This window comes from Triticum urartu, chromosome 3A, assembly GCF_056163025.1.
Source record: "Triticum urartu cultivar PI428250 chromosome 3A, HENAU_Tu73, whole genome shotgun sequence".
NCBI lineage: Eukaryota > Viridiplantae > Streptophyta > Magnoliopsida > Poales > Poaceae > Triticum > Triticum urartu.
This window is the reverse complement of record NC_141875.1, coordinates 162,655-234,225: the sequence shown is the minus strand read 5'-3', so window position 1 is coordinate 234,225 and position 71,571 is coordinate 162,655. Positions and strand designations below refer to the sequence as shown.

At 44.2% G+C, this 71,571-nt stretch overlaps 5 protein-coding genes and 1 long non-coding RNA gene across 6 annotated transcripts in view; 2 read left to right on the top strand and 4 right to left on the bottom strand.

Moving 5' to 3' along the window:
* LOC125542235 (1-deoxy-D-xylulose 5-phosphate reductoisomerase, chloroplastic) overlaps positions 1-2,933 on the top strand; it is a 4,998-nt gene extending 2,065 nt beyond the window's left edge. The window contains exons 4-12 of the mRNA XM_048705188.2: positions 90-215; positions 304-366; positions 762-911; positions 1,022-1,089; positions 1,178-1,289; positions 1,386-1,490; positions 1,750-1,871; positions 1,971-2,117; positions 2,543-2,933. Of these exons, the coding sequence (XP_048561145.1) occupies positions 90-215; positions 304-366; positions 762-911; positions 1,022-1,089; positions 1,178-1,289; positions 1,386-1,490; positions 1,750-1,871; positions 1,971-2,117; positions 2,543-2,714 (1,065 nt within the window). The 3' untranslated portion in view covers positions 2,715-2,933. The remainder of the gene's footprint in view (positions 1-89; positions 216-303; positions 367-761; positions 912-1,021; positions 1,090-1,177; positions 1,290-1,385; positions 1,491-1,749; positions 1,872-1,970; positions 2,118-2,542) is intronic.
* Positions 2,934-9,176: 6,243 nt separating this feature from the next.
* Positions 9,177-11,839, bottom strand: LOC125542236 (uncharacterized). Its single transcript, XM_048705190.2, has 5 exons — positions 11,617-11,839; positions 11,470-11,520; positions 11,316-11,375; positions 9,505-9,576; positions 9,177-9,415 (listed from the first exon to the last, which is right to left on the bottom strand). The coding sequence occupies exons 1-5, from the start codon at positions 11,753-11,755 to the stop codon at positions 9,378-9,380; spliced, it is 360 nt and encodes a 119-aa protein (XP_048561147.1). The 5' UTR covers positions 11,756-11,839; the 3' UTR covers positions 9,177-9,377.
* Positions 11,840-34,890: 23,051 nt separating this feature from the next.
* On the bottom strand, positions 34,891-35,942 carry LOC125542237 (uncharacterized). The gene has a single exon (XM_048705191.2). It carries the CDS (start codon positions 35,835-35,837, stop codon positions 35,169-35,171), a length of 669 nt encoding a protein of 222 aa, XP_048561148.1. The 5' UTR covers positions 35,838-35,942; the 3' UTR covers positions 34,891-35,168.
* Positions 35,943-37,713: 1,771 nt separating this feature from the next.
* Positions 37,714-38,960, bottom strand: LOC125542238 (uncharacterized). Its single transcript, XM_048705192.2, has one exon. It carries the CDS (start codon positions 38,859-38,861, stop codon positions 37,863-37,865), a length of 999 nt encoding a protein of 332 aa, XP_048561149.1. The 5' UTR covers positions 38,862-38,960; the 3' UTR covers positions 37,714-37,862.
* A 20,861-nt stretch (positions 38,961-59,821) lies between these two features.
* LOC125542239 (uncharacterized) lies at positions 59,822-63,535 on the top strand. Its single transcript, XM_048705193.2, has one exon. It carries the CDS (start codon positions 60,104-60,106, stop codon positions 63,254-63,256), a length of 3,153 nt encoding a protein of 1,050 aa, XP_048561150.1. The 5' UTR covers positions 59,822-60,103; the 3' UTR covers positions 63,257-63,535.
* Positions 63,536-68,665: 5,130 nt separating this feature from the next.
* LOC147977502 (uncharacterized) lies at positions 68,666-69,369 on the bottom strand. The gene is made up of 2 exons (XR_015599439.1): positions 69,169-69,369; positions 68,666-69,043 (listed from the first exon to the last, which is right to left on the bottom strand). It is a non-coding gene; the product is annotated as an uncharacterized LOC147977502 (long non-coding RNA).
* Positions 69,370-71,571: the final 2,202 nt, after the last annotated feature.

Below are 71,571 nucleotides of genomic sequence, written 5' to 3'. Positions count from 1 at the left end.
CACTTTCACCCCTTGTTGTGAATTGTCAGAGCAAAACTGCGTGCATATCGTAGTATTAACCCTATGAGAGTTACTGCTGAATTTAACAGGTGAAAACGTTCAAGCCAAAGCTGGTGGCTGTAAGAAACGAGTCATTACTTAACGAGCTAAAGGAAGCGTTAGCTGGTTGTGAAGAAATGCCGGAAATTATTCCTGGGGAGCAAGGTGTCATAGAGGTAACAAGACATTTCTTCTGATCCTATATGCATAAGGAATCAATGCTTTATACTGAATTTTCACTGATATTCAACTCTTCAATAATAGGTCGCTCGCCACCCGGATGCAGTTACAGTCGTTACGGGCATAGTAGGGTGTGCAGGACTCAAGGTAATTTATGTTCTTCTTTGTTGCATTTTTTTCCTTCATCTTTTATTTTTAATAGCTTTTAAGATGTTAAGAAAAGTCGGTATGGGACAACCTAATTGATAGTGCCGTAGTGGTGCAACCAATATCCTATCCTTAACAGTTTAGAGCCTTGGTCCATGGCCCCTTTATGAAACTGCATATCAGTAGGCCCATCATGCATGCCTCAGTGGTGCTACTTTCAGACTCTGCTTAGTATCTTATCTTATCTTCGTGTTTCCGGAGAACTCAACATTATCATGCTATTGTTAAATTTTCTCTCCTCCACTTTGGATGGATGACAGATCTGATTATGTATGCTTGCTGAAGCTACTATAAAGGCCAACTAAAATATCCATTATTTTCTTTCTGTATGACAGCCTACAGTTGCAGCAATTGAAGCTGGGAAAGATATTGCGTTGGCGAACAAAGAGACACTTATCGCAGGCGGTCCGTTCGTGCTTCCCCTTGCGCACAAGCACAATGTGAAAATACTTCCTGCTGATTCAGAGCACTCTGCAATATTTCAGGTACATACCATAAAACAGTTGGTTCTTACTGCAGTTATATTTTTCACCATGCTGCAAGTTTAGCATAGTTAGGAATCTGTGAATTTAAGTTTTCTGCTCCTATGCTATAGTGTATACAAGGCTTGTCTGAAGGATCACTTCGTCGCGTTATTCTGACTGCGTCTGGCGGTGCTTTCAGGTAAGTCCGTTTGTTTTCATGTGTATTGTGGTACCTGTTTTACTTCTAGAAGCATCGAACTCCATCTTATATCAATTGATGATGACAGGGACTGGCCAGTTGAGAAGCTGAAAGATGTAAAGGTTGCCGATGCTTTGAAGCACCCAAACTGGAGCATGGGGAAGAAAATCACAGTAGATTCTGCTACTTTGTTCAACAAGGTGCTTAGAAATTTCCTCAACTTTATGTTAAAACTTTCTTCTTCTTCTTTTTTGTGTGTCTGTTTAATCACTATAGCGACAACTTGATTCTTGCAGGGGTTAGAAGTTATCGAGGCGCATTATTTGTTTGGTGCTGAATATGATGACATTGAGATTGTGATTCACCCACAGTCCATCATACACTCTATGATTGAAACCCAGGTGAGGCCCTACAACATAGTTATCCCCTTTTTTCAAGAAGCATATATTCTTATGGACACTGTAACGCACGCACACGTCATGCCGATGCGGTGCATATCATTTATTCTTGCTTTCTCTGGTAGTACATTTAGCGCATCAGACCGGCAGAATCTGAGGTTTATGTTCCTTCAGATCCTTGAGGCTGATATGCTAAATCATTTACATCTGGCTTAATGCTATCTTGACTTCAAGTGTTCATGAAGTTGTATTGTTTCCTCAGGATTCATCTGTCCTGGCTCAGCTGGGATGGCCAGACATGCGGCTACCGATCCTATACACCTTGTCTTGGCCAGACCGAGTCTACTGCTCCGAGGTCACCTGGCCCCGGCTAGACCTTTGCAAGTAAAAGCACTCTCCCAGCTCCACAATTTTGTTCTAAAATGTCCTCTAAGAATTTCCAGATTAATTTCTTAGCTAATTGATTGCAACTGGATAATGCAGGCTGGGTTCGCTGACATTTAAAGCTCCCGACAACGTGAAATACCCATCGGTGGATCTCGCGTATGCGGCAGGGCGGGCCGGGGGCACCATGACGGGAGTTTTGAGTGCTGCTAATGAGAAGGCGGTGGAGCTGTTCATCGACGAAAAGTATGATTCTTTCTTTTCTGAATGCTATCATCCTTTTCTTCTGTCTTGTTTTTTAGACAAAGCATTGCATAGTGGATGCCATTGTTCTGATTTTGTTGACGTAACTATGTTCCGCGTGTCTGTTCTGCTGATAGCAGCATCATGATATACAAAATCCTTTGGTATCAACCAAAGTAAACAAAAGATTCTTTGCGTAGTCTGACTTGAAAGGAGAATGTATGTCCTGAAAGCTAATAATATGCTCAGGCACTTTCGACCATAACCTGTGGAACCTTGATTTCATGAGCACTTGATATAAGTTTAGCTTAAGTTTGGCCTGCCTGTTGTTGCATATCTCATATTTGCTGCGATGAAAACTGTTTCTATGAACATGGACATAAAAAAGCCCAAGTCCTCATCCATCTCCCCTGTTGTTGTTTTTGCAGGATCAGCTACCTGGACATCTTCAAGGTGGTGGAGATGACGTGCGACGCGCACCGCAACGAGCTGGTGACAAGGCCGTCGCTCGAGGAGATCATACATTACGACCAGTGGGCAAGGAAGTTCGCCGCCAACCTACAGCCATCGTCGTCTGGACGGAGCCCTGTGCTCGCCTAAGGCCCTTCTTCCTGGAGCTGGCCGATGAAGCACAGAAGATGTAGCCATGGCCTGGCCTTGCTAAAACTGGCCATGTGGAAACCAAGCTTAGATATTTCAACAAGGCACACATAGGTTGCCTTCCAGAAATGTAAATCATGTGTTGGCACGAATAAATCATGTAAGTTTTGATGGATGGATGGATGGATGGATGAAATAGGCAAGAATCAAACACATGCATCCCTCCAGTTTTGGCTACCATGGTAGAGAATTCATTTTCAGAACCGATCCAAGTTCAAAGTTGAGAAAAGAATCCAACAGCATCCAAAGGTGGAGCCACAATTGTGTCAAGAGGATGAACCTAGCCAAGACTCCATGGTAGTATTTTTTCTTCCTTTTTCGCTAGGCGGTGCTCCCCAGATCATCATCCACATTACAATTCACAAGAATTGAATTGCAACAAAGATAAGCACCGACAAAAGGAAGCACACGACCGACCTGAGACAGTTCCCACTGGATTTCAGGAGAAGCCATGCATGCAGCTTCTGAAAAACAAAAGCAGTCACCAGAATCTGATGCCCTTCCATCATAATACTAGCACAGGCACTTAACATATCTCTAGTCAAAAAGATAACCGACCCGCGACAGCATTCCCAAAGCTAGATTCCTTATCCCAGCAAACTCAGAAAAGGCACGGGCAAATTCAAATTCAATGGGGAATCCATCCCTTAATACGATAGCGTGCAAGCGCACGGGTCCTTTATACAAACAAACTCAAACACACGTGCAAGCACACGGGTCCTTTATACAAACAAACTCAAACACACGTGCAAGCACACGGGTCCTTTATACAAACAAACTCAAACACACAAGCACGGAAATTAAACATTGATAACAAGGATGGATGGATGTAGATGCACGATTTCCAACAAGATGAAATAAATACCCCTGGTGCTTGTTTCTTTTCACATGCTCATCTCCTTTCACATGCCTCGGGTAAATAAATACCCCTGTTTCTTTTCAAGGGTGCAGTTCCAAAGCAGTCATGCATGTACGTACTTGGTATTTTTTGGTGTTTCATATATACCTGGCATTGTCTGAGAAATCATGCGAGTGATGTATGTGTGACTTTGAACGGAACAGGCAACAGTGACCATGTTGAGGCGTTAAGAGTGTATTTGCTGTCTGTCAAGGTCCATTTCCAGATTGAAGAACGAATTCCAGACTGGAAATGGCAGCGCTGTAACGACGTTGATGATGTGTATCATTTGACTCTTATATGTTCTCACTTTGTTCTTGCGGCAGATTACGGTCCCCCAATTGATCTGCAGCTAGGGAAGCATGTTTTTCTTAGCGCTGGGCTGGCGATTTTTACCAGGCTAATCGCTCCTGATTATTGTCTCCGAGCATCCCAGTTTTGTCATTTTTAACCGCAATTCATTCTAATCAGGCTGATTCTGTTTGTGCCTCACAAAAAGCAATGTATTATTTACTTAAATGTGCTGCCAAGGATGGAAGGGAGATGGAATTGTCAAGTGTGCTCCTTTTTAATTTTTACGCACTGCAAATAGCAGCTTGCCACACAAGTTTTGCCTTTGTCTACTTAATTAAATTCACTGGGCTCCCCATTTGGTCCAAAATATAAGGTGTGCGAAAATGCAAATGTGACAAAGTTTATACAGGAAAATTATCAATGTAATGATAATTTTTTTTATTTTTTATTTCTTAATATATTTTGCTATAAACTCATCAGTTTGAGCGACAATTAATTCTGGATGGAGGCCTAGTAGTAAAGCTGCTGCCTTCTTGCTTCTTTTTCGTCCCCAAAATCACTTGTTAGGTCCGTGTGGGTTTGTTTGGGCTGAATCGGACAAATGTGGCAGCCCGAAACCCCAAAATATGTCTGTCTTAACCTAAATCCGGTGCAAATTTTCATCCAGGCGGACACCAGAAAATGCATCAACTTTGGTGACTGAATGAAACGCTTTCGGTTACTACTAGTGAAAAAACGCCTTTGGCAAGTAGTATATGCATGAAGGATAATTAACCACTAACAGTGCATTGTTTGTGAAAGACGAGGGAGGGATTATTGTCAAACTGATGCATAACTAGAAACACAAGCAGGGATTTCACTTACATCTGCAGAACCCCGAACGGCGTGAGATCTCGATCGGACCAGGTGTTGCTGCTGCTGCTGCTGCTGTTGCTGCTGCTGCGGCGGCGGCGGAGCACGGGCGGAGCGCATGGTCAACCACACCACCACGACGCCGGCCATGATGGTGAGCGCCCCCAGCGAGATGTCGCCTATTTCTGCCAGCTGCATTAAGAAATTAGAGAGGAGGGTTGAAAAGAAATTAGAGAGGAGGGCACAAGGAAGAGGAATAGGTACCTTCGTCTTCTTGAGGTCGTCATTGAGCTGGGTACGGTTGACAGATGGCTCCGATGGAGGCGCAGGCGCGTGGTCTGAGGCAGACGAAGTCACGTGGTGAAGAGGAGAGGTAGACGAAGACGCGTCCACGCCGGCGGCGACGACCAGCGGACACTCACCTGTTACTAGGTCTATCAGCTTTGAGACTTTCTGAACTATATTTCTTCTGTCTGTTATGCAGGATCCATTTCTTCTTTCGGTTATGCAGGATTAGCACGAGTAGGAGGAGGATTGTAGCGAGAATTTGAGCTGATTTGGGGATTGTAGCATGAGCTGATTGGGGATGGCATGGTCGCCCCTAACGAAGATGGAGAGTGAGAGGGACAACAACATTTTCAGAGGGTATGCTGCCTCTGCAGGCACATGTCAAGAAAGAGTGGTCAGAGATGCGACTGTAACAACGGTCTACAGACACTCGATCATATGTCTGTTTGGGTGCAGGATGATTGATGATGTACCCTACACTTGATCAACTTCACCTGGAGAGCCCTTCCTGTTTTCCTCTCCCACATTGCGATGAGCTCGTTGTGCGACACCATGTTCTCTGGCGGCCTCATGTACAGGATCTTGTTCGGAGTTGTCGGATCATCGATCACTCTCACCGTGTAGGCAGTGTGGAAATTGTAGGATGACTAATATTGTTGTTGTATGTTGTATTGATCTGACACAGGTATGGGGTATATATAGAGTACAATATGAGGGAGAGAGATTTGGAGTAGGGGACAAGTCGTACATGGTTTAAACCAATCCTATCTCCAACTCCTAATCTCTAACTTAAACATAATTATACTTCTAACATTCCCCCTCAGTCGTAGCGGGAGTGAAGCGGACGATGACGACTGAATTTGAACTCTTGTGCTTCTGCCGTCTTCTCCGTTGTGCCATCATCAAGTGCGTTTTTGATGGGTCGGCATCTAGGGTGGTGACTGCGTCCCCTTCTGTTGCCTTCCTGCCTTCTCCTCTATTCCCTCCCGCAGTCACAGCGGGAGTGGCGTGAACGTTGATGACGACACAGACGCTGTTGACTGGAGTTGTTGCTGATGTGTTACTGTAGAACAAGCCATTAACGTCGATGTCAAGGTAGCCGATCATGGTGATGTAGCCGCGGTCGATGTAGTCGTGGTCGGTGATGTAATCGTCGTGAATGATGAAGCCTCACAAAGCCGAAGGCGCAAAAAATTGCGTTAAGACGGAGCTGCAGACGTGGACAATGCACCTTGCGAATGTCAGAGGGTGCCATCAGCGATGAGTCCACCAGTTTTGCCAAGACCGGGGGAAACCCATCGAGCACACATCTGTTTTGCCAGAACCATGTGGTCGTGTAGGGTTGTCACTATAGTGACGCTGTGTCGATGCAGTCGTGCCGTCGCGGGTGACGCGGTCGATGCCGTCGTCGTGACGCGGTCATTGCCGTCGTCGAGGTGACATCTTGCAGAATAGTCTGTCAGAGGACGCTAAATGTCCATCTTGTGGACGAGGCGGCGGCATTGTGTTAACGATGATGGTGATGAAGACCTTGGCAATGAAGTTTCGGTGATGCAGCGGCGTGTCGACAATGATGTGTCGCTTGCTCGTGGCGACAGGTGTCGATGCCGTGTCATGCTGAAGAAGACGATGAAGAACTGCACGCTTTCCACACTGGCTTGGCGCGTGGATGGTGCATGTAGTGGTAGCTTCAAGTAGATCTGCTCGACGAAGATTTTTTTTTCATTGGGGCGATGTAGTCGTACCGGTTTGCTGTTGATGTTCGGCTTGATGTAGAGGTGTCGGTGTAGTTGCAGATCGGTGGTGTGGTCGTTCGGCTTGATGTAGGAGTAGATGGCATGTTCGGCTTGATGCTCGTGGACGGCTAGAATATTTCGTGGGTCGCTGTGTCGGTGGAGTTAGATGTAGAGAGAGGGAGATTGGTGGAATAGTTGTTGTATTGCTTGAGCCTCGTGGACATTTATATAGGAGTACAATGATCTATTTGGAGTACAAGACAAAACAGAACAAATCCTAATCTATCTCGTCTTTCCTGATAATAAATATACTCAACATCCCCCCGCAGTAACAACGGTAGCGACGCAGACGGTGAGATTGAAGAAGAATCCGAAGGCAAGCCGACGGACACCCACCCCCCCCCCCCCCCCCCCCGGTTGTAACGGTTGATGCATCGTGGAGTTGTGGCTGGTGTGGCAACCGACGAGGTTGCTCAAGCAAGGCGGTAGCCCTTTGTGCCGTTTGTCGAGATAGTTGAGAGCGTAGGTGGTGTAGCCGTAGTCGAGGTAGCCGTGCAAAGAACGCCGTGGTCGGTGTCGAGTCGGGGGTCGCCGGTGTCAAGGTAGTCACCGTGGAGCCGCGGAAGAAAGCAGCGGCGGCGGCGGCTAGAGAAGGAGCACGGTGGCGGTTCTCGAAGTAGGCGATAATGAACCCGACAGCGTGACGAAGACCGGCACGGACGGTGACGTTCCCGCGCCAAGGAAGGCGGCGCGGCACATATCACCTGGAAGTCAACGCGCGTGGACGGCGGTGGACCGCGGGCCGCAGCGTTACGACCCGAAGGGGCGACGCAACGGCGGCGGGCTGGTCGGGGCGACGGCGGGGAAGCAGGGCGGTTGCAGGGATCGCGTGCCACGCTCGGTACGGCCCGACGAGGCGACGCAGCGGCAGCGCGAGGGTCGGTGCAGCCTCAGGGACGGCCTGGAGCGGACGGCTTCGGTGCAGCGGTTGACCGCGGGCCGCGACACTACGGCCCAAAGAGGCGACGCAGCGGTAGCGCGAGATGTGGTGCAACCACAGGAACAACCTCAGGGCGGTGGCGGGGACCACGTGCCGCGACGCTACGGCCGAAAGGGCGACGTAGCGGCGGCGCGGATCGGTGCAGCCACGGGGCGGCGGCGCTGCGGCCCGATGGAGCGACGCAGCAGCAGCCGGTTGCTCGATCGACGGAGGGGCGCGCTGAACTCGGGGACATGACGGTGATGACCAGCGTAGATCGACGAGTGGGTCGACGCGCGGACGACGGCCTTGAGGGGCCGCCTGTCGCGCGAGGCCGCCGGGTCGGGACAACGGGCATGCAGACGCGAGGACGACGGCCGTTAGGGGCTGCCTGTCGTGCGAGGCCGCCGGTGATAGATCGCCGGCCGGAGTAAACACGTGGACACGAGGGAGACGAACAAGAGAGAGGTAGACGAAGACTCCAGTATTTTGCGAGGCGCAACTGCCATCCTTTTTTCTGTTTTTTCTTCCTTCATTCTCTCGGCTGCACGCCCAACAGAACGTGACCCATTACATGCTAAGTCTCCGCACGATCCTATTCACCCGTGCCATCCCACGGAGGATCGCCAGTAGGCTGACCAACTCATCTACGACTCGATCTAATCCTGTGCGTGCACACATACGTGACAGGTCCTAGTTATTTGCTACATGTAAACTAATTAAATGGAAAGCCAATGCAGGTACAAATTAGTCTATACTGAACTAATGCATGGAGCTAAAGTCTAATGCAACATTTGGCAGACCTTGTAACAAGATTAGCATCAACAGCCGGGTCGGGGCGACGGGCATGCAGACGCGCGGGCGACGTCTGTTAGGGGCTGCTTGTCTAGCGAGGCTGCCGGGTCGATGAAGAGGCTGGCCTGTCATGCCAGTGTCGGAGTAGAGGCACACGGGGGTCGACGGTGGCGGTGGGCGACCAAACCGATCAAGTATAAATCGGAAAACCAAAAAGAAAAACGCTAATCAAAACGACTAGCGAGAGAGTAAAAAAAAACTCAAAGCAAAGGCTCGGGAAAAAGACTCTCTAGGGCAGCCGGTCAACACGGCCGGCAGACGAACCCTAGATACAGGCGGCACGGCGGTCATGGAGGCCGACCGCCCCACCGGATTCCGGGAGAAGCCATGCAGCTTTAGATGGCATCAAAAGCACTCACCAATGCCCTTCCATAATAATACTAGCACACTCAACATATCTCTACTCAAAAAGATAACCGGCTCGGGACAGCATTCCCAAAGCGATATTCCTTATCCCAGCAAGCTCAAAAAAGGCACCGACCAAAGGTCCACAGCAAGGGTAATTTTAATGGGGGAATCCCTTGAGACGATACGATAGCATTAGATGTGCAAGTACATGAATCCTTTATACAAACTCATCAAACACAGAGATGTAGATGCAAATGTTCTAAAGTAGGCGGAGATAGCGATCTTCGACAAGAGATAGGTCTGGGCTTCTGGTGGGGTGGTAGTAGGCAAGTAACGCGGCGGAGGAGGGTGGTCTAGTGGCCGTATTTCTGGAACTCCCATTCGCTGTTGTCTGCATCGTGGAGCAACAGAAAGATGCTGGTCAGTATATATGAAGATTTCCAACAAGATGAACTTGAGCCATACAGTAACTGTGTTTACCTAGTGGGCACACTTGGCGAGTCTTGAGCCACCTGCTGATGCAGTGGAAGTGGAAAGCATGATTACAGACACCTGTAGTGCACAAGACCACATCATGTTAGGTCCACTGAAGCTCAAGACCAAACAGTTTGCTTTACAATAAAATAATAGATCAATTTACAGGGGAAATATTTGACCCCAGAAACTACTCGTCGCAGAAATGGATGTATCTAAAACTAAAATACATCTAGATACATCCATACCTGCGACAAGTAATTCAGAACGGAGGGAGTAGTCAGATACATGTCAAGGGGGTATATAGCTTGACAAATTTACTCGCTCGCAACAAAGGTATTAACAACTTCAGTACCAAATATCAAACATTCGAATTAACCACACACCCCATTAATTGCCCCATGAGGGCATCCTACTATCTTCTGGGTCTTGAGACTACAATAACACGACGAGGTATAGCATAAAAAAAATCATATCTCAAGCAAAGAGACAGACTATCGAAACTACAAGTAGCACATGAGCCAATATGTTTGAAGGTGTACTAACTTGTCAAGTGCAAACATAAAAGCACTGTATGACACCTCATGATCCATCAACATTGATTATTATTTTCAAATTCAACACATGGGCAAACTATATTCCTACTATTAATGCGGTAATATCAGGCTAAGAAAACTGTAGGATAAATAAGGCAAGTTGCACAAAAGGAACATGGAAAGGATGTATAAAACACTAGCATAAGTAGAATGACATGTTATCCTAGCTTAGGCTTCACCAATAGTAATAAATAGTTGCAGATACAAGCCTAGTACTCGTATACATGCATGACAGGTATATATTGGAGAAATAGGGCATATCTGAACGTTAATCAGGCCAGCGAGCAGGGGAGCTGCGTCCACTCATATTAGGCCGTTTGGTTGCCGTTATATCCTACAGGCATGCAAGATGAGCGCACGAGGCAGCATGCAAGCGAGCGCGCAAGGGGATAATCTGCTTATTATGGCAGTTAATTAAAGCAGACAATTTTGGGGATATTGTGTGAGTTAAATCTAGCAGGATTATAGGTCATTTTCTAAACAGATTTTTTTGTCCTGCGCACGCTAATTGGTGTGCCTTATTTGCTGAAACATCCCCCTGGCCTAATAAACGCAGACAGAGGGAGGGAGTTGCACTTTATCGAATAAATACTACTCCCTCCGTTCAGAATTACTTGTCTCAAAAATGGATGTATCTAGACGTATTTTAGTTCTAGATACATCCATATCCGAGACAAGTAATTCCGAACGGAGGGGGTAGTAGATACTAAGTTGATTTATCATTTCAAGAGACAGATAGACAAGCAATTTATTTAGCATCATGTTGCACTCTGCAACAAGATGAGATGCACAGCTTTAAGCTATAGTAGAGTAACATAACAGGTTTTACTACTAGTTATCTCATATAGAGTTAGCATAGGTGGTGTAACATGCAGAAAACAGAGGTTGCAGCTCTGCCTGATTCAGCAACTAGAGCCCGTAATCATGAGGTAGGTAAATACGAATCAACTAGTAGAGTAGATAAAACATGGTCCTGAGAAGACGTATGGCTTATATAAACATAACAGTGGAATACTGAATCCTGAATCCTGTATGGTTATATGTATGCACAAGAAAACAGGCGTAAGAGACTATGACTTGATGGACGCCGCAAATCACAAAACAGCCGTAAGAGACAGGCAATTTAATCTAGAAAGGAGGCATATAAATTAAATTTGTCACTCGGCGGTGAAGGAAGCAACAGTGATATTGATATTGAAGGAAGGAAGGAAGCGTACATACCCCATGCGACGGTGCACTCCTCACTGGTGGCGCTGGCCTGGTTGGCCTGGCACTCGATGCCTGCAGCACGAAGCAAGTAAAGTAAATTCGGATCAGATCAGATCGGCAATTCCCCAAGAAGAAGAAGAAGAAAACAAGAAAGCTTATTACATACATAGATCCATGATGTGGTTGCGGCAGATGGCGCAGTTGTCCACCACGATGTCTGCAGTTCCAGATACATACAATCAAATCAAATCAACCGACCCAAGCTATCTAGGAGGGTTAGGGATGGATCGGATCGGATTGGATCGGCGCTTACCCCACGCCCAGAGCGCGACGGCGTTCCACTTCTTGATCTCGAAGCGCTTGCCCGGCTTGCGGGACGAGGAGGAGGAGGCCGCGGCGTCGGCGGCGGGGGGCGGGGCGGCGTCGGGGGCGTCCGTCTCCATGGCCGACATCCTCTCCCTCTCTCTCTCTCTGCGTCTCTGTCTGTCTGCTCTCTGCTCTGTGCTGGGGTTGGTTGGGCTTCCTCTTTCTCTTCTCTATCTATCTATCTATCTATCTATCTATCTCAAGATGATACGCCGGCTCAGTCTCTCGAAGATGCTTATAGGGATAGAGTGTACGTGTGTACATTCATAGGGATGAGTGTATGCGTGTGTATATAAACGCTTGTGTCTGTACTGATACTCAAAAAAAAACCAAAACCGACTCACATTTGATTTGATTTGATTTCAGAATCAAATCAGATTTCGGTTCAAAAACCAAAGAGGCCCCACTCATCTATTTTTCTAAATTCCCGATTTATTTATTCATATTTCCTCAAAAACAACTACTCCCTCTGTTTTTTATTTACTCTTCGTACATGTTAATGTTTTTGACTATCAATCAACTTTGTACAAAGCTTCACTTTGACCAAAGCTAGCTAGTGTATATACGGATCGGAGTAAATAAAAACAGATAAAATACGTATCAAGATAAAGATACCTCGCTTCTCGCACCCCTCCCTCGTGGGTGGGGTCGGAGGTACGTACAACCGCTCTTCTAACCATCCAACCATAGGCCGACGCTTCTCCCAATAAGTAACCACCCTGACAAGCTGGATAGAAAGAAGGTTATGCTTCTGCAAACTTGTCTGTTGTGATCTTGACCTAGTCCGTCCGTCGGACCGAGCCGTGTTCTCTTTGCTACATAAAAGAATATTGTACGAATTTGGATTATAGAGTGTGTGTGCGTCCTATGGGGTCTTCGCACCACTCCCAACCGATCCGTGGGGTACACCCTATTCTTTATGGTACACGGCGACAAGGCTCACAATCATGGCCACTCGCAGCATGGTGGCGGCGTCGCAGCACCGACTCGCAGCATGGGCTCATTTTTTTTTTTTGAAAAAGAGGATTACCCCCGGCCTCTGCATCTGGGCAATGCATACAACCATTTTATTAATTATTCATAAAGATCTTACAAAGTAGTACAGTTTGTCTGAAGCCACCATCTTAACAACAATGGTCGCTATTCCTAACCACTTGATGTTTTTTTGAATAAACGAATCTACGAAAAAAATTCCTAGTGTGCGACAAATGATGCACATGCAGTGCGTCATTTTTCAGCGCCTGAGGAGGTTGGAGTGACCTTTGCAAATGATAAATCGAAGTGTCTCCGTCCTAATCACATAATAGGGACCCAGTGAACAGAGGCCATAACTGGGTCAGCCCATTTATCATGCACCTGAGCGATGTGTATTGTAGCAACTCGGCTTGGGGATACAGTCCCTACTCGGTCTTTTCAGGTTTTTCTATTTTTCCCTTTTTCTAGAAAACATGGAAAATCAATATTTAAAAGTGAATTTTAAAAATATGATAATATTTTGAAAATTTAAGAAGATTTTTTGACAATCATGAAGATTTTTTTAAAAAATAGGAAATTTCTTTAAAAATATGGTCTTTTAGAAAACGAGAATATATTTTGGAAAAGCGTCATTTGTAAAAAAAATCGAGAACATTTCTTAAAACCGCGAACATGTTTTCAAATTTCAGAAAAAATGCAAACAATTTTTATGTTTTCAAACATTATTTTAGAAAATGCAAACAATTTTTATATTCTGAAAGTTTGCAAAAATTGAATTTTTCAAAATTTATGAAAAAACGAAAAATAAATAGCCAAAAAAATTGGTAAGTGAAAAATAACACAAAAGCTGACCATAATCCTTTAGACACTTAGAAGGTTCTCAAAACAATAAAAGACAGAACCCAAACCTTCTAGAACATTCCCAAAACTAGGATCTGTATAACGCGGATATCTTAGATAGGCCAACCCATCACACCTTACCTTGATCGTTTTCCTATGTGAAACACGGACTATTTGACGCACACAAGACCTCCAAACTTCAGAGGCACTGAAATCAAATCCAAGATTACGTACTAATGGATTGCGCCCGTACATTGCTCAAAGGATTAGGTGCTAATGCCTACTAGTCAAGATCAGTATTGGGTAGTAAGTAATCAGATATAACTTCTTTATTTGTGTATAGCCAGGCAGAGAGAGAGAGGTGCCATTCCAGCCAGCCAAAGAACGGTCAACTATGTTAGGGGTGCCATTCCAGCCAACCAAAGAACAGTCAGATAAGTCGGACGAGGTACTCGTCGACAATGGTGTACTTGGGCATCCGTTGGATGATCTATGTTAGAGATGCCCTAACAAGATAATACAATCATATATGTTGCTTTTGTGGGCCCTACTCAGCTTGTATCAGACTCATGGAATTAGGCGTTTGCTAGATTTGGGGTTTAAAAAACTTTTTTTTTAAAGATCGGTTTGTATTTGTCATCATATTAGAGTTGAAAATATGGAATCTAGACTTGGATATAGATGTTTCGTTTGATGCCAACATTTGACATGTTTTTGTGTAGACAAGCCAAAAAATGAGCTGCCAAGTAGTTGTCTATCGAATTTTTTGTCCTCGATGTTACCAGAAAAGCAGGGCCAATCCCCGTTGCTTTTTAACAGCGATGAAACCTTCTTTGGTCTTAGGTTCCACCGAGGGTGGAGACGTAGACCGGAAATTATTGACAGAAAAAATTAATAGCAGCACACCTATTGTATGGCATGCATTCTTCTGATTGCAAAAATGAATTCTCCACCAACGTTCTCATGTGTGAATAATAAAACGGCGCTTAAATATACCAATCAACCTCCAGATAGCAAGACCCATTGTGGCATTGTCCCATTTGAGTTCAAGATGTTCAGAACACCAGCTTACTTAGAAAAAATAGATGTCTCACATATGCATACCATGGGGATCGCGAGGGGGAATAGGAGGTATCAGGAGCAATGTCGAAGTTGGCCTGGTCGCCAAAACTATGTCTGGTATGTTGGTATGATGTGTCTGGTTTTCGTCAAAACTATGTCCACGAAACCACCTGAAACGATATGAGAGACTAAACCTATCCGGTTTTAAACTTCAAGGACTAGTATTTACTGGTTTTCAAATGAAGGGACCATTTATGTACTTTCAAAAGAGTTGAGGGACAAAAAACATTTCCCTTTTAAGTAGGGCGACATTACAAGGTTTAGACATGTTGCACTAGTTTTCCTTTTTGTTGCTCCAAGAACTACTGTAAAAGTCAAACAAACAAATCTTTTTCTTTTGCAAAAAATTCATCAAAAGTATAAAGCATCTAAAACATAATAAAATTACATTGAGATTCCAAGATCTTTTTTTTTGCACTAGTTTTCTTTTTGGGAAAAGCTTACGTTCACCCGACCGATTACGCGAGCCGCATCCGCCGGCTCCGCGTCCGTCGGATCATCTGTTGATCGGCCGGACAAGAACCGCCACCCCGCTTCCGCGTCACGCGCGTATGTTTTCTGAAACATACCCGTTGTTTCAGGAAAATGACCCTACAGCCGGAAGCGGTCATTCCCGCAGCAGCGTGTGCTCGCAGGGCTGGGAGGGCGACGACTGGATCTGGGAGGGCGGCGGCGCGACCGGGGCTAACCCACCGCCGTGACGACGACGACGTCTTCGGAACCACCGGCAGCCGGCGGCAACCCAAGCAGGTACGGATCTCCTCTGGATCCCTGTGATTTCTCCTCCTTCCTTCCCCCCATTTCTGGCCGACATTGTTGCTTCGGTCGAGTTCAGCTCCGTGCCTTCCGGTGGCTTCACCGGCGGCTCCGCAGCGAGCGGCTACGCTGTGGTTAGGGTTGCGTTGGCGCCCTCTTTTTTTGATTTGCGCCCCCGTATTTGGGTGGGGAATTGACTAGGAACTTGGGGTGGGGAATGGATTTTGCGCCCTCTGTTTGTGAGCATGATTGGCCACAGGTTTGTTGGTTCATCACCTGACGTGCGAAGGAGAAGGAAGGCCCCAGTCCAGGAGCACTCGGAGAGGAGCATGCAGTTTTAGCATGAATTTTTTCGTTTTCTATTTGTGAGCATGAATGGCCACAAGTTTTTCCCTACCTGACTGCCCCTTGGCACCTGGAGAGGAGCAGGAATAGTTGTAGAATAGGCACAACAAGTTTTTCCCAGAATAGTTGTAGCTCCAGGAACTATTGGAGCATAATTTTTTCACTGAATCCATTAAAAATCATACAGTCATACACTCACGGGAAAGAAAACCCAAGTTCAAAAGTTTTTTGAATTTTTGTAGCTTAAAGCTTTCTGTAGCTCATAGCTTTCTGAATGGATTTTTATAGTTTTTATGCTACTGTATTTTTTATAATGCTATAAGCTATCTTTTCAAAGCTATCTTTTACTGCATCATCATCTGGGTTTATGAAAAAAATGTTAATATTGCAGCTCTTCTTCACCATTGTCAAGGATGGACATTGGGCAGTTGTTGTTGTGAACTTGATGCAAAAACAATTCAATGTATTTTGACTCCAGGAGCGACGACCCTGACTACGTCAGCAACCTTGAGCACCCATGTTGCAATCTGGTATGAAAACTACACCCCTTTTTCCATCTTTGTTTGGTCATTTTCATTCTTTTTCTCGTATCAAATTGATGTTGTGGTACCAATCAATGAAGATGTCACCATGCCATCTTTTTATATCTTCATTTTTTTGATATTAAATATGCAGATAACCCAACTTCATGTCGGTGTCAAAACCGGCGGATCTCGGGTAGGGGGTCCCGAACTATGCGTCTAGGATCAATGGTAACAGGAGGCAGGGGACACGATGTTTTACCCAGGTTCGGGCCCTCTTGATGGAGGTAAAACCCTACGTCCTGCTTGATTAATATTGATGATATGGGTAGTACAAGAGTAGATCTACCACGAGATCAAGGAGGCTAAACCCTAGAAGCTAGCCTATGGTATGATTATTGTATATGGAGTTGATGTGTATGTTATATCGACTAGCCTAGCCTCGGTTTATATAATGCACCAGAGGCCTAGGATAACAAGAGTCCTAGCCGAATACGCCGGTGGGGAGGAGTCCTTGTCTTGATCGCCAAGTCTTGTGGAATCTTCCTTGTATGCGGCAGCTGTCCGAACTGGCCCGTGAGTATACGGCCATGGGGGTCCTCGGCCCAATCTAACAGATCGGGAGACGACGTGGTGAGTACCCCCTAGTCCAGGACACCGTCAGTAGCCCCCTGAACCGGTCTTAGTTGTTGCATAGACGATGGCTTTAGTCTTACTGTTGTACCACTTTGTAAGGTCTTACGAGAATAATTAATAAAGTGGCCGTATGCATCACCCAGATGCAGAGGCCGAGGGTCCTCCTCCTTTTCTAAAAAAAATGTGTGAGGACGCCAGAACGACCACCACAAAGGCATGCACCAACCAACCTTGGGCTTGGGGGACATAGCAGCCTCGTTCTGAGCCATTGTCTGACAGGTGGGCCGAGGCGTGGCGCCAGATGTGGATGACTATGGGGCCCACACACTGTTAAATGACATGTATGCGTTGTTGTATAAGTTGTTGCTAACTTGCGTGCATGTATTTTTCTGTTGTAATATATAGTTGCTCTTTATCAACGAAAATCTGAGACTTTCATATTGCCAACCTAACGATCACATTTCATGCTATGACAAAGATAACCAATTATCATAGTACTACACAGATCAAGTGGGTTAGATTCCAGTTTGATCCACATGCCACTTGTCTTTTTGTTTGTCTTCATAGCTATAGATTGATGGTCAAAGAAGCAACCTGTGTGCAGCCTGTGCTTTATCCATATGTCCTGTAAGATGGGGATAATATGGCTTTTTGGGAATTATAAGATGGGAATATTGTCTAACGTTTTGTGCTGCGCGTTTGGTTCTTTTCCCTTTTTTCTATATATGTTCTTGTTGTTGTCTCATCGATCTCGAGAAGGTTAATTAGCTGCTAGGTGTGCTCGCCGTGAGCTATGTAAACAGTTCTCATCTCATTCATTCATGGATAAAATACAACGCCGTTTCTTTTCATCAAAAGGGAAAAGATAGTTCGCTAAAGAAACTTGAGAATATGAAGGCATGGTTGATTGATACGGAGTAGAAGATATGGCAAATCTGCCTTATTACAACGGCCCGAGGCACGACCCGCCTGCTCCTCGAAACTAGTTGCCATTCTGCATTGGGCTTCAGACAGCAATTAACCACTATCCTAGATCTCTATTTGATGCTGCTTCATCAAGTCACAGGTTTCCTTGACTTCGCGCTAAAGATAACAATATAACCCACACAGAGATACGGCGTATAAATAACCAGCATACGAATTTAACATTTTGGACATTTCACCGATTGTAAGTATTCAACATTTTGTAAGTATAAATAACCAGCATAACAAAGGGACAGACAACGGTTTGTAAGTATTCAACATTTCACCGACAAAACCTGCATTCTGGCAGAGGACCAAAAGAGAACTCATGATGTATATGCCAGTGGAAATTGTACGACCTCCTGGAACCAGTACTATATGTACACCAAGGGCAAATGCAATAGTCAAGTATGTGAGCGAATGTGAGGCAAGGAACGCGGATACCAGGAAGCAAGCTTGGCGGATATGCAGTTTAAGCATGGACGTGCCGGAGATCATGAGACAAAAGAGTGGCTATTGAGGAGTAGACAAAAGCAAACCCGTTGGCGGTCATCAACACACTGAAATACCAGGCACTGTAAACTCTTGGTAAGCCACCCTTGCTATTCTCTCCTTCTTTGACTGCCGCCGGTACAGCGAATGTCACCGTTGTGATGAGTACTGATAAAATTCCAAGTGTCCGGCTCGATTCAGTCACCGCATCAGATTTTTTTCTCTCTTTTCTTATGGCTCGCCTCAACCACTTCGTGACCGCATTCAGAAAGGATCTCCCCTGCCTATCAGGAAGAGCAATGCAACCTTTGAGGAGAATACGGATGGGGACCTTCTTATCCATCAAGGCAGCGGCATGTACAGGTAACAAACCATTCTTATCATGCTGATATGCTGCAGATGGGTTAGCATCAAGTACATGCCATGTTGCATCGATGGATCCGCCATACTGCCGCCGTTGCTCAAGGAACTCGATGACTGCATTGCCACCATAGGCGGTTTTGCTTAGTGTGTGCTATAGTGTGTCAGTGTATACTCTGGGTGCGTTTGGATCGCAAGCAAGCCTGACTCTAGCCTCGCTTTAGTGGAGGCCAGGCAAATAAACCAAAACAGTAGCCTTGCTTGTATAAGCTATGCCTCGGGTGAGCTAGACTGGCTGGGCATGCTTAGCTAGAGAACCAAACACACCCAGCTATCTCGGAGGACACGCCTATTTATACCTCATCGATAAGTAGTAGCTTAGTAACCCAGAGGACATTGAAATTTGCCCACCTAACCATCACATGCAACAAGGCTTCCAACAAGAAATCACATAAACAATGGTGGTTTAGATTCCAACTTGCCACTTGTCTTTTGCCTCCGACTATATATGTCCCTCACTTGTCGTTAAGACTCCAGAGTAAAGCTTGATCTAGATGCCACTTGTTTCCTTTCATATACCTCCGGAATGAGAGGTGGATTCCAATATTTTTTTCATAACAGAACAGTAGTTCAGGGTAAGAATTATTTGGCCAATGTTATGTTTTTAGTCATATGTCCAAATTATTCGTCTGCCGTTCGATCCGCATCTTACGAGCGGCCTTCCCGTTGTTTTCTCCCCGCTACTTGAAATAGACTTTCACCTTGCTTTATAAATAATAATAAAGCACAACACACATTACAAAGAAGGAGCCAGGGACATAACCCTGAACAAGTGAACAAGATACAAGGTGCCAAGTAGAACAGCTAACAAAGACTACGAACAGAAAAGCACCAAGCTTGACACCGCAGAGGCCGTCGACCATTGAAATGCTCTCTGATCTAGGAAGAGGCAACAATACGCCACAAGCATGCAGCACCGCCACCAACCACAAACCGCTCACAACAAGTCAAAAAAATAGACCTACGCTCTTGGAAAGACACCTCCAAGAAGGGAGTGATGCCAACATGCCGCCACCACCGCTCTGTCTAGAAGACCAGACCCAAGTTTTCACCCAGAGCCAGCACACACGGTGGCACATCAAAGGAGGGGAGCAATGCTCGCAAATGTCGCCCCCACCAGCATCGACAGAGTCGAGCAAGGCACAAGGAAAGGAACTTAGGCTCCTGGTACTTTGGTCAAAGTGGGTTGAGATCTTGTAGGCATTGGTTGTCCAACAAAAATAGCTCACGTCGAAAATCTGAGCGACATCGAAATTTAGTACTTACAAGTGATCACCATTATGAATCGAATCAAAATGAACCTCCATCCAATAAGACATAGGCACCCACATGTATAACCCATCAGACTAAGAAGCTAGTTTGAGGAGCATTAGGCATTTTGTGTACTACACGAGTAATATGATGACAAGATTGCTTCCAATCTGATCACCATAGAGGAGATCGAGTCGTTTGAGCATTTATGTGTTCATTATGTTTATATCCCATTGATGATTCATTTTAAGTTAAAATAATTTACTCTTTGTAGAACAATAACACCAAATAACAAAGAAACCAAAAGATGGCGTAATCACGTACATATTCAACACAAGAACTGGTATCTATGCTACTAGCTCAACATTAACTCACACGGCCCAGACAACGTTCGACGATCTTCACCAGACCCGGGCTCTCCAATCTCATGTACGTGCGGTAAAGCCTCCCTACATCGTCGCAGTAGCAGCATCATGTGCTCTCAGAACCAACCGTTGTAGCATAAATGATCTCTCCAGCAGCTTCCTCTTGTCCACATGTTTCTGCAAACGTGCCCAAAGATGAAGAACGGCACATATAAAAACTGATCTGCTCCAATATTTCGGATATTACTTGATTTTTTTTTCTCAAAGCAAACTTTATTGCGATTTGTCCAAATTGCGCAGCGGAAAGCATCAATCTCCTCCACATGGGATTTGCTTTTGTCAATTTCCATTAGCTTCGTTTGCAGCTGTCGCCTTTTGTTTTCAGTTTTGTTTGTTTCTGCTGGATTCCTCGTGTAGCTGCCCACTCCGATCCAGATTCCAACTAAACCAGTTTATTACTTGATGCATCCATGACGTTGCCAGTGACAAAATTAAGGAAGATGCATCTCTTACAGGCCTTCTCTTTGGCAGGCACACTCCCCATGTGTAGTCAGTGTAAACCCACATCTCTTAAACTAAGTTGCTAGTTGCCAGAGGTATCTTTAGGCTAATTAATCCTAGTTTTATGTTGGCCATCTAACGACAAGGACGCATCCAATCATCGCATAGATCGAGTCGTTTGGGTGGCACTCGCATGTGTGTGCCTCGAATCGAGTGACAACGAAGCAGGTAAAGCAAGCAAGCAGCCGAGACCTAACCACAATATTCAACTAGCAAAAGGGGATCAAGATCTTGTCTTTAACTTCACACCCCAGGCGCCTCGGTGGTCAAATTGACATATTTGAAATAGAAATACATACCTTCATGCTGATGACCTATTGTTCGTAAATTCCAGAGTGTCTCATTACATGGAGCAAATCAATACGAGGTTTTTTAACATGCAACTCGGGTATCTCCTCCACTAACGTTGGCTCAACCGGGTGGCATTAGCAATCTTCAACCTTGATGAAGCTAGTATCATTCATTATTCATGGAAATTACTAGTTAAAGTAAGGATGATTATAGAGCCAACTCCTGGTTGCATCTTATTGTCATGTCGTCTATAGTTAATCTAATAAAAGCACATCCATATAATAGTTAGCTACAAATACATAACCCATTGATATCTGCCTAATCTCATACTCTCAGAGTGTTATTTCTTGGAGTTCATGTTGCAGGTTTCCAACCCACTTATCTTCTATCTACTCCACCTCTTGTCCAACTCATCATAACCAGTGACGAGGCTGGGATTTGGGTAGACGGGAGCTAGCTTAGTTGATTAAAAGAATTCTAGTGAAAAAGAATACTACTCCCTCCGTCCTAAAATAAGTGACTCAACTTTGTACTAGGTTTAGTATAAAGTTAGCACAAAGTTGAGTCACTTATTTTGGGACGGAGGGAGTATTATAATATTAATACAATGAAAATAGAGTTGAATTTTTTTATTTCTAGTTTGCTCTATGATTACCAATAACACCATATATATTAATAATTTCAACCAAGGAGTTCTTTGGCGTCAATTCGTTTTTAGTGCAGATTATCATGCAATGTCAAGGCAAGTCGTCTTCTATTTTACTTGAAGACTTGTATATTTACTTATTTAGCATCATAGATCATACAATCAAAAGAGTTGTAATTTGTAATTTTGACAAGTAGAAGTAGACAGTTCAAAATTTGCAGGGATATACTGTAGTGTACACTATGCTCGTATGCTCAAGGTCAAAATGTCAGCTATGCATGCTCGTAGTACTAAAGTAATTTTTCTTTTGAGGAATATACTGTAGTGTACTATAGTACGTAATTAACAAGCTAGCTTCACACATTAGTCCATCACACAAGCAATACTACTACTGTGATTTCATGACTAAGCGATCAGATGGTACAGTACAGCCGCAATGCACAGCAGGCAGCAACAAGGCCTCAATTGGTAGTCAGTAATGCGCGGCGCCGCCTCAGATCTCAATCTGATCTCATGGAGGTCAGGCGACAGCGGGATATCGTCAAAGCTAATCTCATCCTTACTTTTTTTTGAGACAAATCTCATCCCTAATTAAGGGAAATGGCACTTAACCTGCGGGCCTGGGAGCAGAGTAGGCCTTGAGTGGGCCTTTGTATGGCCATTTTCTATCTGTTTACAGAGTTTACATTGGGACTTGGGAGGGCCATCAACCCATGTACCAGAGTTTATCACTAATTACTAGAGCACGCCAAGTGGTGCGTCCAGACGCTGCCAAATATCACGTGCTGGGCGCTCCCTCTGAATTTCTTTTTATTTTAGCTGTAAACATTTTCGAGAGTTAGGTCGGTATTTTTTTTTTTTTTTGCTTTTCAGTTTTCCCATGGCTATCCCTAGGCTTTGAAGAATTATTTCTCTTCGCAAAGCACAACCCTGCTTCTTGAAATAAAACAATGCTTCCATGAAGAAGCACCAATTTATAAGCAAATTTTAGAGGATAGTAAGCAGTCAGTAATGCTCACCGCGGTCTGGAGAATTGATTTGGTGAGTCGCGGCGGCGCCATCTCAGATCTCAACTGATCGGGAGAAACCACATGGACACCATCAACGCTAATCTCAGAGAGCAACTAATTAACGAGCGCTCCTTCGGGAGCCTCACAACGATCAGCACCACTTGACACGCTCTCGGCCATTCGCCATGTGTCACGCTCTAGGCGCTCCCATCGGATTTTTTTTTATTTTTCCGCACATGTTTTCGGCTTTTAAAATGGTATTTTTCCGGGTTTTTGGGTTTTCCACCGGTCTTCCTTAGCTTTTCGATCATAAAAAAATTGAAAAAAATAATTTGCGTGAAAAAACGTGTTTTTTTCCTTTCGCGAGAGTCACGGTTTTGCTTGCGCGAGAGGCACGGTTTTGCTTTTGCAAGAGTCACGGCCGTGCCTCTCGGAAATAGAAAAAATGCTATTTTTTGTTTTTTCCTTTCGCGAGAGTCACGGTTTTGCTTCCGCGAGAGGCATGGTTGTGCTTTCGCGAAAGTCACGGCCATGCCTCTCAGAAACGAAAAAAAATGCGTTTTTTGCTTTTTTTTGTTCCTTTCGCGAGAGTCACGGTTTTGCTTCGGCGAGAGGCACGGTTGTGTTTTCGCGAGAGTCACGGCTGTGCCTCTCGAAAATGAAAAAAAACACATCTTCTGTTTTTTCTTTCGCGAGAGTCACGGTTTTGCTTCTGCGAGAGGCACGGGTGTGCTTTCGCGAGAGTCACAGCCGTGCCTCCACGAAAACAGAAAAAACGCATTTTTTCTTCTTTTTTTTTCTTCCGTGAGAGTCACGCTTTTGCTTCCGCGAGAGGCATCACGACCATGCCTCTCGCGGAAGGAAAAAACCCGTGCTCCTGATTCGGTTTTCTCGTCCGGTTTTTTCCGTGGAAAAAAAGTTCATCAAAACTTATCAACATGTATTCTAGTTTTGAAGATCTCGACGCGAGGAATCCAACGATGAAAGTGGTTCGAAATTTGGACGCGCGGTTGGAGAGATAAAACGTATTGAATAAACGAATCTACGAAAAAAAAGGGAAAACTCCCGGTTGCGACAAGTGGAGTGCTGCATGTGCGCCACTTGTCACAACCTGAGAAGTTGAAGTGATATTTGCAACGAGTACTCCTCAACTAGTGATTTCACTAATCTCATCCCTAATTATGGGAAAGGGCACTTAACATGAGGGCCTGGGAGCAGAGTAGGCCTTGAGTGAGCATTTGTATGGCCATTTTCTCAGCCCAGCAGAATTTATCACTAATCAATAGGGAGTAACTAAATGGATGTTACCCCTGGAGGGGAACCTCCATGGGTCACTTTTCATGGCCTAGGAACACGTCAAGTGGTGCATCTAGCTGCCGGCACATGTCGCATGTTGGACGTGCTTCTTTTGGATTTTATTTTATTTTACTTTTCTCGACATGATTTTGGGTTTTAGATGATTTTTTGTAGGTTTTTTGGTTTTCCGGTTTTCTCAAGATTTTGGAGAAAACAATTGCACGGAATTTTAGTTTTTTGCACGGAAATAGATTATGCTTCCCCGAGAAGCACAGAATTGCTCTCTTCTTTGAAAGGAAAACAAATTGTGCTACCACGGAAAGCACAAATTTGCTTTTTGTGAAGACACATATTTGTTTCCGTAAGAAACACACATTTTCTATCGCCAGGAGCACAGTTGTGCTTCTGGAAAAAAGGGAAAAGAGTGAAAAATGCGACTTACTTCTGGGCTCTACTTTTTTTACATTCATTTTCTTTCGATCGCTGGTTTTCTGGTTTTCATTTTATTATAAGATTTTATTATTTTTTCCCTTCTTTTGGATTTCTGTGACAAAAAAGTTCGTTGAAACCTATTAACATGGAATCTAATTTTGAACATCTTGACTCGAGAAATGATGATGAAAGCGATTCACGATTTAGAAGCAAGGTTCAAGAGATGATCTTTTTTTGAACAAACGGATCTCCCGCAGTGAGATAAGTGGTGCACATGCAGTGCGCCATTTTTTAGCGCCTGAGGAGGTTGGAGTGACCTTTGCAAAAGGTAAAGCAAAGTCTCGATCTATAAAGGGGGGGGGGGGGGGGGTGCAGGCCCTGATCCTCCACCCCGCCCCCCTTCCTCGCAGTGTCTCCATCCCTGATCACATAATAGGGACAACAGAGGAGGCCATAACTGTGTTAGCCCATTTATCATGCACCTGAGCGATGGATATTGTAGCAACTCGGCTTGGGGATACAGTAACAACTCCGTTTTTCAGTTTTTCTATTTCTTTTTCCATTTCCTGGAAAACATGGACAGTTAGTATTTACTAGCACATATGCCCGTGCATTGTAATGGGAGGTTTTTTTGTGACCAGCATCGGGAGAGGTAATTGATGTGTCCATCAAAACGGTCTCCGCAGCGGTGGGTGACAGCGCGAGGAGTTGCAGTGTTCTCACGGGTCATATTTGGCCCGCGAGATCTTGATACTGTAGGGGTTGGAAGGTGTGGTGGCCACCACTCAACTCGTGCCTTTTGTCCGGGTCCGTCTCTGTGTCTAGGTTATGGTTGGCATAGTTGCTTCGACCACTCTCTCCTACGATGGCGTAACCCGATGGATTACTAATTCAGTGAATCTCATTTCATTGCCATAATCAGCGCATAACCACGTAGTCCCTGCTTTACCAGGGTTTATTCTCTTTAATTATTTTAGAGCTTACTTGCCGACATTTTTTTAATCAGAGCCAAACCAGCATATCCTCTTTTATTGGCATGTGCCTACAATTTCTTTTAATTATAGCCAACCAACATATTCTATTTTATCGTCAAATGGCATGTGGGATGCACAACAGTTCGCGTCTGGGTTAGGCCACTCGCAGTTACCAAAACGACGTGTGTTTGTAAGACACGAATAAAAATCCAAAACAACCACTCAGTTGAAGGATTAGATTCATGACCTCAATATCTCCACCATATGCTGATAGCCATTCAAACAAACAACTCCTGCTAAAAAATGGCCAACACGAATGTTTAAGAACATAATGTACCGTAGCATTCGATATTTTTTTAATCATTTTTCTGGTTTTTCTTTGAGCTTTTCAAAAAATAAAGTAATGGCTACGATTCTGAATATTCTTCAAAATGTGAACAATTTTTGAAATCCTGATTCTTTTTCTAAAACATGCGAGCATTTTTTTTTAAATTTCATTAATTTTGGGAAAAGACAAACAAAATTTGAAATGTTGTTTTAATGATTCACAAATGGTTTTTGAAAACATGAACCTCTTTTTAAGAAAACATGTTTTTTTAATTTGTGAACAATTTGTGAAAATGGAAACATGTTTTGAACATTGAAAACAAGTTTTAAGGTGTTTTTTCAACACAAACCATACTTTAAATTTGTGAACATTTCAATAAATATGAATATTTTTAGAATTTGTATCATTATATAAAATACAATTTATTTCGAAAATCTCAAACACCTTTGGAAAACATAAACATATGTTAAAAAATGAGAACATTTTTTAGTTTTGAAAAATAATTGGAAAGAGAAGAAAAAATTAAAGTTTGAAACATATTTGACAATTGGATTTGTTTTGAAATTCTGCCGATTTTTCAAAAAAGGAAACAAAAAATGGAACTCTGAAAAATTGAGACATACTAGACTTTATGAAAAAGAAAAATGAAAAATAAAGTTGTAAGATAAAAAATAAAAAGTAGGATAAAACAAAAATAGAAACAGAATATAGAAAAAAAATGGAAACGGGCCGGTCCAATTTTGTTGCCATGTGCGATATTTTGATTATCTGCCGGTGCATGCGGTAAATAATGTTTCTCATATGCATGGGCAGGAAACCAATGGGATTGCTTTGCTGGGCCGCAGCATGCGCGGCCCACGTACAAAATTCGGGACAAAACTATTTGCTTTTCAAACAGAGGACGCACAAAAATTAGAACCAACTTGCTTTACTATTATTAGGCATGGAAAAGTGAATTTTTAAAAATATAAAAATATTTTGAAAATTTAAGAAGATTTTTAGAATTTTCATGATATTTCTTTAAAAATGATCTTTTTGAAAACGAGAATATCTTTTGGAAAAGTGCGATTTGAAAAAAGTTGAGAACATTTTTGTAACAACTGCAAAAATGTTTTAAAATTTCAGAAAAAATAAATAGAATGCAAACAATTTTTATGTTTTCAACATAATTTTAAAAATGCAAAACAAATTATATTCCGAAAGTTTTCAAAAAATGAAATTTTGAAAATTTATGAAAAAAACGAAAAATAAATAACAAAAAATTCTGTAAAGAGAAAAATAACACAAAAACCTGACCATAATCCTTTAGAAATTTAGATGGATCCCAAAACAAGAAAAGACGGAACCAAAACCTTCCAGAAGGTTCCCAAAACCGGTTAAAGAGTCAAAACCGGGAACTGTATAACGCAGAATAGGCCGACCTGTCTCACTTTACCTCGATCGTTTCCCTATGTGAAATAGAGACTATTTGACACACACATGGCCTCCAAATTTCAGGGGCACGGAAATCAAATCCAGGATTACATACTGATGGATTATTTCCGTATGCACAAATGATTAGGTACTAATGGGTTTTTAAGCGTAAATTGAAAAGGATTAGGTACTAATGGGCTGCTAGTCAAGATCAGTATTGGATACTAAGTAATCAGGTATAACAGCTTTATTTGTTTATAGCAAGGTAGGCAGAGGTGCCATTTCAGCGAGCCAAAGAACAGTCAGATAAGTTGGACGAGGTACGACAATCAGGGCCGGTCCTGAGATTTTGGGGGGGCGGGGCGAAACCAAAATTTGAGGCCCTTAATATAGACAATATAGTAATAATTATGAATATATGAAACATTACCATAATCATTTAAATTCATCAAAAACAATATACATACGAAATAATTGTACATGTTACCGTTTAAGAAATAACATTCTTTGATGCAAACTCACTTATGATGGGGTTGATGTAAATCTTATCCGATAATTTCTGCTCAATGCATCTTGTTGTCAAACCATTTAAACTGTCGTGAGTCACCGTTTATCTCAAATAGCTATTCAATACTTTTAACTATCGCATTGGTTGAAAATCGACTTCCTTACATACTGAAAATCATCATAGAAGACATTACACCATCTGGCAAAGTCAATTAATAATTTTTAATTCAGAAAAAAAAAAAGCAAAACTGAACAATCATCGACGCTAGTAGATTGTGCATGTGAACCTATTGAAATTTCCGGCAAAAAATGTGAACCTATTGAAATAATTGCACTCTCAGAACCACTTACACTTTTATCATGGATGTTAGTTTTAACATTTCCCTCTTGATCAGATTTGGAATATCCATCAATTTGTTCGTCTTCCTCCACAACAACATTCGCCAATTTACCATTTGGGTTCAACGACTTGTTTTTTTGTATCAAGAACGCTCCTGTGATTGCATCATCCACCCATTGTATCATTTTTAACTGTGCTGGAAAAATAAATAAATAAATAGTGACGGATAAATTCTTAATCAGTAGTAAACGTATACGGAGTAGGGATCAGAGAACACTACTATAATATACCTTGGATGATCGGATTGGCTCTGGTGCTAGGGTGTTGAGCGATGTTCCAATGACGCAATATGGACTCGTCTGAAATTAGGCCGGCGAATCTGTCATGTGTGTGTGCATGTCCAGCGCCTGAAGGCAGAGAGCAAAGCGGCGGCGCGTACTATTCTGACTAGCGTCTCGCCATCCGGTACCCTGGAAATAGATATCTTTTTTTTTAGCATCAGTACAGACACAATCGCTCATATACACGCGCATACACTCACCCTTATGAACGCACACACTGTCCACCTAACCAACTCAACCACAGGTTGATTCGCTGGAAATAGATATCAGGAAGACAGCGAACCGGCGACTGAGATTAGGAAGGAAATTAGGAGAAAGGAGCCCCTGAATTTTGGGGGTCCGGGCCTGCAAGAAAGGCACGTTATCATGATTTAAATCTCTGTTGACCAGGTCGAGCCTACTCAAGATCAAGGCCACAATGATCCATCATGCAATCAACACAAATGTGCAAGTCTTGAAGGGGGCCAACTCGATCCCTTTGTGATCTATAATCGTCAAATCCACGCATAGTGCAGTGATCGTGAATTACACCCATGCATAGCAGATCGCCATCGGCCGAGCCCAACGGCATTTCAAATTTAGGATCGGAACTTGGGCCGACCACCCAACACCTACTCAGCAACCCAATCCCGTGGAATGTGGAGTGTCTATGCCCAGCTAATCAACTAATTATCCACTAGCACATATGTCCATGCATTGCAACGGGGGAAGAATTAGTATGCATTTAAAATCAGTGAGAATTATATGTGCAAGAAATACCCTGCGCGCGCGTGAAAAATGAACATTCAGCTTCTCCGTTTCGCCGGGTGTGAAGTAATCAATCTGCTATTATTTTCATTCATTGATCGAGGGCATTTAAGAGTTTTATTACGTCATCGTATGCCAGAGAAGGCCTATGAATTATTCAATCTACTTTTCCTTTCAATCGAGGAGATTTTAACGTATAAACTTTCTAAATATTGTAGGATACATGAACCATTTTTTATATCCTGAACGATTTTTTGAAAACTATGTACACTTTCAGAAAAAAAAACGTGAACAAAAATTGACACAGGAACAACTTTTAAAATGCACAAATATATTTTTAAACATCAATTTTTTTATGAAAACATGAATTTGAATTTTTGAACATTTTTTAGAATAGGAACATGTGTTGAAAATTCATAACATTTTTCAAAAATGTGTATCTTTCAACATTATTTGAATTGTGAAAAAATCACTAAAACAAGAATATTTTTTGAATTTGAAGCATTTTCTAAATTGCCATTTTATTTTTAGAAATATCAAACAATTTTGAAAAAAATAAAAGTTTTCAAAAAATGGGAAACTTTTTTCAAGTTCCGAATATTTTTCGAAATAGCAACAAATTTTGGAGTTCTGAATATTTTCTATAATTTGATTTTTTTAAAAAAAAATCTGAACGTTTTTTGAGAGTTTTGAAAAGAAATAAGGGAAGGAGAATAAAAATAGAAAAAAACGGGCCAGCCCATTATTGGTTGTGCTGTGTGAAGCTCCGACTATTTGTTGCCCTATACGGAAAATAGAATTTCATAGCTGCGTGGGCAGAAAAATAAGTGGGCTGGCTTCGTTAGGACACAACGCGCACCCACGTACCAAATTCTAAAGAAGCGTTTTTTTCTAACAGATGAACACACATAAGAATTTAGTACCACCTCGGATAGAAAAAATTCTTTTTGATGATGCACGGATGAAAAAATGGGCGAAATGTACCTTACTTTATTACTAGGTATAGATTACCGCCCCTCAAAAAAAACTAATTATCTATTCTGCGGTAAATGTTGGGGCATTGGGCACACCAGGATCTCTTATGAGAATAAAACCAGGTGTTGCGCATGTTTCGGTTACAATTGTATCGCCACTTCTGTTACAACAAGAAAACCACCGGCAAAATATTTTGGGTCAAGCAGTCAAAGGAGCCTCGCCAGATGCGGTGTCATACCGTACCGCGCAGGTTGCAACACGACCACCCTACACCGCTTTACCCGAGCACCAGAGTCACTAGAGGCTTGGCTTTGTAGGATCTGTAGTGGTCGATCGTTGTGCTGCCGCCTCACGGTTGCAGCACCATCTGACGATGCATAATCCGGTTAGTACCCTCGATAGGGTTGCTGACGCGGCTGCAAGTCTCAGATTGGAAATCACACAAAGGTTTTACCAAAGTTCGAGGCTCTGATGATGAGTGCTTGTTGTTATTCATAGTGGGTATGTCTCGTGTGAGGGATTACAATGGAGTGTATGTTGAGCTACCGGTGGTCTAATCTACACGAGTAGATGATTTTGAGAGCCCCGTAGCCTCCACCTTATATGATGGGTGGAGGATAGGGTTCTACAACGGGGATATCGGATCTAACCCGCTGCCGCGCATCAAAATGATCTACATGAAATATATCCATGCCTTTGGGCTCCTTCATGCAACCAAGTCCATGGTTGGCCTTTCACACGCTTTTGTTTGTGTTTGGGTCGAGTGGCTAGTGTTGGTGCCATTGAACGCATTTGAAAAAAAGTTTGTGGATTCAAAAAACATTCATGAATTTTAATTCTTTTTGTGAATTCAAGAAATGTTTGTGGATTCAAAAAATGTTTGTCGATTCAACAAAAAAAATCGTGAATGTTAAAAATAACCGAGGTTCAAAAAACGTTCACAAATTTTTTAAAATATCCATGAATTCGAGGAAATGTTGGTGCATTCAGAAAATATTGTGGATTAAGAAATGTTAGTGAATTACTAAAAACATTGGTAAATTAAGAAAATGTTTGTGGTTTGAAAAAAAATGTTGATGAGTTTTTTTCGAGAGGAAAAAGAAGAAGATATGAATGGGCCAGCCCAGAAATGTGGAGTCGAGGGATGGATGCTTGGCAAGTCAATTCTGCTGCAGGATATAGCTGGAACCGTTCGGCGTGGATTCAATGAGGCTAATGCTATTACTTATCTCTTTGTGGCTGTTGGTACTGTACTTGCATTGTAGTAGTATATCAATCTCAGGTGAAGTATATCAAGCTACTAGGGTTTTTTATGTGTGTGTGTGTGGTTTTACAAAACCATGTTATCCATTGCGGGGGCCCTGATTGCATTGATATATGTTTTATTGCAGCTTAAAGGCTATGTGAGCTAGGAGAGAGCATTCAAGTCCTCAAGGCAAAGGTGAAGAAGAAGAAGAATTTGTCCCATTTGCTTCAACAGTATGCTAGACATGTTGTTGTTGTTGTTGTTGTTGTCTTGAGTCGTCAGAAGCTGCAATATTCTGTTGTGTTGTTAAAACTTATCTTAAGGTCTGCCTCGGGATTGAATCAAACATATCATTTCCTTTTCCTTTTTTCTTTGGGTGTGTATAGGGCACATCCAGATGTGACATGACATCTAAGTTGATTTTTATCAGTTTTTTTTTCCTTTGTGTTTTTCCTTTTTGCGGTTGTGCAGGTGCTTGCTTCGCCATGACACAAGGAACTCATCCACATCCATGGTCAACTGTAGTTCATCCATCTTTAAAAATATTTTAGGGTCTTATTCAACCTCGGCAAATGTGACATCTTAAAAGAAAATAGTACGTACATGCTCAAAAGACTATGCAGACAGAAAATATTTGCAATAAAAGTCTCTTCAGAAAATTTTGGGTTATATTTATTTAACCAAAAAAAAAAACTGGCATACAACGAAGGTTGGACACATGGTTCAGCTGCAAGACAGAACTGTAATCAAATATTGCTATGTGTTTGTTTTTCAGGCTAAGGTAGAGGTAAGTAGCAGGACAACAATGTTACATTAACAACTTGAGTTAAATGCATTCTTTCTTTTATGTAATTCTTCTCTCTTTGCATCACCACCTGTATCAGCAGCATACAGCAAAAGTATACATCCAAATGCCAATCTTCAGATAGCACCAACAGGCTCCAATAAATAGATTTAACACTAGAGCAACCATAATATGAAACAGAGGAATCTCAACGGACAATAAAACTGTACTTAGTAATTTCATTGTCTATCAAAAGACCACAGCAGCCACAATAAATAAAGCCTCCTAAAATATGACAGATAGCTACATCAACCTCACTTTACCAATCTTCAAAAAAATTCCTCCGGATCACGACTTGCGCTGCTTCTTCTTGGTATGCTCAACCACCAGCTCCCCAAATCAGTGTCGACGAAATCAGCTTGATGAATCTTATACCTTGATGAGAGCAACACCGGAGTCGATGAAGCTTTTGAGGAGCTGCGCCTTGGCTGGATCAAAAGGCGCAGCATCCCTGGCTCATGAGGACAGAGGTACAACAATATGCTTGCCTATCCGATGTGACCTGTGCCACCAATTACCAGGACCCTGCTCCTGTCCTCCCCATTGTCCAGTGTCATAGTTCCTGATTCAAATACCAAAAAATGCTCTGCTGGCTTGGGTGCGCTGCAAGGTCTTGGCTGCAATTTCAAGTGGTCAAAGGAATTATAAACCTGGTTGACTGACAATTTCCACCTACAAAACAATCAATTGCTAAGTTTCAACAACCCTCACCTTCCCTTTAATTTTTTCCACCTTCCATTAAGTGCACTTTAGTATCTGCTCTGCTCTGCACACATGGCCGACTGTAATTATAAATCATCTGAAAAAATAATTTTGGGTCTTATTCAACCTCGGTAACTGTGGAACCTCTCTTTTCAATAAGCATTCTACCACTAACTTTGCGCCTGACCATGGTTTATCAACTCTTGACATCTTAAAAGAAATAGTGATGATTACACCTTACTATTCAAAAGACCAAGCTGACAGAAAAGATATGCAACAAGTCTCTTGAGCAAATTAAATTATGTCCTAAAATAGAGAAGGTGATATTTATGTAAAGTTTTCGATATCGAACATGAGAGTACCATAATTGGGCCTAAAATGCGAAGTTTGACTAACTCAGACAGGTGTGTGTGCAAGAGCTGTCAGCTGCAAGACAGGCGCTGAATCAGAGATTACTTGTCTTTGCTTTTTCAGGCTCAGAGCTGCCTCATGGTTCAGACTGTAACTTATTTGTGCTACATTATTTTATTTTCTCATACAATGACACACTTGACCGGAGGGTAGGTGTACAGACAAGTTGCAGGACAGGACAATAATGCTGCAATAAACAGTTAGCTAAATGTTTCTGTATAACTCTTTTTTGCATCACCACTTGTATCAGTATACAGCAAATAGTATAATTCCAAATGCTACTTTCAAGGTAAGAAGTCTCATATATAGGACCAACAGGCTTCAGTAGATTAGATAAACTTCACTACAGAGAGTGGGTGTAACAGTAGAGTGGGCGTAATATGCATTTAGCACAAAACAGAGCTGTTGAGCCTACCAGAACCAGAGTGAGCATAATATGGCATAATGATCAGGTGTCACAACAGACAAAATAGAGCCTCGATTTTTGTAAAATAAAGCCTAGAAAAGAAGAGACAGATAGATCAACCTCACTGTACCAATCTTCAAAAAAATTCCTCATGACACATCTCCAAGCAGTATCAGATGTCACAGAAGAGAGCTGTTGAGTGTACCTGGATCCGACTCTGCTGCTGGTCCATGGTTGTTCTGCCTTGTACTGCTGTCCAACAGGGTAAGTATCTGAGACTGGACACGGTGACCATGGCTGACAGAAAATGCTTGCAACAATAGTCTCTAAAGCAAATTAAATTCTGCCGATATAATTTTCTCTTAAAACAGCAAAGTTGATATTTATGCAACATAATAGGACACAAAATGAAGGTTGACTACTCAGACAGGTGTGTCAGCTGTCAGCAAGGAAAATCATCTCATGCACAACAGTTATCAGTGTATGACTATTGAGGCAAAGCACAGAATGAATCAGCTGCAAGACAGCACTGAATCAGCGAAGCGATTGCTCGTGTTGGTTTTTCAGGCTCATGGTCCAAACTGTAAGTTACTGAAGTTTATAACAGTCATGGTACATTATTTTTCATACAATGACACACTTGATCTGTGGATAGATGTGAAGACAAGTAGCGAGTTAATAATGCTGACTCAGTTAAATGTTTCTGTATAACTTAACTTGTAACAATATATATATCAATCTAATTTGAAGGAACCTATGAATTTATTATCATTCGTGACAGATTATTTTGCACACAGCTGGTTTGCAAGATGACATGCTTGATTAGAGGGCAGGTGAAGAGATAAGTAGCAGGACAATAATGCTGCACTAAGAAGAAGTTGAGTTAAACCAAATAGATACTAGTATAATTCCAAATGCTAAATCTGAAGGTCGGAAATCTCATATATGGCACCTGTTATTTAACAGGCTCCAATAAGTGGATTTCACTACAAAGGGGTCATACACATCCTCATAAGCCACAAACAGTAGAGTGAGCATAATATGAAACTAGTGAATCATTTCAGGGGACAGCAAAAGTGTAAATTTCATTGCAACAAGACAATGGCATTGCATAATGATGAGGTGCCACAAGACAAAACAGAGTCCACCAGAGTGGCCTGTCTTTAACAGCCTCCAATTGTACTAGAATAATAAAGCCTAAAATGCGACAGACAGCTAAATCAACCTCACCGATTCTTCTAAATCATTGAAAATATCCTCCTCCTCATGACACATTTGCAAGTAGGCAGTATGGGTTCTTGTTCCAAGGCCTAAACTAACCTCCCTCCCAGAGAGTATTATTACTACTTGCGCTGCTTCTTCTTGGTATGCTCTGCTTCTTCTTGGGCGTCGTCGCCATCTCTGCTCCTCTTGTTTTTCTTCTTCTTCTTCTTCTTGTCGCTCCCCAAATCGGCATCGATGAAATCAGCTTCTTCTTTCTTCACCTCGACCAACTCTTGTGCGGCATGCTTCCGCTTCTTATTGTGCTGCTCCGGCTCCTCCTCCTCCTCCTCTGCCTCCTGCTTGATGATGGTGATGTCTTTCTGCTCCTCCTCCTTCTTCTTCTTCTTCCTGGGAACCAAACTGATCCCTACTTTGGACACCACCGCCGCCGCCTCCTCCTGTTGGAGTTGGATCAAAGGGACATCTTGCTCCTGCTTGACGACACGCCTCTCTTCCTTGCTCCTCCGCTTCCTCTCACTGGCGGCAGCGGCACAAGGGCTGTGAACAAGATCCTCCTCCACATCCACCTTCACCTTGACCTCGTGCTGGTGGTGGTGCTGGGCCCTGAGTAGGTCGCGGCGGAACTCGCGGAGCTCGTCGACGGCGTCGGCGGCGGTGCGGAGGTATGTGCCTGCGTCGGAGGAGGGGAGGTTGGAGGCGGAGCTCTTGTGGAATCCGTCGAGGATGACCTTGGCCTTGAGGAGCGAGCACGGCTTGGAGGAGACGATGGCGCCGGTGACCGCCCTCATCGCCTCGCCGCCGGCCGCCGCCGCCACAGAGAGAGACAAAGGAGGCTGCTTGGTTGGTTGGTTGGTTGGTTCAGTCTTGAGTGGAGACAAAGGGGGCTAGGGTTGGGTTGGGTTGGGTTGGTTGGTTTTAGGATGGGGATGGCATTTTGGGCCGCAGCCCACAAAATACTTACTACGGTCCAACTAAACACCCCTGTGATTCCTACAAAAAAAACTAAAACACCCCTTGTTTCTCAAAAAAAAAAAACCTTTATGCCACCGATGATTTTTTTTTGACAAACTTCTCCTCCTTTATTCCTCTAGCAAAACCGCGGCATCGTTTACAAGTAATTGAAGCACCTTCGCAGCTCTCGAATCCATCCATACAAAAGGAGGACAAAATTTAACTAGCCTAACAAGTTCATGTGCTACTTTATTACACTCTCTATTACAATGATCATAAGATAAATGATTAAAATCCGAGGGCATCAAATAGCAATCATCAATAATTGTGCTTGCTTGTCACCGAAGAAGAATTGCCATGTCTCATAGCTTGTACTGCCTCCAGACTGTCCGGTCGAGTTGATCATGACACGGCCTTGCTACAGCCCACAGTTCTGCCAAGGTTTAGCCCAAACCTAACTGCCAAAGCTTCCGCTGTGAAAGAATCATATAATGTGTCGCACACTTCTTTCATTAGCTGCCGCTATAAATTTCATAGTATATGATGATTTTTATTCCAAAGTAGCACTCAAGAGAACTACCTGGCTTTTAGGATAGTTGCACATAATGAAGCTGGATTATCAATAAGATGCCAGGCTTTTTTCGCTACGAGTGCAAGATTGAAACAATGAATATCCCTGAAGCCCATACCTCCTTTCTCCTTTTGGTATACACATCTTTCACCATGGGAACAAATGCATCTTTCTATTAGTTGCATCATCACCCCACCAAAAACGAGACATCCTTGCATCTATGATTCCTTTGCATTTTGAAGACGGACATCACATAAGTTGGTATTGTTTGCGCTACTGATTTTAAGAGCACTTATTTACCTCCAGAAGAAGATAAGCATCTCTCCTTCCATCCCATTAATCTCTGAACTAGGCGATCAACCAAATATTGGACATGGCACTTTTATCAATACCCAAAGTCAGATGGAAGACCCAGGTACCTGTCATTCAAAGCCTCTGTCATGATATCTAGGGTTGAGCATACCTCGGCCTTCACATGAAGGCCCGTACTTGGGCTGGAAAAAACACTAGATTTCTCCACACTAACAAGTTGGCCGGATGCTGAATACATATCCAAAATGGATTTTAAGCAAGCAGCACTGGCCTACAGCAAAACAAGCGACTCATTTGCAAACAAAAGGTTTGTTACTGTCGGTGCATCACGACAAACTTTGACTTCCACGTGGTCGCCTTCTTGTTCGGCCCTGGATAATAAGGCAGTGAGGCCTTCCGTAGAAAGGAGAAATAGATACGGCGAGAGAGGATCCCCCTTGATGGAGACCTCTAGTTGGTTTAAATGCTTCTGTGTCCGCTGAGTTGTACCTGACTTTGTATTCAACTGAAGAAACAAACAACGTGATCATCTTTACCCAGTTAGCATTAAAACCGAGCTTCAAAAGAATAGCTTCCAGGAAGACCCACTCTACTCGATCATATGCTTTGTGCATGTCAAGCTTGACCGCACACCACCCATCCTTGCATGTTTTTTTTTTGCTTAATTGTGTGCAAGCTTTCATAAGCAATAAGAACATTACCCGTAATTAACCTCCCAGGGACAAATGCACTTTGTGTTGGGTTTATTATTTCTGGTAGAAATAATTTCCATCTCATGGCGATCATTTTGAAAATAACCTTGTAAACAACATTGCATAGGCTTATGGGTGTAAACTGCAATACCTTTTTCTGGAGAAAGTAGCTTGGGAATCATAACAATTGTGGTGTGGTTTCAGCCTTGGGGCATGATCTGTTAGAATTGCTCTTATTTGCATAATATAGTTACAACTGGACGGCTCAGATGAGTCGTCGACGGCGCTCATTTCTTTGCAGCGGCATGCTTCTGCTTGTCTTTGTTGGCGGACTTGGCGGAGAGCTTGAGGTGCACGCCGGGGTCGCCACCGTTGCATGAGCTGTGCAGCAGCAGCGAGTTGTTGATCACCTGCACGTTGCTGTTGATCAGCGCCGTCATCATCCCCTGCTTCTTCTGCCCGTCCACCGGCTTCCCGTCCAGCCGGTGGCCGCCGTGGTGCTCCTTCCACGAGCCGTCCTTGCCCTTGCCGCCCACCTTCATGGACGCGCCCTTGTTCTCCCCGGCCAGCGTGATCACGCTCGCCCCCTGCCCGTGCCCGGAGCCGGTGGCCCTGCGCACCATGTCGGCCTTGAGCTCGCCGTGCAGCTTCCCGTGCTCCGCCTTGGCCTCCTTCTCCTTCCCCTTGTGCTTGCCCTCGTCGCCGGCGTCCGCATGGTGCTTCTTCTCCTTGTGCTTGCTCTCCTCGCCGGCGTCGGCGTGGTGCTTCTTCTCCTTGTCCTTGTGCTTGCCGTCCTCGCCGGCGTGGTGCTTCTTGTCCTTGCTCTTGTGCTCGTCCTTGTCAGCCTCCTTCTCCTTGTGGTGGTGTTGGGCGGCCTTGCCGTGCTTGGTCTCAGCCGCAGCAGGAGTCGGGTGCACGGCGGCTTTCTCCGTCTGCGGGACGACGTCGACATCCTTGGGCTTGGGCGTCGCGGGTAGAGCGACCGGCTTAGGAGGCGGCCTGGCAGTAGCACCGGCGTTGGAGTTGCTGTTGGGCGGCTCTCGGATGGGCGCGAGCGGCGAGGCCCGGGACGGGGACGGGGACGGGGACGGGCGGGAGGACGCCTGGCTGTGGGCCGCACGAGGAGGAGTGGGTTGGCGTGGGTGGGAGGGCGACGGGCGGCGCGGCGAGGACGGCACTGCGGGCGAGGAGGGCGGGGAGAGGCGGCGCGACAGCTGCGGGCGCACCGGGCTCCAGTAGGGGAACCAGTAGCGCGGCGGCTGCTGGTTCTGGTCGCCGTCCGCCATGGCTTTGAACGTACTGTACTTGTACTGGGACTGGGAGCAAGCTGAACACACCGGCCGGCGATGGCAATGTGTGTTGGCTGCTGGTTGATTACACGGCGACGGCGGTGGGATTTATATTATAGTGGAGAAAGGCGGTCTCAATCGAGAGGGGGAAGGCGATCGACCGGCGGCATGGAAATGGAATCTGATGCTGCGTGCACTCACCCCTACATTGACGGGGAGGGGAGGGCAGGTCGGCGACGACGTGTGGTGTGCGTCGCCGCTCCTTTGCTTTGCCCTCCTACACTTACACTTGGAATATGCATGTCTCTCCGGCGGCCCTGCCCTGCTCTGCCCTGTCTCTCAAGTTTTCCACTAGTGCCTTTGCTGCTTTTACAAGGAAGGGAATCCATGTCCTGTCCATCCAGGGACTTGTGCAAAAAAAAAAAAAATCTACTTTTGGTTTTTGGATCGACAGTGTGGGCCCTGCCTATCAGCAGGAAGAAGGAGATGCTGAAAAATAAATAATCTCCAAATGCAGGAAATCATCATAGCAATTTTCAAAGGTGAAAGTGATAAGTATCGAGTGTCGAACCCACAAGGAGCTAAAGGTAAGATCAATATTCTCTCAAGTCCTATCTGCCACTGATACGACTCTACGTACACCGAACGTTTGCTTTCAACTAGAAACGAGAAATAAAACTACGTTGCGGGTATGAAGAGGATAACTTTGCATGATATCGGAAAGCTAAAATATAAAAGTAGGTGTTGTTATCATAAAGTTAGAATATATTACTAGATATTATAAATAACGAGTGTGGAATAATGATGGGTCGGTGTGCGGAATTGTCCTAGGCAATTGTTAACAAGACCGGTAATCACTATTGTAATTTCATAAGAGGGAGAGGCATAAGCTAACATACTTTCTCTTCTTGGATCATATGCACTTATAATTGGACCTCTAGCAAGCATCCGCAACTACTAAAGATCATTAAGGTAAAACCCAACCATAGCATTAAAAGTATCAAGTCCCCTTTATCCCACACGCCGTGACCCACTTATCCATGTTTATGCTTCTGTCACTCAAGCAACGCAGACAATAAGTAAACCATGGACATATTGCAACACCCTACAGCGGGAATCCCTCACGCTTGCGCGACACGGAGGGCACCATAGGGCAGCACCAAAATAAAACATACAACGCATACCAATCTAGATCATCAATCAACCCAAAGACAAAGGATATCTACTCAAAACATCATAGGATGGCAACACATCATTGGACCATAATATGTGGCATAAAGCACCATGTTCAAGTAGGGATTACAACGGGGTGCGGGAGAGTGGACCGCGTAAAAGAGATGAGGATGGTGATGTTGATGAAGACGATCACCGCGGCGATGATTCCCCTCCCGATGGCACTTCGGCGCCACCGAGAGAGAGGAGGAGAGGTTCTCCCCCTTGTGCTTCCTCCTCCATGGCCTCCCCCCTGGTTGGGGAGAGGTTCCCCCTCTGGTCCTTGGCCTTCATGCCGATGATGGCCCCTCTGAGATCCTTCCCCATGGCCTCCGGTGATGATGGCCCCCTCCGGCAGGGTGCCAGAGAGGGCCTAGATTGATGTCTCGTGGCTACAGAGGCTTGCGGCGGCGGAACTTCTGATCTAGGTTGTTTTCTGGAGGTTTTTGTATTTATAGGAATTTTTGGTGTCGGTTTCACGTCAAGGGGGTCTCCGAGTTGTCCACGAGATAGAGGCCCACGCCCAGGGGGTGTGGGCGTGCCCCCCACCCTCGTGGACAGCCTGGGACTTTTCTGGCCCAACTCTTTTACTCCAGGGGCTTCTTTTGGTCCATAAAAGATTATCAAAAATTGGCACGTCAATTGGACTCTGTTTGGTATACCTTTTCTGTAAAACTCAAAAACAAGGAAAAAACAGAAACTCGCACTGGGCTCTAGGTTAATAGGTTAATCCCAAAAATCATATAAAATAGCATATAAATGTATATAAAACATCTAAGATGGATAATATAATAGCATGAATACTTCATAAATTATAGGTACGTTGGAGACGTATCTGTTGGAAATATGCCCTAGAGGCAATAATAAATTAGTTATTATTATATTATATTTCATTGTTCATGATAATCATTTATTATCCATGCTAGAATTGTATTGATAGGAAACTCAGATACATGTGTGGATACATAGACAACACCATGTCCCTAGTAAGCCTCTAGTTGACTAGCTCGTTGATCAATAGATGGTTACGGTTTCCTGACCATGGACATTGGATGTCGTTGATAACGGGATCACATCATTAGGAGAATGATGTGATGGACAAGACCCAATCCTAAGCCTAGCACAAGATCGTGTAGTTCGTATGCTAAAGCTTTTCTAATGTCAAGTATCATTTCCTTAGACCATGAGATTGTGCAACTCCCGGATACCGTAGGAGTGCTTTGGGTGTGCCAAACGTCACAACGTAATTGGGTGGCTATAAAGGTCTGTTGGGTTGGCACAAATCGAGACTGAGATTTGTCACTCCGTGTAAACGGAGAGGTATCTCTGGGCCCACTCGGTAGGACATCATCATAATGTGCACAATGTGACCAAGGAGTTGATCACGGGATGATGTGTTACGGAACGAGTAAAGAGACTTGCCGGTAACGAGATTGAACCAGGTATCGGGATACCGACGATCGAATCTCGGGCAAGTATCGTACAGATAGACAAAGGGAATTGTATACGGGATTGATTGAATCCTTGACATCGTGGTTCATCCGATGAGATCATCGTGGAGCATGTGGGAACCAACATGGGTATCCAGATCCCGCTGTTGGTTATTGACCAGAGAGTTGTCTCGGCCATGTCTGCATGACTCCCGAACCCGTAGGGTCTACACACTTAAGGTTCGATGATGCTAGGGTTATAGGGAAAGTATGTACGCGGTTACCGAATGTTGTTCAGAGTCCCGGATGAGATCCCAGATGTCACGAGGAGTTCCGGAATGGTCCGGAGGTAAAGGTTGATATATAGGAAGTATGGTTTTGGCCACCGGAAGTGTTCCAGGCATCACCGGTAGTGTACCGGGACCACCGAAGGGGTCCGGGGGTCCACCGGGAGGGGCCACGGGCCCCGGAGGCCTACATGGGCCAATAGTGGGAAGGGACCAGGCCCTAGGTGGGCTGGGGCGCCTTCCACCAAGGCCCAAGGCGCCTCCTAGAGGGGAGGGGGGCAAACCCTAGGGCAGATGGGCCCTAAGGCCCACCCTAGGTGCGCCCCCCTCTCCCCCCTTGGCCGCCACCCTAGATGGGTTTTGGGGATGCCGCCACCCCTAGGGAGGGAACCCTAGATGGGGGCACAGCCCCTCCCCTTCCCCTATATATACTTGAGGTATTGGGGGCTGCAAGACACACGAGATCATCTCCCTCTTGGCGCAGCCCTACCTGTCTCCCTCCTCGTCTCTCGTAGTGCTTGGCGAAGCCCTGCTAGAGTTCCGCGCTCCTCCACCACCACCACGCCGTCGTGCTGCTGCTGGATGGAGTCTTCCCCAACCTCTCCTTCTCCCCTTGCTGGATCAAGGCGTGGGAGACGTCACCGGGCTGCACGTGTGTTGAACGCGGAGGCGCCGTTGTTTGGCGCTTAGATCGGAATCAACTGCGATCTGAATCGCTATGACTACGACTCCTTCATCCGCGTTCTTGCAACGCTTCCGCTTAGCGATCTACAAGGGTATGTAGATGCACTCCCCTTCCCCTCGTTGCTAGATTACTCCATAGATTGATCTTGGTGATGCGTAGAAAATTTTAAATTTCTGCTACGATCCCCAACAGTATCACCTTACCACACACGATCTGAACATAGTTTCAGTCCTAGCTAGGATACAAATGACAGTTCATCCCAACTACTATCAAATGGCAGTACAAATTAGCATTGTTGAGGATATTGCTTATCGTTAGCGTCTCGGTCAGCTGGGGATTAGAGATTAATTGGAAATCGGCCGATTAATCAATTTTATCGGTGGACTATTAGTCGGCCATTTTTTGCAAATCTCAGGTTCCCAACACTAAAATATATTATAGCTTCATTCCTAGCCTTTGAATCCGCTTATAATGACAAACAAAATAGGACAATGGTACATATTGCAAAGCAAGGTCCACAAAACACAAATAAACATAGTTTTTGTAAACATAATGTTAGGAATAGGCCCAATTTATCGGTAGATTCGTGATAAATCGCTTGTCAGAGTGATAAATCGGCCCAAATGATAAACGGTGAAGATAAGGCATAATCTTATCGGTCACGCATGAGTAGCGATAAATCGGACGATAAATCGCTGAATCGGAAGATTTCTGGAGCAGTGCAAATTAGTAAGAGTCGTATGGCTGAATAGGGGAATTTTCATCGGTGCTAACTAGGTGGAAGTCCATCCTCTTCCTCTTGTTCTCCTGACGTTGTTTCTTCTTCTTCTCCTCCTCATCTGCTGCTTCTTCTCTTATGTTGCTGATCTTGCTCTTTTTTCTTCAGATCATTGTTTGACATCTGTTATCTGACATTGCATGTGCCCACTCCATCATTTTGTTCTTCCAAGCTTCATTGTCAAATGCCTCCACATCATGGCCGGAGCTGACAACATCGCCAGGCGTCACCTCTTCCTCCTCGGGCACCAGTTCATCACAAACCCATTGCATGATCCAGTTATGCAGAATGCAATAAGTAAGAACAAGCTTAACCTGAGTGGGGAAAGTGTGTAATGGCTTCTGATCTAAGATCTTAAACATGTTCTTCAGAGCTCCAAATCCCCTCTCAACAGTAACTCTAAGGCTGGAGTGTTTGAGATTAAACAACTCCTGTGGAGTCCTATGGTAGTTCCTACCAACGAACTCGTTCAGATGGTACCTGGTTTTCCTAAAGGATGGAAGAACACATGGCCGTCATGCATAACTAGCATCTCCTAGGTAGAACTTGCCATCGGGGATGTTGATGCCATCAGGACGACTCATGTTGTCACTGCGAATGTTAGCATCATGTCCTGATCCTTCCTAGCCAGCCAGCATGTGAACTTCAGAACGAAGTCAATAGCAGCAAGCACATCCTGGCTTGTGTAGTGCTTTCTACCCCTGTATGCTGCAGACTGTGACCTCAGCACTCTGGTAGTGACATGAGTATCTTCTATTGCCCCAATGCAATCCTGAAATGGCATTACAAGATTGTGTTATGGCTATAGCCGAACAATACATGCATATCAAGGCATGAACTACATACTGTCAGTGCCCACCTTGAAGTATGGATACCATCTTGGGCTAGTGCAAATCTTGGTAGGAGTTCGGCTGGTTGGCGACACGATCATCTCTCTTATGAGTGCCCCAACAGCATACAACACCTTCCTGAAGTACCTGGAGATGGTCTCCATTGATCTCCTGAAGGTGTTGTGCATAACCCTAACCTCTGGCTACTTGATCTTCCACACTGGTGTGGATGCTATCTTCTAGCAGCCCCCTACTCCTGAAGGTCTGCACAAGCCTGGAAAATTATGCTCTTTTTATTTGAAGCATCCACAGAGCCTCTATGTCGATGCAGTTGTAGATGTAGTTCAGCTTCGCCATCCTCTCCTGAACCTGGATAAACATTGGACCCCTTAGTTTTAGAGTATTTTGTTGGACCGTTCTCTACTGAAATTGATGAGCCGGATATTTCCTTGATTGAGAAAGTGGTCCCATGTGTATCTTCAGTTATGAACAATGAGCTCATGAAGCCTTATTCAGCAGATGATGTTAAGAAGGCTTTATTCTTGGTTGGTGATTTGAGGGCACCAGGTACGGATGGGTTACACACAATCTTGTTTTTTTAAGTGATGGCATATTTATCGATGATGATTTGACTACTAAAGTTCTTAAAGCCATAAATGAAAAAGTAATTCCAGTTGACTGGAATGATACAATTATAGTTCTTATGCTCAAAGTGGATGATCCAGAAAAGATTACACAATACTGACCAATTAGCCTATGCAATGTTCTTTTATAAAGTTATTTCAAAGATGATAGCTTTCATGTTAAAGTCCTGGATGATATTATATCCCCAGTTGATAGTGCTTTTGTTCCTAGCAGACTAATCACTAACAACATCTTATTAGCATATGAAAGTCTACATGTTATAAAAACAGGAAGAAAGAGAAGGTTGGATATTGTGTTGTCAAGATAGATATGCATGAAGCCTATGACAGAGTTGAATGGAAGTTTCTGGAGAAAATGATTGGATTTTCATAGTGAGTTTGTCCAACTGATAATGGCCTACGTTCGATCTGTGAAATACAAGGTCCGATTTAATGATTAGGAGAATGAAGGTTTTATTCCAACTATGGGGCTCCGTCAGGGAGATCCCGTGTCCCAATTTTTCCTTTTTGATGTGTGCAGAAGGTTTGTCTAGTACTTTGGCTCAAAAAGAGGAGGTTCGTGGCATTGAAGGTGTCAAGGTGTGCACAAATGCACCATCCGTTTCACATTTACTTTTTGTTGATAATTCCTTAATCCTTATGAAAGCATATATGATTAATGCAACCTCATTGAGACATGCATTAGATGAATATTGTGCAAGCTTAGGACAGTTGGTGAGTGGAGGGAAAAGTAGTATCTTTTTTAGTCCAAATGTTGCAGTAGAGGTGAAAACCCTAATGTGTGTTGAGCTTAATATCTTGACTGAGGCAATGCCCGATAAGTATCTCGGCCTTCCAGCCATGATTGGGCTAGATAGAAGTGATAGCTTTGAATATCTTGTTGAAAGGATTATGAACTATTTCAAGCGCTAGAAGGAAATATTACTATCCATGGAGGCATTTTGGTTGGGGGGGGCACTAAAGAGGAAAAAAAGAATGCACTGGTTTGCATGGTGGAGAATGTGTTTACTCAAGGAAAAAGGAGGAATGTGGTTTAGACCTGCATGCTTTTAATTTGGCTATGCTAGCAAAGCAGAGTTGGAGATTAATAACACACTTTATGTGCACAAGTGTTAAGAGCAAAAAATTACCCTGGCGGCAATCTACTCAATGCTGGCCCAAAAAAGGGACCCTCTTTTACATGGCAGAGTATTGTGGCAGGCCTCCAAACTTTTAAAAGAGCCATATTTGGAGAGTGGGACCAGGTACAAGGATCAATATTTGGCGGAAAGTCACTCTAGGAAAATTATCACACGGAGAGGGGATGTGTTACTCAGCATTGTTGACGAGCTTATAGATCCTGTTATAGGTTGGTGGGATGAAACATTGATTAGAAGTATTTTTCTACCATTGGATGTTGAAAGAATATTAAGGATTCCATTGACAGACCAGCTTCCAGAAATTTTTGTGGCTTGTAATTCAACTAGATCACATTTCTTTTTCTGTTTGACCAGCTTACCATATCGAATGGGAGCATCAATTTGGGCCAAGGCTGAGAAGTGCGCCGACGGAGACATCATATATCAACCGAGTTTGGGACATTATGTGGAAGCTTCAAATCCTAGGTAAAATAAAAATCTTTGTGTGGAGAGCATTGCATGGAATCATACCCGATGTGGGTGTTCTTCGGACCAGACACACATTAATGTATCGCCACAATGTCCTATTTGTCAGGACGGGCCGGAGGATATAAGACATGTTGTTTTCACTTGCAAGAGAGCACAACGGGTATGGAAGTCTTTGGGATTAGATGAGATCATTGATCAAGCCTTGTGCACCGACCGCTCATGTTCAATAGTGCTTGAAGAAATATCGAGATCCCCGGTGAGGAAATCACCTGTTTTGGGACAACTTGGGCTTCAGGAGACGATTATCATCGGCGCATGGTATATCTGGTGGGAATGTCGAGAAGCAGTGAAAGGGCAAAGTGTTAAAAGACTGCCTAGCGCGAAATGGCAGAAGGCAGCGCTAGGATGTTAGAAACAGAACATTGATATTGCATTTTGTGATAGCAGGAATGGGGCTATTGGTACTATGTTACGCAAAATCACAGAGGAGAAGTAGTAGCCGGAGCTTCGGAGGGAATATACCATTCCCTAAATGCGACACACACGACGGAGGCTAGGGCTCTTGGTCGGGAAGAGGTCGTCTTCTGCGGCATGACCAAAGTGAGGGGAGTCGGATTGTCTAGAGATGGTGGAAGCATGTATGGAAAGAACATTCAGCTGTCCTAGCGGATTGCTTTGAGGTAGCTCATGGCGATCTCTCTTCCAGGCACATGTTCATCATTGCATATCCTGATTTTTGACATGATATAAATTGGTTCTTGTGGATGTCGGTATAGTTTCCAACAAACTTGATGAATGACCTTAGTCGAAGCTAACATGGGGGGTAAGGGCCTCCTCTCCACAACTCCGCTCCCGGAGCTGGAAGAGCGGCAGTTCAAAATCGCGGAGTGGGATAGGAGGCGCTCCACAGATCCTCTGATTTCACGAAGCGGGAATATTACCGAACAACCCCTCAATAAGAAAGAAGGGAGTAGTAGTATCTTTACTATTAAAGGGGGATCGAACGTCGTGATGGTTCAACCTCCTTCGATACCCCCACCTCGTTTGATCCCCCACCCCCACGCACGAACCCACCCTCCAAACCAGCGAAAAAAGAGAAAATCCCGCACGCCTCCACACAACCACGATCTCACTCAAATCTCTACTATTAAAGGGGGATCGAACGTCGTGATGGTTCAACCTCGTTCGATACCCCCACCTCGTTCAATCCCCCACCCCCCACGCACGAACCCACCCTCCAAACCAGCGAAAAAAAGAGAAAATCCCGCACGTCTCCACACAACCACGATCTCACTCAAACCCGAAACCACCCCATCAGCCTCACTCTCCCGTAGCAGCGATCTCACGAAACCAGAAGTTCTCGTCTCCAAACCTGCTCACGAAGGAGAACCATCCGGCCTGGAGCAGCGGCGCTCCCTCCCGCGACCACCCGCGCGCCTTCGTCCCCTCACCAGCAATTCAGGCGACAAACATCCCTACGCAAGTACGCAACCCTGCCGCCCTACCCCATGCCATGGGTCCGCCGCGCCTTCATCTTAGACGAGCCGCCAGGAGTGTTGGAAATATGCCCTAGAGGCAATAATAAAAGCATTATTATTATATTTCCTTGTTCATGATAATTGTCTTTATTCATGCTATAATTGTGTTATCCGGAAATCGTAATACATGTGTGAATAACAGACACCAACAAGTCCCTAGTAAGCCTCTAGTTGACTAGCTCGTTGATCAACAGATAGTCATGGTTTCCTGACTATGGACATTGGATGTCATTGATAACGAGATCACATCATTAGGAGAATGATGTGATGGACAAGACCCAATCCTAAACATAGCATAAAGATCGTATAGTTCGTTTGCTAGAGTTTTCCAATGTCAAGTATCCTTTCCTTAGACCATGAGATCGTGTAACTCCCGGATACCGTAAGAGTGCTTTGGGTATACCAAACGTCACAACGTAACTGGGTGACTATAAAGGTAGACTACGGGTATCTCCGAAAGTATCTGTTGGGTTGACACGGATCAAGACTGGGATTTGTCACTCCATATGACGGAGAGGTATCATTGGGCCCACTCAGTAATGCATCATCATAATGAGATCAAAGTAACCAAGTGTCTGGTCACGGGATCATGCATTACGGTACGAGTAAAGTGACTTGCCGGTAACGAGATTGAACGAGGTATTGGGATACCGACGATCGAATCTCGGGCAAGTAACATATCGATTGACAAAGGGAATTGCATACGGGGTTGCTTGAATCCTCGACATCGTGGTTCATCCGATGAGATCATCGTGGAGCATGTGGGAGCCAACATGGGTATCCATATCCCGCTATTGGTTATTGACCGGAGAGTCGTCTCGGTCATGTCTGCCTGTCTCCCGAACCCGTAGGGTCTACACACTTAAGGTTCGGTGACGCTAGGGTTGTGAAGATATGTATATGCAGTAACCCGAATGTTGTTAGGAGTCCCGGATGAGATCTCGGACGTCACGAGGAGTTCCGGAATGGTCTGGAGGTAAAGAATTATATATAGGAAGTGCTATTTCGGCCATCGGGACAAGTTTCGGGGTCACCGGTATTGTACCGGGACCACCGGAAGGGTCCCGGGGGTCCACCGGGTGGGGCCACCTGCCCCGGGGGCCACATGGGCTGTAGGGGTGCGCCTTGGCCTATATGGGCCAAGGGAACCAGCCCCAAAAGGGCCCATGCGCCTAGGGTTTTGGGGAAACCCTAAAGGGGGGCGCCCCCTTGCTTGGGGGGCAAGCCCCCCACCCCTTGGCCGCCGCCCCTCTAGGAGATTGGATCTCCTAGGGCCGGCTCCCCCCCTAGACACCCCTATATATAGTGGGGGAGATGGAGGACATCATACCTCAGCCTTTGGCGCCTCCCTCTCCCCTGTTACATCTCTCTCTCGTAGTATAGGCGAAGCCCTGCTACTGTGACGCCCTGCATCCACCACCACGCCGTCGTGCTGCTGGGTCTTCATCAACTTCTCCTCTCCCCTTGCTGGATCAAGAAGGAGGAGACGTCACGCTGACCGTACGTGTGTTGAACGCGGAGGTGCCGTCCGTTCGGTGCTAGGATCTCCGGTGATTTGGATCACGTCGTGTACGACTACTTCATCCCCATTCTTTGAACGCTTCCGCTCGCGATCTACAAAGGTATGTAGATGCATCCGATTACTTGTTGCTAGATGAACTCATAGATGGATCTTGGTGAAGCCGTAGGAAAATTTTTGTTTTCTGCAACGTTCCCCAACAGTGGCATCATGAGCTAGGTCTATGAGTAGTTCTTCTTGCGCGAGTAGAACACAATTTGTTGTGGGCGTAGATGTTGTCAACTTTCTTGCAGCTACTAGTCTTATCTTGCTTCAACGGTATTGTGGGATGAAGCGGCCCGGACCAACCTTACACGTATGCTTACGTGAGACCGGTTCCACCGACTAACATGCACTAGTTGCATAAGGTGGCTGGCGGGTGTCTGTCTCTCCTACTTTAGTTGGAGCGGATTCGATGAAAAGGGTCCTTATGAAGGGTAAATAGAAGTTGACAAATCACGTTGTGGCTTTCACGTAGGTAAGAAAACGTTCTTGCTAGAACCCTAATTCAGCCACGTAAAACTTGCAACAACAATTAGAGGACGTCTAACTTGTTTTTGCAGCAAGTGCTTTGTGATATGATATGGCCAAAGTTGTGATGAATGATGAATGATCTATATATGATGTATGAGTTGTTGATGCTATTGTAATAGGAATCACGACTTGCATGTCGATGAGTATGACAGCCGGCAGGAGCCATAGGAGTTGTCTTTATTTTTGTATGACCTGCGTGTCATTGAGAAACGCCATGTAAATTACTTTACTTTATTGCTAAACGCGTTAGCCATAGTAGTAGAAGTAATAGTTGGCGAGCAACTTCATGGAGACACGATGATGGAGATCATGATGATGGAGATCATGGTGTCAAGCCGGTGACAAGATGATCATGGAGCCCCAAGATGGAGATCAAAGGAGCTATGTGATATTGGCCATATCATGTCACTTTTATTATTTGATTGCATGTGATGTTTATCATGTTTTGCATCTTGTTTACTTAGAACGACGGTAGTAAATAAGATGATCCCTCATAATAATTTCAAGAAGTGTTCCCCCTAACTGTGCACCGTTGCGACAGTTCGTTGTTTCAATGCACCACGTGATGATCGGGTGTTTGATCCAAACGTTCACATACAACGGGTGTAAGACAGATTTACACATGCAAACACTTAGGTTGACTTGACGAGCCTAGCATGTACAGACATGGCCTCGGAACACAGAAGACCGAAAGGTCAAGCATGAGTCGTATAGAAGATACGATCAACATGAAGATGTTCACCGACGTTGACTAGTCCGTCTCACGTGATGATCGGACACGGCCTAGTTGACTCGGATCATGTTATACTTAGATGACTAGAAGAGGGATGTCTATCTAAGTGGGAGTTCATTGAATAATTTGATTAGATGAACTTAATTATCATGAACTTAGTCTAAAATATTTACAATATGTCTTGTAGATCAAATGGCCAACGTAGTCCTCAACTTCAACGCGTTCCTAGAGAAAACCAAGATGAAAGACGATGGCAGCAACTATACGGACTGGGTCCGGAACCTGAGGATCATCCTCATAGCTGCCAAGAAAGATTATGTCCTACAAGCACCGCTAGGTGACCCGCCTGTCCCACAGAACCAAGACGTTATGAACGCTTGGCAGACACGTGCTGATGACTACTCCCTCGTTCAGTGCGGCATGCTTTACAGTTTAGAGTCGGGGCTCCAAAAGCGTTTTGAGAGACATGGAGCATATGAGATGTTCGAAGAGCTGAAAATGGTTTTTCAAGCTCATGCCCGGGTCGAGAGATATGAAGTCTCCGACAAATTCTTTAGCTGTAAGATGGAGGAAAATAGTTCTGTCAGTGAGCACATACTCACTATGTCTGGGTTACATAACCGCTTGACTCAGCTGGGAGTTAATCTCCCGGATGATGCGGTCATTGACAGAATCCTCCAGTCGCTTCCACCAAGCTACAAGAGCTTTGTGATGAACTTCAATATGCAGGGGATGGAAAAGACCATTCCTGAGGTATTTGCAATGCTGAAATCAGCAGAGGTAGAAGTCAAGAAGGAACATCAAGTGTTGATGGTCAATAAAACCACTAAGTTCAAGAAGGGCAAGGGTAAAAAGAACTTCAAGAAGGACGGCAAGGGAGTTGCCGCGCCCGGCAAGCAAGCTGCTGGGAAGAAGCCAAAGAATGGAACCAAGCCCGAGACTGAGTGCTTTTATTGCAAGGGAAGTGGTCACTGGAAGCGGAACTGCCCCAAATACTTAGCAGACAAGAAGGCCGGCAAAAGAAAAGGTATATATGATATACATGTAATTGATGTGTACATTACTAGTACCCGTAGTAGCTCCTGGGTATTTGATACCGGTGCAGTTGCTCACATTTGTAACTCAAAGCAGGGGCTGCGGAATAAGCGGAGACTGGCAAAGGACGAGGTGACGATGCGCGTCGGGAATGGTTTCAAGGTCAATGTGATCGCCGTCGGCACGCTACCTCTATATTGCCTTCGGGATTAGTTTTAAACCTTAATAATTGTTATTTAGTGCCAGCTTTGAGCATGAACATTGTATCGGGATCTCGTTTAATTCGAGATGGCTACTCATTTAAATCCGAGAATAATGGTTGTTCTATTTATATGAGAGATATGTTTTATGGTCATGCTCCTATGGTGAATGGTTTATTCTTAATGAATCCCGAGCGTAACGCTACACATATTCATAGTGTGAGTACCAAAAGATGTAAGGTTGATAATGATATTCCCACATATTTGTGGCACTGCCGCCTTGGTCACATAGGTGTCAAACGCATGAAGAAGCTCCATGTTGATGGACTTTTAGAGTCTCTTGATTATGAATCATTTGACACGTGCGAACCATGCCTCATGGGTAAAATGACCAAGACTCCGTTCTCAGGAACAATGGAGCGAGCAACCAACTTATTGGAAATCATACATACTGATGTGTGCGGTCCAATGAGCGTTGAGGCTCGCGGTGGCTATCGTTATGTTCTCACCCTCACTGATGACTTGAGTAGATATGGGTATATCTACTTAATGAAACACAAGTCTGAAACCTTTGAAAAGTTCAAGGAATTTCAGAGTGAAGTTGAGAATCAACGTGACAGGAAGATCAAGTTTCTACGATCAGATCGTGGAGGAGAATACTTGAGTCACGAATTTGGCACACACTTAAGAAAATGTGGAATAGTTTCACAACTCACGCCGCCTGGAACACCTCAGCGTAATGGTGTGTCCGAACGTCGTAATCGCACTTTATTAGATATGGTGCGATCTATGATGTCTCTTACCGATTTACCGCTATCTTTTTGAGGCTATGCTTTAGAGACTGCCGCATTCACTTTAAATAGGGCTCCGTCGAAATCCGTTGAGACGACACCGTATGAATTATGGTTTGGGAAGAAACCTAAGTTGTCGTTTCTAAAAGTTTGGGGATGCGATGCTTATGTCAAGAAACTTCAACCTGAAAAGCTCGAACCCAAGTCGGAAAAATGCGTCTTCATAGGATACCCTAAAGAAACTGCTGGGTATACCTTCTACCTCAGATCCGAAGGCAAGATCTTTGTTGCCAAGAATGGATTCTTTCTAGAGAAAGAGTTTCTCTCGAAAGAAGTAAGTGGGAGGAAAGTAGAACTTGATGAAGTATTACCTCTTGAACCGGAAAATGGCGCAACTCAAGAAAATGTTCCTGAGGTGCCTGCACCGACTAGAGAGGAAGTTAATGATAATGATTAAGATACTTCTGATCAAGCTCCTACTGAAATTCGAAGGTCCACAAGGACACGTTCTGCACCAGAGTGGTACGGCAACCCTGTCTTGGAAATCATGTTGTTAGACAACGGTGAACCTTCGAACTACGAAGAAGCGATGGCGGGCCCGGATTCCGACAAATGGCTAGAAGCCATGAAATCCGAGATAGGATCCATGTATGAAAACGAAGTATGGACTTTGACTGACTTGCCCGTTGAACGGCGAGCCATAGAAAATAAATGGATCTTTAAGAAGAAGACAGACGCGGATGGAAATGTGACCATCTATAAAGCTCGTCTTGTCGCTAAGGGTTATCGACAAGTTCAAGGGGTTGACTACGATGAGACTTTCTCACCGGTAGCGAAGCTAAAGTCCATCCGAATCATGTTAGCAATTGCCGCATTTTACAATTATGAGATATGGCAAATGGACGTCAAAACGGCATTCCTTAATGGTTTCCTTAAGGAAGAATTGTATATGATGCACCCGGAAGGTTTTGTCGATCCTAAGAATGCTGACAAAGTGTGCAAGCTCCAACGCTCGATTTATGGGCTGGTGCAAGCATCTCGGAGTTGGAACATTCGCTTTGATGAGATGATCAAAGCGTTTGGGTTTACGCAGACTTATGGAGAAGCCTGCGTTTACAAGAAAGTGAGTGGGAGCTCTGTAGCATTTCTCATATTATATGTAGATGACATACTTTTGATGGGAAATGATATAGAACTCTTGGACAGCATCAAGGCCTACTTGAATAAGAGTTTTTCAATGAAGGACCTTGGAGAAGCTGCTTATATATTAGGCATCAAGATCTATAGAGATAGATCAAGACGCCTCATAGGTCTTTCACAAAGCACATACCTTGATAAGATATTGAAGAAGTTCAATATGGATCAGTCTAAGAAGGGGTTCTTGCCTGTGTTACAAGGTATGAAATTGAGCTCAGCTCAATGTCCGACCACGGCAGAAGATATAGAAGAGATGAGTGCCATCCCCTATGCCTCAGCCATAGGTTCTATTATGTATGCCATGCTGTGTACCAGACCTGATGTAAACCTTGCCGTAAGTTTGGTAGGTAGGTACCAAAGTAATCCCGGCAAGGAACACTGGACAGCGGTCAAGAATATCCTGAAGTACCTGAAAAGGACTAAGGAAATGTTTCTCGTTTATGGAGGTGACGAAGAGCTCGTCGTAAAGGGTTACGTCGACGCTAGCTTCGACACAGATCTGGATGACTCTAAGTCACAAACCGGATACGTGTATATTTTGAATGGTGGAGCAGTAAGCTGGTGCAGTTGCAAGCAGAGCGTCGTGGCGGGATCTACATGTGAAGCGGAGTACATGGCAGCCTCGGAGGCAGCACATGAAGCAATATGGGTGAAGGAGTTCATCACCGACCTAGGAGTCATACCCAATGCGTCGGGGCCAATCAAACTCTTTTGTGACAACACTGGAGCTATTGCACTTGCCAAGGAGCCCAGGTTTCACAAGAAGACAAGGCACATCAAGCGTCGCTTCAACTCCATTCGTGAAAATGTTCAAGATGGAGACATAGAGATTTGTAAAGTACATACGGACCTGAATGTAGCAGATCCGTTGACTAAACCTCTCCCTAGGGCAAAACATGATCAACACCAGAATTCCATGGGTGTTCGATTCATCACAATGTAACTACATTATTGACTCTAGTGCAAGTGGGAGACTGTTGGAAATATGCCCTAGAGGCAATAATAAAAGCATTATTATTATATTTCCTTGTTCATGATAATTGTCTTTATTCATGCTATAATTGTGTTATCCGGAAATCGTAATACATGTGTGAATAACAGACACCAACAAGTCCCTAGTAAGCCTCTAGTTGACTAGCTCGTTGATCAACAGATAGTCATGGTTTCCTGACTATGGACATTGGATGTCATTGATAACGAGATCACATCATTAGGAGAATGATGTGATGGACAAGACCCAATCCTAAACATAGCATAAAGATCGTATAGTTCGTTTGCTAGAGTTTTCTAATGTCAAGTATCCTTTCCTTAGACCATGAGATCGTGTAACTCCCGGATACTGTAGGAGTGCTTTGGGTATACCAAACGTCACAACGTAACTGGGTGACTATAAAGGTAGACTACGGGTATCTCCGAAAGTATCTGTTGGGTTGACACGGATCAAGACTGGGATTTGTCACTCCGTATGACGGAGAGGTATCACTGGGCCCACTCAGTAATGCATCATCATAATGAGATCAAAGTAACCAAGTGTCTGGTCACGGGATCATGCATTACGGTACGAGTAAAGTGACTTGCCGGTAACGAGATTGAACGAGGTATTGGGATACCGACGATCGAATCTCGGGCAAGTAACATATCGATTGACAAAGGGAATTGCATACGGGGTTGCTTGAATCCTCGACATCGTGGTTCATCCGATGAGATCATCGTGGAGCCTGTGGGAGCCAACATGGGTATCCAGATCCCGCTGTTGGTTATTGACCGGAGAGTCGTCTCGGTCATGTCTGCCTGTCTCCCGAACCCGTAGGGTCTACACACTTAAGGTTCGGTGACGCTAGGGTTGTGAAGATATGTATACGCAGTAACCCGAATGTTGTTCGGAGTCCCGGATGAGATCCCGGACGTCACGAGGAGTTCCGGAATGGTCCGGAGGTAAAGAATTATATATAGGAAGTGCTATTTCGGCCATCGGGACAAGTTTCGAGGTCACCGGTATTGTACCGGGACCACCGGAAGGGTCCCGGGGGTCCACCGGGTGGGGCCACCTGCCCCGGGGGCCACATGGGCTGTAGGGGGTGCGCCTTGGCCTATATGGGCCAAGGGCACCAGCCCCAAAAGGGCCCATGCGCCTAGGGTTTTGGGGAAACCCTAAAGGGGGGCACCCCCTTGCTTGGGGGGCAAGCCCCCCACCCCTTGGCCGCCGCCCCTCTAGGAGATTGGATCTCCTAGGGCCGGCTCCCCCCCTAGACACCCCTATATATAGTGGGGGAGATGGAGGACATCATACCTCAGCCTTTGGCGCCTCCCTCTCCCCTGTTACATCTCTCTCTCGTAGTATAGGCGAAGCCCTGCTACTGTGACGCCCTGCATCCACCACCACGCCGTCGTGCTGCTGGGTCTTCATCAACTTCTCCTCTCCCCTTGCTGGATCAAGAAGGAGGAGACGTCACGCTGACTGTACGTGTGTTGAACGCGGAGGTGCCGTCCGTTCGGTGCTAGGATCTCCGGTGATTTGGATCACGTCGTGTACGACTACTTCATCCCCGTTCTTTGAACGCTTCCGCTCGCGATCTACAAAGGTATGTAGATGCATCCGATTACTCGTTGCTAGATGAACTCATAGATGGATCTTGGTGAAGCCGTAGGAAATTTTTTGTTTTCTGCAACGTTCCCCAACAGGGAGATGGGAAGCGGGCCAGTCCTTTGATAAAGAGGTGCCACCGAAGGTCCTATCTGCCACTTCCTTTCGCCCAGGGACCCGTCATTAACCAGTGGCGGAGGTGTTCGAGGAGTTCGTCCCGGGCCTGCGCGTAGAGCACGTCAACGGCCCTCTTGCTGTTGAGGCCTTCCGAGACCGATTCCACAGTGCCACCTGCTTTGGCTGGATCAGGGGTCCAAGTACAACTACCAGTAAGCTCTCTTTCTTCCTTCTCCTCTCTGAAATTTTGTTTTGTTCTCTTCTTGATCTGATTCCTAATACAGAACTCGAGCCCGATCTTGATTTCTTGGTTATGACCTGCACTTTTATTGTTGATACAAATTCATCAAAAAACTTCTAATGGAGACGGAATAATAGTTATATTGTTCTTCTATTTCACGACTTACTGTGAATTTTTGTGCCAAATGCGGTGCAGGTTCATGTGCCCCTGTTAACTGTCATGTTTTTCAGGATAGAGAAAAGGTATGAGCATGGACCTCTAATATTTCTCTACACATTTGACAATTTGATTCTTTCTCAAAAAAGAAAGTAAATCCATCATTGCTAATATGTAGATGTAGGAGAAATTATATTTTTTTTCAGTTTTGTAACTACTGACAGAGTTTGCGTTCTTTGTAGCAGAAATTTGATAGCCTTGTTTATTTTGTTACGCCATTCTCTACATATAGTCTTCTTGTTGTGATCGATAGGCCGCGGTGACAGCAATCGGAGGAGAGTTTGACGGATGGAGTGGATAACCGACGAGGTTACACAGACGGCTATTGCAGTACATCAGAGTTAGCTTCATATTTCAGGCGAACAATAATTTCTTCTTTATGTTTTGGTTTTTCTCAGTATCCCATGTGTTAGTTCTGCATGTATTTTATTTGTTTACTGAAATTAGGAGCAATAGTACATCAGAGTAGTTACTGAAAATACTCCTACTACAGGAGGTATTGCATATGGTTTTGGCAGAGAATGCAACTTGTTTTCTGATTTTTATTTGATATCCGTATTTGTGTGTGCTGTAACAATGATTCAATACCAAGGTCAGGATAAGGTGGACGACTGTGTAAGCTCCACAATGGCGAAACTTACGGTAACCATCTGTTTACTTCTTCCGACTATTCAATGACCAATATGTCCTGAAAATTAGCTACTATATATGATGTACTAAAATGCTGCTCAATCAAGAGCTTTCTGTACACACACCTACCTAATATCTGTGTGTTGCTACTTAAGATGATGCTGGATGTAGTACATGCCTTTTTGTTAATTCCAGCCTTAAGATGTTGCTCTCGAATTTATATAAAAAATTAGTTCTATAATTGTTTTATAAAGTGTACTTTACATGATAATAACAATTTCTACAGAGTATTTTAATGTTTTTCAAATAAAAAGTATGTGTTGAAAGTAATAACATTAAGTATCTTTAGATTTTGTTCAGTAAATCACTGCATATAGATGTATGTCTATTTGTAGCATTTTATAGTGAGGTAGTGACACAGGCAAGTATGAGATGTACCTTGTGTTCACATAAGCTTTTCACAAGAAGGAAAATACTACAAAGGTCTTAGTGCTACATCATAGTAATTTTATTTATATTCATTATATATATACTCCCTCTGTCCCAAATTAAGTGTCTCAACTTAAGTTAGTACAAAAGTTGAGACACTTATTTTGGGACGGAGGGAATGGAATACATCTCACCTTGCAATCTTGGCTCTTTCACTATCAATTGAATACATCCGATTGTTCCATTGTAACTATATTGGAGATAAACATAATGTTGATATACCCGTGATTGATAAATTTAAGAAAATATGAGAGACCTGCACCTGCAATAATCAGGTTGAATTGGCTTTTGAGAAAATCTCTGGAAAGTCGAAACCATGATGCTGATATACCTCTGACTGCAGTGCTGCATATTAGTACATCTATATGCGGAAATCCAAAAATCTACATTCTTCCAACTTAGGTTTATCTTCACTATTTGTTTTCTGGTTCTATTTTTCATATTATAAACCACTTCTTTGGTTCGAAGGAAGAAACTCCATCGCTGCTTAGGACTTGGTGGTGAGTAAGTTAAAAGGGCATGGTAACTATGACTATACATAACTATGCATGGCTTTGTTTTGAAACTACAGCTACATGTTAGATCTCGTATGGAAATACATGCACCAAGTATTTCATGTGTCGATTGTTAAAATAGAAAAACATAAAAAAATATGATGTTATGTTTTGAATGGAACACACGAACTCAACTAAGTACATTTGTGAAATCATATGCAGAAGAGAATATATTTTCATTTAAGTTAGGTATGCGACACCTTGAAGAGGATTGCTCTCACATTTGAAGAAGTTTTAGCAGTCCACTGTTGATGGGATTCTAAAGGAATGTTTGTTCCTACATCTATCTCTATCATCGGGCTGAACCGGCAGACCTAAGGGAACATTATATTTATATCCTTGGTCGGAAGCTTGGGAAGGGCGAGGTTGGGATGGCATACTTCTGCACTAAGACAAGTACATCTGAGCTGAACGTTGTAGAGCTTGCAGGAATTGTTGTCAGCGTTTTGCCTATGTGCCATTCACAAGAATATTTTATAAGTAAACATATTCTAAAGAAATGATGTGATTCAATAAATTTCAAAATTTTAAATACCTACTTTTTATTATTTGTTTTAATTCTACATATTTTTTGAAATTATCCTTGATTTTTCTAATTTTTGGGCCTTTTCTAGTTTCTCATTTGATTTTATCATGCATGGTGAGCTCTAGATCTGAGGAGGCTAGCCAAGACAGGCATGTGGTACATTTTAGAGAGAAATTTGTAACGAAGGGAGTACATTGTATATGGAAGACGGTGTCATACTATTATGTGGGGTGAGCGCATTAAGCGGGAGGGATTGTCGAGGCTACAAGAGGGCTTATCGTGGGTTTTTTTTTATAGCAGCGAGCCACTAGCAATGTTGGATCAACGTTAGCGGTGAATAACAATGTTTAAATTTATATTCCGTGGCAATGCATGGGCAATCACAGCTAGTAGTATTGTGGGGTGATTGGAGCGAGCGAGAGAATCTCCACGTGGTGTGGTGTGGTGTGGTGTGGTGTGGAGGCAGGCAGGCGCTACACACGAGAACAAATCGAGAGAGAGAGGCACTCCACTCCACACTCGAGAGAGAGAGAGAGCGTCTCCACTCCCCACCCAACCCTCGCCGCCGCCCCGCCCCACCCCACCCCACCGGACCCGGAGAAGAAGAGAAGGAGATCTCATCCAATCTCAAATCTCCAACCTTTTTCTCTTCCCCGTCGGCGCCTCCTCTTCCGCCCCGCCCCGCCGCATTAATCTCCTTCCAAATCCAATCAAATCGGATCCATCCATCCATCCGCCAGCCCTAAACCCCCCTCCCCTCCTCCCCCAAATCCATCTACCCGCCGCCAATCCCAATCCCAATCCCCTCCCCTCCCCTGCGCCGATGGCGACGGACGATCCCGAGCCCCCGCAACCCCCGCAACCCCAACCCCAAACCCTAGCCGCCGGGGAGCTCGTCTGGGCCAAGACCAAGGGCCGACACCACTGGTGGCCCGCGCGCCTCCACGCCGCATCCTCTGAATCCCCCCTCGTCTCCTCCCTCGGCGCCGAGTACTCCGACGACCACCGCCCCGCCGTCGCCGTCAAGCCCTTCCTCGCCGCCCCCGACGCCGACGCCCTCGCAACCGCCAACAAAGGCCTCGCCTTTGTCGCCGCCGTCGCCCACGCCAGGGCCACCGCCGTCGCCATCCTCTGCGACGCCCTCACCTGCCCCTGCGCCCGCGGCCCCCAAGAATCATCCCAGGCCGACGACAACAACAAGGTCGTCATCACCGCCGTCTCCAACCTCCTCGAGCCCCGCGAGTTCCTCGCCGCGCTCCGCAGCGCGGCCGTCGACGCCCCCGCCCTCGGCCTGCTGGACCACGCCCGCCTCAAGACCTGGGTCCAGGCGCTCGCCCAGGGATGGGGCCCCGACGGCCCGGGCCGCTACCAGCGCCGCACCAAAGACGACCTCATCGACAAGATTGATCTCGACATGCTGGCCGACGACGGTGCTGCCTCTGAAGAGGATGAGGAGGAGAAGAAGAAGGCCGTGGTGCAGCACAAGACGCCCAAGCAGAGAAAGAAGCGCACCAAAGCCCCCACTCCAAAGGACAAGGAGGAGGAGGAGGAGGACAAAGCCGAGATGGCACACAAGACCCCCAAGCAGACAAGGAGGCCCGCCAAAGCCTCGCTCATGGACTCCGAGGAGGAGGAGGAGCAGAAACTCAGCAGCCAGAACAAGGCCGAGAGCGGCACTGCCCTCTCCGGGAGGCGCGAGCGCAAGAAGAGCAAGTATCTCTCGCCGCCCTACACCAACATCGGCGTCTTTGCTCTTGAGGACAAGTCAGATGATTCGCCAAAGAAATCGCCGCCCGCTAGAGCTGCTAACAAGGATGAGAGCAAGTATAACAAGGGGTCACCGGATGAGAAGCACAAGAAGAAGAGCAAGGTGGTGGTGCCGCCGCCGCTTCCGCTTCCGCTGGACAATGTTGCTGCTCAGGAGGTCCTGCTGCTGCTGCGCTGCTTCGGGGAGGACGTCTCTCACAAGAGACACTTCCCCAAGGCCGCGGAGGACTTCCTTGGCCTGCTTAGGAGCTCCGTGTTTGCCGAGGGTGCTCACCATGACTCCTACAAGGACCATGAATGCTCACACATTCCCAAGAATGCTGCTGTTGAGAAAGCTGCTGCTGCTGCAGATGTCCTGGTTTCAGATTCAGCTGCTACTCCCAAACAAGGCAAGGGTAAGCGTGGTAGAAAGAAGAAGGATCAGGATGGCAGTGCCGATTCTTCTTCTATCAACAACAACAACAAGAAGAAGAAGAAGAAGAAGACGGCCGCTCTTGACTGTGCAGCGGAGGATGCTTCTGAGGAGAATAAGAAAGAGGAGAATGTTTCTGACAAGAAGAAGAGGGGCAGAAAGAAGAAGGAGCAGGAGCAGGATGGAACCTCCCCAAAAGGCTCTGTTATCAACAAGAGGAAGAAGATTGACAAAACCTCCCCAAAAGCAACTCTTGGGCCTGCCTCTGCCTCTGCCTCTGGCTCTGGCTCTGGCTTGGTTATCACGCCCGCCATTCCTATCAGGCAGGTGAGTGCTGAGGATATCATGAGCCAAGTCAAACCAGGCATGGGAGCTGGGGTTCCTGATCCCAAGATGAAGAACAGCTTGTTGGTGTCAAAGAGCCCTATTTCAGCTACAATGTCTGGAGGAGTAAAATCAGGAGAGGAGCAGGAGCAAGGGGACGGTGGATCCGTTGTGAATGCTTCATCTGACCAATCTGCCAAAAAGAATGAGGAGGAAGCAACAAAGCCAGCAACTGATATGAATGTGGACGGAGATGTGCCCCAGACTCAAGTTACAATGCCTGTGAATGTGGATATGAACGTGGATACTACTCTTAGCCAAGATGTTGCTGCCAAACATCAGGCTGATGTTAAAATGCCTGAAGCTGCTGGTATGAATGTGGATATTCTTAACGCAGATGTTGCTGCCGCAAGTGCCCAGGCACAAGTGATGACTCTGCCTGAAACTGGTGGTATTCAGTTATTAGATATGAATGTGGAAAGTGTTGTAGATGTGCCTGTCGTCACAAGTGTCGAGATGGAAGCCATGGAGCTGGAAGCTAGTATTCCTGTACTAGATATAAATGAACAAGTTGCTGCTGTTGAAGATGTGCCTGCTACAAGTGGCTTGCTTCCACCTATCATCCATGGAGATATCATATCCCAGCCCGCCGATGAAAACAAAGACAAAAACGCAAGTGTGCAAGTTCGTGCAGTTCAAGAGTCATACACATCTCTGATTCAGGCGATGCTGCCGGAAACGTACAAGAAAGTGGAGGAGGTCGCTGCTGGAGCGCCTCAAGGTGATGAGACTCAAAAGGTTGAAGAGACTAGCCAGAACAAGGCAGTTGCTGCAAAAGGTAGTGGTGGTGCTACCAATGGGAGCCCCTGCCCTCCTGATGCGCCCAACTCTGCCCACAAGAGGAGAAACAAGAAGCCCGCAGCAGCAGCATACTTTGCCAACCCAGCAGAGATCCGGGTGAAATTCTTGGACGGCACCATGGTCCCCACCAAGGAGGAGCTGCTCTCAGAGTTCCGCAGGTTTGGCGTCCTGGTGGAGTCGGAGTGCGACATATCAGAAGAGCGCCGCGACGCGCGCGTGGTGTTTGGGAAGAGCACCGAGGCAGAGGCGGCCTACACCAAGGCGGAGATCCCAGGCATCTTCGGGCAGTTCGGGCCCCCCTGGGCCACCCTAGGGCTCAACTACCTGGAGGCGATCACGCTTGCGCCTGCCCGTCCCGCCAAGCCCCCGCTGGCTCGTGCCGACATGAGGAAGAACGTGGAGAACATGATCTCGTCCCTGAAGAACGGGCGGTCTTTGCCGCTCAACGTTGGAGCGGCGGCGTTCCCAGCCGCTCCCGCTCCCGCTGGAGGAGCCGGAGCGGCGCCCGTGTCGGCGAGCCTCCTTGCTGAGATGCAGCGGCTCCTGTCCAAGCTCGACAAGACGCAGCCGCCCCCTGGGCCTTCGGGCTCGGCTCCTCCGTCGTCGTCGTAGGCCTTCCCTGCCGTAGTGATGGATGGATGGATCCATGGATGGGGCTTGTGTTGCTGCTCCCTAGCTTAGCTAGCTAGTTAGTGAACTACTTGTTTTATATTTTCGGTCTAGGCATGAACGCACGCACTCGCATATGCTGGCTGTCTTTTGTTGATTATTACTACATTAGAGATGCTGCCGCTGTTGCTTTTATTATTTCCAGTCGAGTTGATGATGTAGTAGCCAGATGAACTAGATGTATGGATGGCAGACGTACGTTATTTTGTCATCACCAAATCATTTCTGCTTGCTTTTCTGCATCATTATCACCTTCATCTGGTTGCTTTCATTTTGTTATGCATCATCATCATCATCATCATCATCATCATCATCATATATAGGAATAGGATGATGAGAAGCAATCAGCCATGTGGTTTTCCATTTATAGAGTTAGTTATGTGGCTGTATGAATCAACATATATATCTTGGCAACATTTATATCTTGCGGGTAGGATTTAGCATCCATGATGCAGAATGGATGCATTCATATTCCATAATACATAGTACATATCTTAATATATGTTGCTTAGGAAACATCAACTGCCTCAAAACTTGTTTGGCTGTCAAGAGTCCACATCTTGATATGGATATATCTCAAGCTTGCATTGCCTGCATACATACACAAGATGCACAATCACTTTTCTTACCATCTTCTTTTACTTTCTCACTGCCATGGACTATGATTCATTCAACTTTGTTCGTTCGGAATCACATCATTTTGAGTCCCTGGAGTTTATGGTCCTATTCGCCTGTGCCATGTCTTGTGTGAAATTATCTGAAAAATGTAATGTTGTTGAGCAGATTAAAGTGCTTTTGTGTAATAATAATGTCCTTTTGGATTGCGAGTGCCTCCCAGCAATCAAATGAAGAACAAACATAAATGAAACAATGGCTTTTGCAAATTCAGATCATTTGCGCAAAAGAGAAAACTAAACCTAGATAATCAGTGAGCGCTTTCAGATAGATACCTCAGACTTACTTGCTGTTTTCAGTGGATATTCGAGGAGATACATTTGGCTCTCAAATAATCTTTGTAAAAATGCACTATTTGGCCCCGATTTTGGTCTTCCCGCAACCCCGTAGGATATCCTAACACCATGCAAATTTGCATGCACCCGAGCATGTTGGATGTTGAATTTTTTTTCACTTTTCTTTTTTTAATTTACTCTTCATCAGTAGCAGTAGCACTTCTGAATTTATGGGTAACGCTTTGTCTTGCTTTTTTAAGTGCAAGACAGAAGACCCCCACTCCTCGACCACTTTCTTAAATGGGCCGCCCAACACGGGGGAGTATCGGGTTCTGTTTTCTTCTTCCCTTTTTTTATTTTTCTTTTACCGTTTTTATTAACATTTCTAAAATTGAAAAAATGATATTCAAATTTTAATGCTAAAACAAATTGCATTTAAGTTTTTTGGGACATTAAAAAATGTTCACGCTTTCAAAAAAACTGCGGAATTATTAGAAAATGTTTATAAAATGTAAAAACAAAGTATTCTCTCAACTTTTATAAAATGTTTTTACCGTTCAAAAAAATGTTTGTAACATTTAGAAAATGTTCACACATTCCCAAAAATCACTGTGACAGTGAAAGAAAATTTGAAATTTTTTGCATAATTTTTTAAAATATCTAATACCATTTGAAACATGCACATGACATTAAGAAACGTTCAAACATTCCAAAAAATAGTAGTGACACTTTTTACAAAACTATTTTTTATACAACCTAAAAACATGGTCATCTAATATAAAAAAGTTGAACAATTAAAAAAATACTTTTGACATAAAAAACCACACATTTTCAAAAAATAATGTCCGTGCCATTTTAAAAATGTTAATAGTTAGACGAAAAAGGTCGTAAACAACGAAAGTTCTTTGTTTTGGGAAGATAATTGTTTGGATGGATGTCACCTTGCTTCTCGGCTCCGAAGTCTATAAACAATACCTTCTAAAAACAAAAAAACTGTTAAATATATCTCGACAACCGGTGTGGACTAGAAAATAGTTAGACGAACATTGCATAGTTTCGCCGTGGTCGTGTTCGACAGAACTATGATTCGTCGAACTTTGTTCGTTTGGAATCGGATCGTTTTGAGTCCCTGGAATTTAGCGTCCTATTAGCATGTGCAATGTGTTGTGTAAAATTATCTGAAAAATGTTGTCGAGCAGATTAAAGTTCATATAGTCAGAGATCATAGCACCCACACAAAGTGCTTTTGTGTAATAATAATGTCCTTTTGGCTTACGAATGCCTCCCCGCAACCAAATGAAGAACATACAGAAAGGAAACAATGTCTTTTGCAAATTCAGATAATTTGTGCAAAAGAGAAAACTAAACCTAGATAATTAGTGAGTGCTTTCAGATAGATACCTCAGACTTGCTGCTTTTAGTGGATATTCGAGAAGATCATGGAAATACATTTGGCTCTGAAAAAAATCTTTGTAAAAATGCACTATTTGGACCTGATTTTGGTCTTCCCGCAACCTTGTCGGATATCTAAACGCCATGAAAATTTGCATGCATGTTGGATGTTGATTTTTTTTCACTTTTCTTTTTTCAATTCACTGTTCATCATTAGCAGATGAACCTGGACTTAGATAGCAATTACTTGGTATAACTTTTCTCTTCTAGGTATGGTTTCGAATTTATGGGTAACGTTTTTTAGTGCGAGACAGAAGACCCCCTCTCCTCAAGCACTTTCTTAAATGGGCCGTCCAACACGGAGGACTATCGGGTTCTTCTCCCCTTTTCTTTTCCTTTTTACTGCTTTTATTTACATTTCCAAAATTGGAAAAATGATATTCAAATTTTAAAGCTAAAACAAAATGCATTCAAAAATGTTTGCGACATTTAAAAATGTTCACGCTCTCAAACAAACTATGGAATTTCTAGAAAATGTTTATAAAATGTAAAAACAGAATATTCGGTCAACTTTTATAAAATGTTTGTACCATTCAAAAAAATGTTTGTGACATTTAGAAAATATTCACATATTCCCAAAAATGACTGTGACATTCAAAGAAAAAAATTGAACAATTTGAAAATGTTTGCGTAATTTTACAAAAAATATTTCATAGCGTTTAAAACATGCACGTGACATTAAAAAACGTTCAAATGTTCCAAAAAATAGTAGTGACACCTTTTACAAAACAAATTTTATACAACCTAAAAACATGGTCATGTACTATAAAAAAAGTTGAAAAATTCAAAAAAAAGTTGACTTAAAAAACCCACACATTTCAAAAACAAATTGTTTGTCACATTTAAAAAATGTTAATAGACTGGAAGACAAATGTTTGCATAATATTAAGAATTATTTTTGCAACATTCAAAACAAATGTTCAACATGCATTGGAAAAATGTTATTCAAAGGAAATGTTCCAAACATGTATATCGAAGAATGTTCCAAAAATTGTCATGTATTTGAAGTTTGAAGAATGTTGAATGTTTCAAAAACAACATACTAAATGTTTATTCAAAGAAAATGTTCCAAAAATGTCATGTATTTGAAGAATGTTGAATGTGTATTGAATTTTTTTACGCATGTATACATAAACGTACAAACAATGTATTTTTACGTGCATGGATCGTTTTTTTACTCTCGCAGTTTAGATTTTTTGGCTGTTCATTGTCTTCGCTTCGGCGACGGCGAGGGCGGCGTTGAATAAAATTTCTTCAGATCCTACTCAGACGAGGCGACCGGTCCTGTGGTTGGGGATGGATTTGAAAATCAGTTTGTTCAAGTAAGGATGGCGTCGCGGCGGCGACATCCTCATGGTTGACCTGTGTCCTCGGGCTCCGCAGTTGCGACCGTGTTTGCTCCATGGCAGCATGGAGATTGGGAGAAAGTCTAGGAGCAGATGCAGATTGTGGTCTGCATATCGGCGGCATCTGGAAGATGGTGCATCGTGTGTTGGGTTCGTGGTTCGTGGATGGCAGGTGTGGTTTTCTCCCCCGGCGTCTTAGTCGTGTGGGGTTGCCAGATTTGAAGTTTGATGGCATGTCCGGGGTGTTGCCCCGGTCTGATTCGTTCAACGATAATGGTTTCGCTTTTGGTGAGCCAACCTGGAGGTCCGCAAAGTTGCATATCGGCGATGGAGCCGCTTCGAGCTCGGGTGTGAAGGTGATCTGCCATTTCTTTTGCTTTGGTGGCTGCTATCGTGGTCCCAAAGGCATGTGACGAGCGTTGGTGTCAAGTTCAGAGGTTTCTTCGGTCTTGATTGTAATTTTACTTCTTGGCTGTTGTTGCTTTGTGCAAAGGCTAGCGTTTTGCTGTCCAGTTTTGTCAGGTCAGTTTATACGTGGCATGTGCTATGATCCTAATGATAGAAATGAGACACGTATTACCATGCAAAAAAGGATATAAAGTAAAAAAGGGAAAACTGGTAAAGAAATACAGGAAACCAACACATGAACAAAACAAAAATGGAAGAAAATGAAAAAAAGGAAAAATAAAAAGAAAGAGGCAAAAAAAACCCGAATAAACCAAGGAAAGGAACATAGAAAACCAAAAAAATCGCTTCAAAACACCACAAAAATGAAAAAAAACACATGCGAAACCAGTCTTGGAAGATTCCTTGATAATCGCTCCGCGGGGACCCATATTGGGCCGGCCCATCTAGCTCTCACCTACTATGAGATGGAGGCAAAGTATCACTAGTAGCGCCGATTAGGAGAAGCGGCGTCTACAGCGGCCTTATGTGGGCCGCTTCTATAGTTGGCCCACTTAAGATAGCTTCTACACACATCTGTTTCCACTACAGCCACAATCTCGATCTTTCTTCTTCGAAAGAGCTAGGGGTTCGTATTAAAGTTCCGCTCGCAAAGAGTAAAGAGGAAAGCAGAGCCAACAGGTTCTTCCCCTTAAATTCTAATGTTTTTTTGTTTCATCTGCCACTGATTCTGTTATTGCTGCAGATGCACTTACCTTGATACTTTTTGCCTTTGCTCACAAGTTTTTCCCCATGACTATTAACTTAAGCATAAAGTTGAGCTTAAGAGCTCAACTTCAAGCCCTAACCCCTTTCTTCTTCTTCTTCTTCTTCTTCTTCTTCTTCTTCTTCTTCTTCTTCTTCTTCTTCTTCTTCTTCCCTTACACCCCAATCGAACCTTAAGAGGACCATTAAAACCATAGACCTCACCTGGCACTATTCAACTTTTACACTGCAGTCGCCTCGTCGCAATCTTTGTCTTGTGCCTCGGTTAGTTTTTGAGCACCATCTTGTGGACACTCGGTGATTTGTACGTACTGGTAACTAGGCCTAGTAAATTAAGACATTATCAAATAACAAGATGATGCGTGCTAGCAGAGTGTCAAAAATATATTTCATTGCTAATAAGCACTTCAAATATTCCATTAAATCTACCGATATGTGAAAAATTATCCATGTATTTCCCATAACATCCCAATCTTGAATACAAAGTTTTAGACAATCACCCAGATTGGTACTAGAGCATGTTGCTGCCCAATCATCTACGAAATAGTAGTAACTTGGATGGAGAGTCGCATGTTACAATCAATGCACTGTAAACGATTATGCCATCTTTTAATGATCGCATGTTGGGGGGTAGCACTCGCATTTGGCAGTCGTTAGAAATCCTAGAATATTTTTGTCTTTCTCGCGGTTGCGGCATTGGCCGTCATCCCATCCCTCCTTGATGCATGCATGTCGGCAATCATCATTCTCCCTACCCATGCAACTTTCCCAAATCTCCTTGTAACAATTATTCTCAGTACATGAAACCTCGCCTATGGATAAATGACACAATGTTAGCACAAGTACCATCAATGTGGATAACAATGCCAATGTGTCAGCACAAGTACTAACACAACACTATAGCAAAAATGCCGATGTTGTATATAATTATACTTACTAGAAGAGGCCATAAGCAAGATAAGAAGGAAAGCACCCACAATGGTCTTCCTCGCAGGTTCCATCGTAGAACAGGAGAATGTAGTTTAATTACGAAAGAGAAGCTCAAGAATGTAGTAATGATGTTGTGTCCTTGGGTGTCCTTACTTTGTGAGGTTCTTATGGCGTTCTTGCACCCTAGACACCATAAATAGTTAGTTGTAAGGCCCACTGGAAAACGGGGAAGCTAAATTAATATGAGGTAAAGAAAGACTGCAAAGCTAAATAAACTAAATTTGGCATGCTCCCTAGAACTTAAAATGAACAGAGCATTAATGACCCCTCGAATTTTAGCATGCTAGATCAAATAAGTTTGCACATGGATAGGTGAATATGTATGAATCTTCATATGGCATCAAAACTAAGATTGTTAATAAACACATGAACACATAAAATACAATGTCACTTAGGTTACAAACATACATGTATTCAAGATGGCTACAAGAAGGAAACCAACATACTATGTACTTAAAGCTTCCGTTCACATTACATACTCTCACTCTCCCTAACGGTTCCAGGTGATATAACAAAGGCACGGTAGTGAGCCCGAATTGCAAGGTTCGTAGAAAGTACCAAGTCATCCTCGGTGAGAACCACGGTATGGATCCTTGGAGGTAGACGCATCTTACACCAATGATAAGTTTTGCAACACAGATAAAATTTCAATTATGTCCCCATCAACACAAATAAAGCTGTCAACCTTGCTAGATTTCCTAGTTATGCATGATAAAAGATAATGTGACAGGTAATAATTTTATATCTTCAGAAAAATAATAACTGAAAAAAATTGCAAGTAAAATTTATTGAAAGTATTTTCGCCTACTCAAATCTGGACAAAAATAGCTCCCAATTGCGGAGCTTGCCCGCCAAGCAAAGCAAAGGGTCAGGCAACTTGGCCCCGCCGTGCTGTCATTCGGACGGAATCAAAACTGGCAAATCTTGAGGTAGGGGATCCTAAGCTATGCATCTAGGAGCGATGGTAACAAGGGCACAAGAATTTACCTAGGTTTAGGCTCTCCGGGGAGATAATACCGGGCGTCCTGCTTGTGTTCATTGCGTTGGAGTGAGTACTAAGTACAAGTATCTAACAAGGGATTTATTATGTTGTATAAGAGCTAGGCCCCTCAGTTTATATAAGTACAGGGGGATCCTACGGTACATGGATCCTAGTCAGCTACATGGAATCACATGAATATCTCCTTCTTTTGTTCCCTTGTAAGAACAAACCTGGCCCTTGGCATCCTCCAATTGTTTCTGTCCTCGGGTTGCCACAAGTTTTGTTTAGGCCTATCACATAGCTTCATTGCATCAACTCTAGCCTTAGTATTATCCTTTGTCTTCTCGGGAATGTTGAGCAATGTGCTAAAAATGGCCTCCGTGGTATTCTTTTCGGTTTGCATTACATCAATGTTATGTGGAAGCTTGAGTTGGTGGATGCAGTGGAGATCCCAGAAGCATGGCTTCTGAGTCCAGGTGTGTTCTTCATTATATCCCAAGAAATACCCTGGATGTTTGGGATTAGGCTGGATAGCGTCCAGTTGAGAATGAATATGTTCACCCATCATCTCAGGTGGTGCTGAGTGTTCGACAACTTCACATTTCACGAAGTTGTTCTTGTCGAGGATGCAAATGTTGTCTATGGAAATCGAAGCAATAATACGTGCCACCATGCTCCAACAAACGTCACTAAAGACCCCGCCTTGCATCTTGGGCATGGGAACTGATACGTCTCCAACATATCTACTTATCCAAACACTTTTGTTCTTATTTTAAACTCTAATGTCATGATTTGAATGAAACTAACCTGGCTTGACGTTGTTTTCAGCAGAATAATCTTGGTGCTATTTTTCTGCAGAAATGAAAGTTCTCGGAATCGGACGAAACTTTACAGAAATTATTTTATGGAATAAATTAAAAATACTGAAGAAAAGAACTGCCGGAGAAGGGCCACCAGCAGGCCACAAGTCTGGGTAGCGTGCCCACCCCCACGGCGCGCCCTGTGAGCTTGTGGGTTCCACGAGCTTTCGTCTGACCTAATCTCAAGCCTATATATTCCGTCTTCTTGAGAAAAAAATTAGAGAGAAAACAACAAGAACACACATGGTCTGGCCCACTAGCTCCATACGACACGAGCTACCGTCGGGCAAATAGCGAGTTATAGCTCTCGCATCAACTACGAGCGTCCGTACGATTAGTTTTATTTTACTTTTGTTTATATTTTCGAAATATTGTAAATATCCAAATTTTAATTTACTTATATTTTAAAAATCATTCATTCTACATTTAAAAAATGTTCATGCCATTCAAAAAATATCCGGACATATAAAAAATGTATGTGACAATTTAGAGAAAACAATTCACGCGT

Coding starts and splice junctions, on each gene's coding strand:
- LOC125542238 (XM_048705192.2), bottom strand. CDS start 38,861: ATGGCGGACGGCGACCAGAACCAGCAGCCGCCGCGCTACTGGTTCCCC.
- LOC125542237 (XM_048705191.2), bottom strand. CDS start 35,837: ATGAGGGCGGTCACCGGCGCCATCGTCTCCTCCAAGCCGTGCTCGCTC.
- LOC125542236 (XM_048705190.2), bottom strand. CDS start 11,755: ATGTCGGCCATGGAGACGGACGCCCCCGACGCCGCCCCGCCCCCCGCC. Junction 11,521..11,616: donor CGTCGCGCTCTGGGCGTGGG/GTAAGCGCCGAT, acceptor CTGGAACTGCAG/ACATCGTGGTGGACAACTGC. Junction 11,376..11,469: donor CAACCACATCATGGATCTAT/GTATGTAATAAG, acceptor TTCGTGCTGCAG/GCATCGAGTGCCAGGCCAAC.
- LOC125542239 (XM_048705193.2), top strand. CDS start 60,104: ATGGCGACGGACGATCCCGAGCCCCCGCAACCCCCGCAACCCCAACCC.